At 39.4% G+C, this 71,741-nt stretch overlaps 4 protein-coding genes across 11 annotated transcripts; 2 read left to right on the forward strand and 2 right to left on the reverse strand.

Moving 5' to 3' along the window:
- Nucleotides 1-16,839: 16,839 nt before the first annotated feature.
- On the reverse strand, nt 16,840-18,624 carry LOC130463231 (uncharacterized). The gene is made up of 3 exons (XM_056832303.1): nt 18,402-18,624; nt 17,661-18,053; nt 16,840-17,270 (listed from the first exon to the last, which is right to left on the reverse strand). The coding sequence occupies exons 1-3, from the start codon at nt 18,622-18,624 to the stop codon at nt 16,840-16,842; spliced, it is 1,047 nt and encodes a 348-aa protein (XP_056688281.1).
- Nucleotides 18,625-19,776: 1,152 nt separating this feature from the next.
- LOC130463232 (uncharacterized) lies at nt 19,777-20,742 on the reverse strand. The gene is made up of 2 exons (XM_056832304.1): nt 20,464-20,742; nt 19,777-20,346 (listed from the first exon to the last, which is right to left on the reverse strand). Exons 1-2 carry the CDS (start codon nt 20,740-20,742, stop codon nt 19,777-19,779), a joined length of 849 nt encoding a protein of 282 aa, XP_056688282.1.
- A 2,448-nt stretch (nt 20,743-23,190) lies between these two features.
- On the forward strand, nt 23,191-26,828 carry LOC110800842 (uncharacterized). Of its 8 annotated transcripts, none has more exons than XM_056833771.1 (7): nt 23,194-23,473; nt 23,822-23,905; nt 24,117-24,195; nt 24,720-24,806; nt 25,603-25,652; nt 25,924-25,990; nt 26,315-26,828. In XM_056833771.1, the coding sequence occupies exons 3-7, from the start codon at nt 24,166-24,168 to the stop codon at nt 26,420-26,422; spliced, it is 342 nt and encodes a 113-aa protein (XP_056689749.1). In that variant the 5' UTR covers nt 23,194-23,473; nt 23,822-23,905; nt 24,117-24,165; the 3' UTR covers nt 26,423-26,828. The 8 variants fall into 8 exon arrangements, 4 of the variants coding, with proteins under 4 accessions (XP_056689749.1, XP_056689748.1, XP_056689747.1 ...); XM_056833770.1 differs by having other exon boundaries at nt 23,827-23,905; XM_056833769.1 differs by having other exon boundaries at nt 23,827-24,195.
- A 24,233-nt stretch (nt 26,829-51,061) lies between these two features.
- LOC110800843 (uncharacterized) lies at nt 51,062-51,802 on the forward strand. The gene is made up of 2 exons (XM_022006170.2): nt 51,062-51,196; nt 51,302-51,802. Exons 1-2 carry the CDS (start codon nt 51,062-51,064, stop codon nt 51,800-51,802), a joined length of 636 nt encoding a protein of 211 aa, XP_021861862.1.
- Nucleotides 51,803-71,741: the final 19,939 nt, after the last annotated feature.

The raw sequence follows: 71,741 nt of genomic DNA on the forward strand, positions 1-71,741 counted from the left end.
AAATTTTCAAGTCCGGTCCAGTCTGACAAGTTTGGACTGAATTGGATTGGACTTTGGACTTTTCTCAATCCACTTACACCCCTAAGAATAACAGACATTAAGTTGTACGTGAGGTGAGCACCTCGTTGCACTATTTCCTGGTTACTTTCTTTCAATTATTTAGTTTAGTAACTAAGACCTCACTTAAACACACCTATTAATTAGACTTGATCAATTATAGTCCAACTCGACGGCCCAATTAGGCCCAATCCGTAGCAAACATGTGTGAAGGAAATAATGCCCTTGGTCCAAGTATGCATTCAATGTTAAGTCTAATAAATGCGGTTCAGTATTAATTAACAAGTTAATAATTCAGTGAGATCAAGTGAGCTGAATGCCTAGCTAGAGGCCGCTTCAGTTCAAGTGGAATTAATGATATTAATCCACAGCTTACTCTTGACTGAACCCGTAGGGTCACACAAATAGTACGTAAACGGATCAAGTATTTAATGGCATTAAATACTCCATCTATGGATATTCGGAATCGACGGATCTTGGTTTCAGTGGGAGCTGAGATCGTCACAGGCAAGAAATAAATACTCCGGAAACGATGATATTGCCGGAAACGGAAATATGGATCGTATCGGAAATATAAATATTATCCAAGTCGTAGATGTTGCCGGAAACGGAAACATGGTACGTATCGGAAAATATTATCGGAAATGGAATATTGCCGGAATCGAAAATATTGCCGGAAACGGAAATATTGTCAGAATCGGAAATATTATCGGAATCGGAAAATAATTCCGGAAACGGAAATATTAAATATTTGTTCGAAACGGAAATTGATTCCGGAATCGGAAATATTAAATATTGTTCGTATCGGAAATGAATTCCGGAATCGGGAATTTAATCGGAAGCGTATCGTACGAATTAGCATCGGACGAGGCCCGCTAGACGAAGGCCCAGCACGAAGCCAGACCATCGCCCAGCGAGCCAACACGCACCATCGCGTGCCAAGCCTCGACCAGGCCCAGCGCAAGGCCAGGCCCAGCCAAGGCCTGGGGCGCGCGCGCGAGAGCACAACAACAGTGGGCCGAGCGCTGTGCGCCTAGCGTGGGCCGCAAGGCTTGCGCGGGTGTACGGTGCTCGTGCAATGCTTGTGCGGGAATCCTAAAGCAATCGGGATTCGAAATATGATTAAATCCTAAAACTATTAGATAATGATTATTTAATTAGAGTCCTAGTAGGATTATAATTAAATAAATTAGTATCCTAATAGGATTCCAAATCCTTTTCCATAACTCTATAAATAGGTGCCTATGGTCACATATTTACGACGAGTTTTCAAGTATTCAAAGTGAGTTTTTGAGAGAAAAATTCAGTCACACATTTGCCTAAAAGTGCCGAAAATAATAGTACCTTAAGGGCGATTCTAGTTGGTCAATCTTAAGGCGGATCCGGACGTGCTGTGGACTATCTACGGAGGGACGACACTTGGAGTCCTAAAGACTTGTTCTTGTTCGGTTCGGGCGCAGCTAGGGAAGGCACGCAACAAAGAGTATGCATCTAAACTATGCTATATGATTATGTGTAAATAATATGTATTCCTGGCTAAATGGTTTTTCCGCATGATTTATGAATTGTCATATGTATCATAACCTAACAGTGGTATCACGAGCCTCTTATTATTTTCATAATCTAAATTGCATGAACATGGTTAAATATTACAAATTTGCAAGAATTAAAAGGGGTGATTAATTTTCGTAATTGTTAATTAATTGCAAATTGCGTTTATTTAATTATACGTACGCTGTTTTTCGGCAGTTTCTTCGTTACTCATCCAAATCGAGTGATTTTTGGGTCAATTCCGCATGTAAAAGGCATTCTAAAATTTTGACAAAATTAGTATTTTTCTGCCGAACCCAGAATTCTCAAATTCGAAGCCTAACTATGACTTTTCGGAGGTTTTAGTTTTTCGAATGCAAAATTTCGTAAATTTAAGATGTTAAATTAAATATTTGCGATTCTTGTTGATAAATCTTGAATTTTTGATTGACCTACTGTATATGTTTAACAAGTTTGAATGCCTAGCCTTGTTAATTATGCAATCTAATTTGTAATTATGATTAATTTGTTGAAAATTGGAATAATTTAGAATTAGTTTGATTTTCATAATTAATTATAATTTAATTAGATACCTATGATTAAAAACCACCATTAAAATTGTAAATTTATGTTAAATTTTAAATTTTTATGACCTAGGCTTGAATCCATGTTAATCGGAAATCAATTGAGTAATAAATTTTCGATTTTTCGCCCTAAAATTATGAAATTAATATTATTTATTAATTTGTCATTAATTTTAAATATAAATTTTTTAAATTTTATGCGATTCGTTCGTATAACTTGCACGCACAAAGCAATGGACGCTACGTGTGACCCTTAAGGGGTGTTGTATAGTGCGGGCATGTGAAGACGAGCAAGGGAGCTCGTCGCCCATGCGGCACGAATGCAATGAGCAAGGCCATGGTGCACGAGCACAAGGCAGCAGCCCTGCCTTGTGTCGTGGGCTATGAGCAATGGACGAATGGGCATGGGCGAAGGCAAGGCACAGCAGTCGCGTGTGGGCAGCAAGCGAGCTGCGCCACAGCGCGCACTGCCTCGCGCGCAGCGAGCGCAAGCTCGCGTGCCACGAGTGCTCCGCCCAACGTCGATGCCTCGCGCAGCGAGCGCTGGCAAGCGCGCGCAGCGAGCGCAGGCAAGCGCGCGCAGCGAGCGCTGGCGAGCGCGCACAGCGAGTGCTGGCAAGCGCGCGCAGCGAGCGCTGGCGAGCGTGCACAGCGAGCGCTGGCGAGCGAGCGCAGCGTGCGATGGCTCGCGTGCATCGAACGCTAGCGCGCGCGCAGCGTGCACCAGCTCGCATGAGGCCTTGCGAAGGAAAGCAGCAGCAGCTATGCGACGCAGCGCATGGGCTGCGCGCACATGGCCAGCGATGGCTGTGTGCGTGTGGCCCATGGGCGTGCGATGCGTGAGGTGTTTGCGTTGCAATTAGATCGTTTTGAAATTTTAATTTGAAATTTTTCAGTTTACGTAATTTTAATTAATTTTAAAATTAATAATTTAAATTATTTTCTTGGATTTTAATTTTGAATATTGTAATTATAATAAATTTTATTTATTCTAATTATTTTACTAAAATTAAAATCATGAATTAATTTAAATACGACTGAAATTAAATTAAACTTTTTGGATTCAATTATAAATTTATATGAGCTTTAAATTTTAATTAAATTTGTATGTTTCCGGTTAGACTAGAAATACATTTTTATGTTTAAAATTAGTAAAGCATATGAATTTATTGGTTTAAGTGGGAGCGCTTTTAGTCATAAACTCTTGATTAGGTCTACAAATCTTTAAGGTTAAAACAACTTGATTAGAATTAATAAGGACTGAATAATTGGTAGATTATTGGTGCCCTTGATTAATTGCTGCAAATATTTACGTGATGCATAATGTGTTTTACTAACCAGCTATGTGGGCCATTCATGATAATGAATGGGTGAATGATATATATTGTATATGTACCGTTTTGCAGGTTATGAAGTGACTAGTATGGCCCAAATAGGATAGAAAATATGGTATGCGTACCATTAATTTGAATGTAATTGGTCTAAAGTACCAAAGTTGTTTTTCAATTCAAATATGGTCTGTGTATCATCAAATAGTTGTAATTAGTTTTAATTATAGCTTATCCTATTTGAAGAAAATGGTGCCTCCCACGGAGATTTTCAAGACGGACTTTGAAGTTAAAGCTTCAAGATGAAGTCGGGCCATACTAGATCACATTTATCTTATGCATGTTTTAAGTTATTTATTGTTTTTAAATATGTCTTAAAATGCATGAGATCAAAAGCTTGATTATGTTGCATGATTAAGGATTTTAGTTCACTTAAAATCTAACCAACATAGTAAGAGCCTTAAGTTCCAAACTTAAAAATTGAGTTAAAAGGTGCCATGCCAAAATATACACTTGCTTGGATATCCTTTACATCAATCTAGTAATAGTTTTTGCTCAGCGAGGTGTTACTTATTGGTCCTAAAGGGGCAAGGTACACAAATAATTGTGAGTACATGTTAGTTTTGGTGAAACTAAACGATATAAGTAAGGAGTCCTTTTATGTCGTGGCAAAATCGATAGGTTTACCTAATAAGTTCTTAGACGTACCTATCAACCAAGAATAGTTTCTAGACTATTAGCAAAAGGCTTTTGCTTACCTAAGATGTTTTAGGATTAAGTCGACAAACTGTGCTTAGTTCTTCAATGATTTTAGGATCTTGGAATCATTTTATTCACACCTGCCGGAACACATAACTTGAATAAAATGCTTAATAAACATTGAATTATGCATGTATGCTAGAATTTAAGTTTATTAAGAGAAACTGTGAATGGTTATTTATTTGTTTATTCTTTTCAATTGTAGTTTTTAAATATGGCAAACAACAATCAAAACATCATCATAGGCTCTGAGCTTATGGCCAAGCTGAACCTGGCAAATTTTCTATAATGGGAAGCTAAGCTAGTTGAAATAGTCAAACTCAATGGACTTGAGTATGTACTGTCACATCCCATGCCAAGCTACTATGCCAGAGACATGACCCCTGAGAGATTTTACGCCCGGGATGCGGATCTCAAAAAGGTTATGAGTCTCATCCTGAACAATATCCCTGATGATTGGGCTAGAAGGTTTGTAGCCTATGAACCTTTTACGCTCATCAAGAATCTGAGGGATATCTGTCGTGGATGCACGGAGGACAGGGACCTGAACGTCCATGAGTTGATTGAATCAATGTCTGGTCTAAAGGTTAGTTCTCCCAACAGGTGTTATAGGATGGAGGTCCAAGAAACACATGTTCAGCTCCTTCGCACTAAACAGAGGGTAGGCGTCCCACTGAGGTTCCATGTGGATCTTATGCGTTCATACTTTGATCGCCTAAGTCTACTAGGAACACCAATAAGCGAAAGGATGGCAGTCTCTATCTTGCTCAATTCACTACACAGTGGGTTTGGTCGCTTCAAGCAACTATACCTAAGTGAACCAAGAGAAGAAACAGTTGCAGAATTTGTTGACCTTGTCAGAAAGGCTGAAATAATACTGGACTGTGAAGCCAAAGATTTACTCAAGGCTAGAAGGAGACCGTTCAAGAAAGGTGGAAAGTCCAAGGGCAATGCTAAATCAAAGCAGGACAAGTCCACATCAAGCTGTCTTTATTGTGATGGAATAGGCCATTACAAAAGAGAATGTCCAAAGCTAAAGGAAGATCAGAAGAACGGAACAGTCGTTCCATCTTCAGGTATTTTCGTTATAGACTGTATACTTGCTAATTCAACTTCTTGGGTATTAGATACAGGTTGTGGCTCACACTTATGTTCCAATCCACAGGGACTAAGAAGAAGTAGAAAGTTAAGCAACGGTGAAGTCGACCTACGAGTGGGAAATGGAGCACGGATTGGTGCATTAGCTGTAGGAACTTACTATTTGTCGTTGCCCTCCGGGCTAGTTTTGGAACTGGAAGAGTGTTTCCATGTTCCAAGTCTTACTAAAAACATCATTTCAGTTTCTTGCTTAGATGCTAAGGGATTTTCCTTTTTAATAAAAGACAATAGTTGTTCGTTTTATTTTAAAGAGATGTTTTATGGATCTGCTAGATTAGTCAATGGACTTTATTTATTAGATCACGACAAACAAGTATATAACATAAATACCAAAAAGGCCAAAAAGGATGATTCAGATCTCACCTATCTGTGGCATTGTCGATTAGGCCATATAAACTTGAAACGCTTAGAAAGACTTCAAAAGGAAGGAATTCTAGAACCATTTGACTTAGAGGATTATGGTAAATGCAAATCATGTTTACTTGGCAAAATGACAAAGCAACCTTTCTCTAAAGTTGGAGAAAGAGCAAATGAACTATTGGGTTTAATCCATACAGATGTATGTGGACCAATGAGTACAAATGCTAGAGGTGATTTCAGCTACTTTATCACTTTCACTGATGATTTCAGTAGATATGGTTGTGTCTACCTAATGAAGCATAAGTCTGAATCCTTTGACAAATTCAAGGAATTTCAGAGTGAAGTAGAGAATCAATTAGGCAAGAAGATTAAGGCACTGCGGTCTGATAGAGGCGGTGAATATCTGAGCTATGAATTTGATGACCATCTGAAAGAATGTGGAATTCTATCAGAATTGACTCCTCCAGGAACACCACAATGGAACGGTGTGTCAGAATGGAGGAACAGAACCTTGCTAGACATGGTCAGGTCAATGATGGGTCAGGCCAAACTTCCATTAGAATTTTGGGGACATGCACTAAAAACAGCTGCACTCACTATAAATAGAGCGCCGTCTAAAGCTGTCGAAAAGACTCCATACGAATTATGGTTTGGAAAGCCTCCAAATGTGTCTTTTCTTAAGATTTGGGGATGTGAAGTATACGTCAAACGATTAATTTCAGACAAACTTCATCCAAAATCTGACAAATGTATCCTTGTGGGCTATCCAAAGGAAACAAAAGGGTATTACTTCTACAATACATCTGAGAACAAGGTGTTTGTTGCTCGAGATGGTGTCTTTTTGGAGAAAGATCACATTTCCAAAATGACAAGTGGGAGAAAAGTAGACCTCGAAGAAATTCGAGTCGAACAACAAACTCTAGAGAATGCTCAAGATGACATTCAGGATGGAACTCAGAGATCTTTAGAAGAATCTGGTGAGAATCATGGTCAATCTAGAAATGTTACCCCGCGTAGATCGCAAAGATATAGATCTCAACCGGAAAGGTACTTAGGTATTTTGACAAACGAGAGCTATGACGTTCTATTACTTGAAAGTGATGAACCTGCGACTTACAAACAAGCTATGACGAGCCCTAGCTCCAAGCAATGGCAAGAAGCCATGCAATCTGAATTAGACTACATGTCTGAAAACCAAGTATGGGATTTGGTCAATTTGCCAGATGGCTACCAAGCCATTGGAAGCAAATGGGTTTTCAAACTGAAAAAGGACAAGGATGGGAAACTTGAAGTTTTCAAAGCTAGATTGGTTGCAAAAGGTTACAGGCAAGTCCACGGTGTGGATTACGATGAAACCTTTTCACCAGTTGCAATGCTAAAGTCTATTCGGATAATGTTAGCAATCGCTGCATATTACGATTACGAAATATGGCAGATGGATGTCAAAACTGCTTTCTTAAACGGCGTTTTAACAGAAACTGTGTTTATGACACAGCCTGAAGGTTTTGAGGATCCAAAGAATGCTAAAAAGGTATGCAAGCTAAAGAAGTCAATCTACGGATTGAAGCAGGCATCCAGGAGCTGGAATATACGTTTTGATGAAGCAGTAAGTGACTTTGGTTTCATCAAGAACGCAGAAAAATTGCTTTCCTAGTATTATATGTCGACGACATATTACTTATCGGAAATGACATTCCTATGTTGAACTCTGTCAAGATTTGGCTTGGGAAATGTTTTTCGATGAAAGATCTAGGAGAAGCACAGTACATATTGGGCATCAAGATTTACAGAGATAGATCTAAAAAGATGATTGGACTTAGTTAAAGCACTTATATCAATAAGGTGCTTGATAGGTTCAAGATGGCGGACTCCAAGCGAGGCTACCTACCCATGTCTCATGGAATGACTCTAAGCAAGAATCAGTGCCCAAAAACACTTGATGAGCGTAGACGAATGAATGGGATTCCATATGCATCATTGATTGGTTCAATAATGTATGCTATGATATGTACACGCCCGGATGTTGCGTACGCACTCAGTGCTACGAGCAGATACCAGTCAGACCCAGGAGAGGCGCATTGGACTGCTGCCAAGAATATTCTGAAGTACCAGAAAAGGCACAAAGATGACTTCCTTGTCTATGGTGGAGATGATGAATTAATTGTTAAAGGCTATACGGACGCAAGTTTCCAAACCGACAAAGATGATTTCAGATCACAGTCTGGGTTTGTCTTCTGCCTCAACGGAGGAGCAGTAAGCTGGAAAAGTGCTAAGCAAAGCACCATTGCGGATTCTACAATTGAAGCGGAGTACATTGCTGCACATGAAGCAGCAAAGGAAGCTATATGGCTAAGGAAGTTCATAGGTGAACTTGGTGTAGTCCCCTCCATTAAAGGACCAATAGCCCTGTATTGTGATAATAACGGAGCTATTGCACAGGCAAAGGAGCCTAGACACCACCAGAGAGTCAAGCATGTACTTCGTAGATTTCACCTTCTACGAGAGTTCGTTGAAAGAAAAGAAGTCGAGATAAGCAAAATTGGAACTGATGACAACATATCATATCCATTGACTAAACCTCTGCCGCAGGCGAAGCACAACTCGCACACTGCAGCTATGGGAATCAAGCATATTGGAGAATGGCTTTGATGTCTCTGTTTAATGTTTTAAAGTTTTAGAGTTTAAATCTTTGTAAAACATTATTGGTTAATCATTCACAATAAATGAAAAGAATTCATTTTTCCATTTAATTTGTGGTTTATTAAATGATGAGTCCCTTCAATTTGACGATATATTCAAGATAGACTGTCAGGACCAGTCCTGTGACTAAGAAATGTCTATCAAGTGAACTTGAATGTCAAAGGTTGAAAATGGTCCCTAGTCGGAGTTTTCTATAAAATTGGACGCATAGAAAACGTTAGACGACTAGAATGCAAGATGACTAGTAGTTCTGTTTCTTGAACTATGTGGACATGGCAATGTCATAATCATTTGCATATATACTTACTTTGGGAAGACTAGTATCGGACAAGACCTATGAAACTTTACTGTAAGAGATGAAAGTCTGTCATAAGCAAATTTTATTAAAATTATTAGACACTAAATCCTCAATACCTGAGTGATTTGAGATTACTTGTTTGAGAACTGGTTGCTTTGACGTTGACCAACCGTCGCACCGTAAAAGGAGGCTATAAAGGCAACGCTTAGGTAATCACCTATCAAACCAAGTCTAATATCAAGATCGAAAGATTGGGATTGTCCTCCCATAAATCGGGATGAGATGCTTAAAAGTTGTACAAGGCCACTCGGAGAGCTAGAAACTGTGAAATGCATGGCCGTGCTCGGATGAATCATAGGCTATGATTATCCGTTTATTTAATCAGTTGAACTCTGAAACCGAGAAACACCTATGGACATAATAAAGATGACAACTCTTACCTTATGTTCAAGAGCAAGCATCGCGCGACAAAGGAATTAGGAAATGCACACTTGTCCCTAAGGACAAGTGGGAGACTGGAGGAAATAATGCCCTTGGTCCAAGTATGCATTCAATGTTAAGTCTAATAAATGCGGTTCAGTATTAATTAACAAGCTAATAATTCAGTGAGATCAAGTGAGCTGAATGCCTAGCTAGAGGCCGCTTCAGTTCAAGTGGAATTAATGATATTAATCCACAGCTTACTCTTGACTGAACCCGTAGGGTCACACAAATAGTACGTAAACGGATCAAGTATTTAATGGCATTAAATACTCCATCTATGGATATTCGGAATCGACGGATCTTGGTTTCAGTGGGAGCTGAGATCGTCACAGGCAAGAAATAAATACTCCGGAAACGATGATATTGCCGGAAACGGAAATATGGATCGTATCGGAAATATAAATATTATCCAAGTCGTAGATGTTGCCGGAAACGGAAACATGGTACGTATCAGAAAATATTATCGGAAATGGAAATATTGCCGGAATCGGAAATATTGCCGGAAACGGAAATATTGTCAGAATCGGAAATATTATCGGAATCGGAAAATAATTCCGGAAACGGAAATATTAAATATTTGTTCGAAACGGAAATTGATTCCGGAATCGGAAATATTAAATATTGTTCGTATCGGAAATGAATTCCGGAATCGGGAATTTAATCGGAAGCGTATCGTACGAATTAGCATCGAATGAGGCCCGCTAGACGAAGGCCCAGCACGAAGCCAGGCCATCGCCCAGCGAGCTAACACGCACCATCGCGTGCCAAGCCTCGACCAGGTCCAGCGCAAGGCCAGGCCCAGCCAAGGCCTGGGGCGCGCGCGCGAGAGCACAGCAACAGTGGGCCGAGCGTTGTGCGCCTAGCGTGGGCCGCAAGGCTTGCGCGGGTGTACGGTGCTCGTGCAATGCTTGTGCGGGAATCCTAAAGCAATCGGGATTCGAAATATGATTAAATCCTAAAACTATTAGATAATGATTATTTAATTAGAGTCCTAGTAGGATTATAATTAAATAAATTAGTATCCTAATAGGATTCCAAATCCTTTTCCATAACTCTATAAATAGGTGCCTAGGGTCACATATTTACGACGATTTTTCAAGTATTCAAAGTGAGTTTTTGAGAGAAAAATTCAGTCACACATTTGTCTAAAAGTGCCAAAAATAATAGTACCTTAAGGGCGATTCTAGTTGGTCAATCTTAAGGCGGATCCGGACGTGCTGTGGACTATCTACGGAGGGACGACACTTGGAGTCCTAAAGACTTGTTCTTGTTCGGTTCGGGCGCAGCTAGGGAAGGCACGCAACAAAGAGTATGCATCTAAACTATGCTATATGATTATGTGTAAATAATATGTATTCCTGGCTAAATGGTTTTTCCGCATGATTTATGAATTGTCATATGTATCATAACCTAACAATGTGAACCTTGTTACACACTGTTCCGGTGTTGAAACGGATGGAACAATGGGCTTCGAATGAAGTCCCTTTTGAATGTGTTGAAGATCTTGTTAGCTTGAATGAGTGTTGTCCGAATTCACCTGCACAAAGACAATGTTACTAGCCTCAGGGGTGTTTCCGAGGAAAGCCCCTCCGATACCTAAGTAAGAACAATGCTCGGATTCTAGAGAGAGAAGTTCTCTAGAGAGTAGTCTTAAGGCAGTAAATTGGACGTACCTTGAGGTTTTAGCCTTGGCGGCCTATTTATAGTGTTTGCATAATAAATGCCCATAGGTCATTTATTGCTATTGGGCCTTGGCCCTTGGTTGATGGCTGAATAGCCTTGGTGGTGGAGGCAGGTTTGGTGTTGTTGATTTGAGCCATTGGGCTTTGGAATTAGTGGCCCAATTGATATTCAATTGGGAGCCTAAACAACATGCCCCTCAGACCCAGCCCATTTGGAATTAAATTGGTGGGTTTCCAGCTGTAGGAAGTCCAAAGGTTCCCTCTCGTTTTTCGAAAACAGAGTGGTTTGAATTCGCGAACGGTTGACAAGTGTTAAGAGGCGGAAGTTGGGTGGTTTTCGGAACGTGGCCTATAAATACCGCACTTCCTTCCTCATTTCGAACTTTATTCGCTCAAACGCTCTCCATTCTTCTTAAGAATTCCGGTGATTCCATTTGGTGTTTTCTTCAGATCTTTGCATATTTGCTACGAATCTGCCTCGGGACCTGACTTCATCTGTTTCATCGGCATTTTCCGCTTCCGAAGAGGTAATTTGCTCTTTGTTTTCACTTCTTTTTACTTATACCCTTTTCTGTGTATCCTCGGCGCTTCCCAACTCTGTCATGGCTGGGGGAAGGTGGAAGAAGAAATCAGGCGTGGTGTCCTCCTCTAGTGGTGAGGAGGAGAATAAGGTAGCCTCTGAAGGGCCTAGATCGATGTCTCCTGAGGTTCATGCTGAAGGGGGTTCGGGAAATGAGAACCGTGCTGAATTGAGCCGAGGTGCTGGTGGGACTGGTTGCTTTCCCATTCGCCCATTCTTTCCGAGGCGGTGGGAGGAGGCTGACCCCTTGGGGAGGCTTGCTTGTCTGTTTGAAGATAAGTCCGAGATAGCGGGCCCAGATGGTGTGGCTGTTGGTGGAAAATGGTTGGTGGAAGCCAAGCGCGGAAAATATCATCGGCTTGCCGAGGATTTGTATGGCATTTAGCATGCCTTGGGTTATTGGTGCGAGCTTCCGACGCAGAAGAATGCGAGGGTGACTCGTACTCCTCCGGAGTACATTGCTGTGTATCTCCATCATTTCGACTACGGGCTTCGGTTCCCTTTGGATCCGTTAATGGCCCGGGTGCTGGAGGAGTACAACGTTTCTTTGGGCCAGCTGACGCCGAAGTCTATGCGTCATATTGTGGGGTACCGCTGGATGTGTGACTACCTCGGCTACGAGCCGTCGATCGAGGTTTTCAAAGCGATGCATGAGCTTGTGAGGAACGCAAACGCCGAGGCCGGCTGGTGGGCCATAAATAACAAAAACAAGCAGAAGGGCGAGGACCTTTATATGACTGCCTTTCCGTACGTTTCTTCAAGCCATGGGTGGAAGGACCAATGGTTGCTGGTCCGTGTTTCTGTGGATCCGAGGCACCCTCACTATTTTTCGCCCCCGAAGTGGTTCGTGAAACCGGATTCTTCGATGTCGCGGGTTAGCCTCGTAGACAGAGAGAACTCTGACCACGCCATGCAGCTGGAGTGGTTCAAGGCAAAAACTGCTCGGGAGCCGATGTATTGGCTTCCGAATTTGCATTACATTACACGGGAGGTCATCCTCGCTGCTGCCGGTCTCAGTGGGATCTACGACAGGGGTGAGGTTTTTTATGCTGAGATCGTGCTTCAGTTGAGGTGTCAACCTCCCTTTTTATTCCTTTGAATCTCATTTTTTCATCCTCTTTGCGCAGATCAAGGTGAGAAGCCCATTGTTCCCGAGGTGCTCGGCTATCAGCTCAACGGTGATGGGGTCCTTACTTGTTGCCCGCCGTACGATTTCAAGAAGCAGAATCCTCGGCAGTCGAAGCTCGAGGATCACAAGTTCTCGGATCACGCTCTTGCACATCTGGAAGACGTTCGAGCCCACCCTTGGGATTCTCAGAACCCTGGAGAGGCTGTTCCGAGGCGGACAATGCTTCTTGAATTGGTAACTACCTCTAATCCGCTAACGTTGATTGGTTCGTTCATTTTGTTTAGATTTCGGTTTTGTGGACTCTTGTGGTCTCGATTTTGACCCTGTCTTCGGTGTCTGTATTTCTTAGGGACAAGAGGTAACAGCTGCTGCGCCTGTCATTTCCTCTACTTCGTCTCCTCCTTCTTTTGCCGCTCCCGAAGTAAGCGATCTTACATTCGTACTCTGTTTTCCCTCTTTGGTGTTTTGGTCGCTTCTCATGCGCCCTTTCTTTTGTAGGAGTCGAAGAAGATAAAGAAGAGGAAGGCTTCGGAGAAAGAGACTTCTCCCAAGAAGCACAGAAGGGAGAGGTCCCCTTCGAAGTTGAAGAAGAAAGTTGCTTCTTCGTCGAAGGTAACCCCTAGTCCCGAAGTTCTCGAGTTTTTCAGCCGTCGTCCTTATCTGACTGAGGAAAGAATTCGGCAGGTTGTTGCCGCAGATCCCAGTTTAGCTGAGGCAGGAGAACGCTACCTTGCTCGGCAGAAGGAAGAGATGGGTCCACCGCCGAGCCTTAGGAGTAAGCTTCCGCTCCCTGGCCAGAAGCTGAAAAGCGTGGCGATTCTGGTACAGGACGAGCCTGTGAACCAGCCCATGGGCGAAGAGTTTACTATACCTTCGCCTCTGAAGCCTTTGACTCCAGTGGGGGGGACTGTCGCTGATGTTACTCCTATGGTGGAGAGGTTCGAGATTGACCCCCCTTTCGATTCTACTGAGGCTGCTGGGTCCAAGGACGCTGCTGCGGCTGGACAGGGGGATGATCTGTAAGATCCCCCAAAGGTGGTCGTCGACCTTACCTCTTCGGGTAATGAGGAAGGTGGTCCCTCGGCCAGCAAGGGCGCTGATATCGCGGTTCCCGGAGGTGGGGAGCCCGGCCAACAACGCGGACTGAAAATGAAGTTCCACGAGACTTTGGGCTCCACATCTACCTTGGTGTTGGAGCGTCTGGCTTACCCTTCCTTCGATGTGCCGATCAGGAGGGTTCCTCGGAAGGTGAGGGACACCATGGCTCGGTTTGCTCGGGCTTCTGTTCTGGATGAAGACCCCGAGGCACACCCTAAGTCCATGATTGGCCCTAGTGCCGCCAGGGAGAACATGCTTCGGGGCATCCCTGACTGGCGTGTTCCTGGACAGGAGGCGAGCCACCGTACTCAAATGGCTCAGTTTCATTTGAATGAGGTAAGCATTATTTCTTTCTTGTGAACTTTTGCTTTTATTCTCCTTTAGTATTCACTATTCTTTTTTCATCCTCGTAGGCGCACTTCTGGTCATCCTTCGCTGCGGAATGTCAGTATTTTGACGAAGTGAAGCTGGCCAGATTCGAGGAGCGCTACGATCACGATGTTCCTCTTCTGGATGAGAAGGCGAACACTCTCCTTGCCGAGCTCGAAGAAACAAAGGGCTTGGTTGCCGAGTTTACTCGGGAACAGAGGGGCACACTCGAGCTGCTCGGCAATGGGATTAATGATCTAAAGTCGAAGATGGAGGCTGATGCTCGGGAGCATGAGGCTCTGAAGACGGAGAAAGCCGAGGAGAAGGCTAGCTTTGAGGCTGCGCTGCAGAACAAGGATGTTGTTATCCTGAACCTTCGTGAGAGTGCTCAGAAGTTCACGGCTGCCCTTGAACGGATTCCCGTGCTTGAGCACGAAGCTGATGAGCTTAAGGCCAAGGTTCGCCAGCTCGAAGCGGAGAAGGCCTTGCTGTATACTGCCGACCAGTGTCGAGACCAGTATTGGGAGGGGATCCTTGGTGCTCGTCGGATGTTTGCAAAGCATATGCCTGACTTCAAGTGGACTGAGCATGTGCCTTAGTGGCTCAAGGCCGAGGACAACTTGGTGGAATGTCAGGCTGACAGGGACGATGCTGCCAAGGAGCGCGAAGAAGCTGCTAAGGCGCAGCAAACTCGGAAGGTCGCCTCGGAAGGTGATACCACTGCTGGCGCCTCTTCGCGATCTGCTCCTCAGGGACATGTTGGTGATGTCCCTTAGGAACTCGGGCAATCGTCTTCTTCAGAGTCGGTCGGTTCCAGTTGAGGACCTCCGAACTTGCGCTTGACTCTCTTCCCTTTTGCCTCGGCGCTGCGTTGTACTTTAACTTCTTTTTGCTTTCTTAGTACTTCGGTAGGCCAATGTTTTGTCTGTTGATGGTTGTCGAATTTAGCTTTTCTTTTGGTCATTTTGCTTTCAATTTTTGAGGACTCCTCGGGCTGTGCCGACATTTAGTTGGTATGATTGTACTTGTCCCCCCAAATATTGAATGAAAAATGACTGCTGTTTTTGTATATTTTTGTGTATTTCCGAAGTATCTGTTTTTTGCTTTTGAATCCACCGCTTTGCTAAGTTATTTCCTCGTTTGCGAGTTCTCCCAATCCGTAGATTTTCTAAGACTCGTTTTGAGTTTTGCTTTAAACTCTGCGGGTGGATTCGGTAGCTTTGGACTTTAGTCTTTGATTTCTTTGGAGTTTCTCTTTCGAGCTCTTCAGATTCGAGGATCTGTTAAGAGGCTACTTTGAGCTTCTTAACACTTGTTCACGTGTTTAGAGTCTGCTTCTGAGCTCTTCAGATATGTGGATCTGTTTAAGAGTCTGCTTTTGAGCTCTTTCACGCTTGTAGACGTGTTTAGAGTCTGCTTTTGAGCTCTTCAGATCCGTGGATCTGTTTAAGAGTTTACTTTTGAGATCTTTAACGTTTGTTTCCGTTCTTCCGACTTCTTGTGGTTCGGAAACCTGGGCAAGAAGTTGCAAGTCTGACTCCTAGTTATGAGCTTCGGGGATCCTTGGATCTGAGCCGAACTCTTTATAACTATTCGAGAGACCCTGTTGCGAACGGAGTTTCCCTGGGTATCGTGAATCCGGGGATTCTGGACGGTACCTTGCGGGTTTGATTGAGTTTGCTGCTCCTTGGGTTTAGTTTCCAAGGAGTGGCTGCCTCGGATTATTTTTAGCTTCGGATTGATCAGATCCGAAGTTGCATGCAAGCATATATATATATATATATATATATAAAATGGTAATAGGACAAAAAGCATTTAGAAATATGTTTAATGAAACACATGGTGCCAGTGGCTTTCCTCTTCTCATTAAACTTACTCGTTAAAACTTACTTGGATTACAAAGGGGTAAGGTCATACAAAATACTTCTTGAGAACATCGGCATTCCAATGGTTCTTCAAGATTGTTCCGTCTAACTATTTAAGCATAAAGGTGTCAGTCCTCTTTTCAGAGTGGATGATGTATGGCCCTTCCCATGTTGCCGAGAGTTTCCCATGGACCCTTCCCTTTTGAACTGCCGCGGCATTTCTGAGCACTAGGTCGCCGACCTTCAAAGGTCTGGCATTGACCCTTCGGTTGTAGTGTTTGCTAACCCTTTGCTGGTAAGCTGCGTTGAGAGTTTTGGCTTCATCCCGAGCTTCATCTAGTAGATCCAAGGCTTCGGTCAGAAGTTGATCATTGCTTTGTCCGTGGGTTCCATCATACTTGTTGTATGCTTGGACTCTCAAGCTTTCTGTTCCGATCTCTACAGGGATGACAACTTCGGAACCGTATACCAAATGGAAGGGCGTTTGTCCCGTGGCTTCTTTCTCGGTGGTCCGAAGGGACCAGAGTGTTCCAGGGAGTTCTTCCATCCACTGACTCTTTTCTTCCTCGACTTTTTTCTTGAGTGCGTTGAGTATGAGCTTGTTCGCAGCTTCGGCCTGTCCGTTGCTCTGAGGGTGGCATACCGCCGACTAAGCGAGGTGGATACCGAACTGTTTGCACCACGTCTGAAGTGGTGTGTTGTCAAATTGCTTTCCATGGTCGAAGACCATTAGCCTCGGTATACCGAACCTTGTGATGATGTTTTTCCAGATGAACTTGCGGACCTGTGGCTCAGTGATGGATGAAACTGCTTTGGCTTCGATCCACTTGCTGAAGTAATCAACTCCTACAATCAACCACTACTTTTGGTTCACAGCCGATGGGAATGGACCGATGATGTCCAACCCCCATTGTGAAAATGGTAAGGGGTAGAGTGTTGACTGTAAGGCCTGAGCTGGCTGGTGGATTGCTGGTGCGAACTTCTGGCATTTCTCGCACTTTCTTGTCAGTGCTTTTGCTTCAGAAACCATGGTGGGCCACCAGAACCCGGCCCTTAGTGCCTTGTGTGCCAATGCCCGGCCTCCGATGTGATTTCCACATATGCCGAGGTGGATTTCCCTTAGGATGTAATCGGCGTTAGTTGGGCCGACACACTTCAGCAGTGGGGCTGAGAATGACCTCCTCATGAGCTCTCCATTGGCGTCAATGATGAACCTTTGGTTGAATCTCTTCAACTTTCTTGCTTGCAGCTTGTCCTCGGGAAGTTCTCCTTTCTCCTTGTATGCAATGGCTGCGTCCATCCAGCTTGGTTCGGGACGTAGATTGCAGATTGTGGGGGGTGGCATGTCAATGCTTCTCTCTTGGTGTACTTCCACATGGACCGACCTGTTTAGGTCGATGAGCGTTGAGCTTGCAAGTTTGGACAGTGCATCCGCTTGTGTGTTCTGGCCTCGGGGAATGAGGATGACTTCGAAGGATCTTAACTTTGACGTTAAGGATTTAATTTTTGCTAGGTAGGCTGTCATACTTGGCCATTTGGCCTCATACTCCCCTCGGATTTGGTTGGCTACGAGCTGAGAATCAGTTTTGAGGCAAACATGTTCGGCCTCCAGAGATAAGCATAGCTCTATCCCTGCGATTGCGGCCTCATATTCGGCCTCATTGTTGGTTGCTTTGAAACCGAACTTCAGGACATATTCGATGTTTTTCCCTACTGGGGGTATCAACACCACTCCGGCTCCCAAGCCGTTCACTGTGGAAGAGCCGTCAGTGTATACTTCCCATGTTCTCTTGGTGTCATCCAACATTTCCTGATATGAGCATTCGGCCAAGAAGTTAGCGAGTGCTTGTGCTTTGATGGCGGTCCTCGGCTGATACTTGATGCCAAACGCAGATAACTCGAAGGCCCATGCAGCCAATCTTCCCGACCTCTCTATTTTGTCTAGCACTTTTTCCAGTGGTTGGTCAGTTAGCACCACTACTTGATGAGAATCAAAGTAGGGTCTAAGCTTCCGGGCTGCCACCACCACTGCGTATGCTACTTTTTCAATAAGTGGGTACCGAGTCTCAGCATCTGTTAGGGTTCAGCTGGTGAAGTAGATTGGTTGTTGCTTTTTCTCTTCTTCCCGCAGGAGTACCGCACTTACTGTCCCGGGGCTAACTGCGACGTATAAGTATAGGGTTTTCCCCTCCTTCGGCCTAGCTAGTTTCGGCAGTTGGGCCAGGTGAGCCCTGAGCTGTTGAAATGCATCCTTCTGCTCTTGTTCCCATGTCAGCTCGGGGTCCACTTTCCTCGGGACGCCTTTCTTTTTGGCAGGCTCTGCTTCTCCTCCTGGGAGAGTTTTTGGTTTGAGAGCTTTGAAGAAGGGTACCCCCTTGTCCGAAGCCTTCGATATAAACCTTGAAAGTGCGGCTAACCTGCCTGTTAGCCTTTGCACGTCTCTCTTTGTCTTTGGCTCGGGTAGGTCTAATGCAGCCTGGACCTTATCCGGGTTTACATCAATTCCCCTTTCGCTCACCATGAATTCGAGGAACTTTCCTGCTCTAACCCCGAAGACACACTTCTTCGGGTTCAGCTTCATTTTGTACTTCCTCAGGTTGGCAAAAGTTTCGGCCAAATCTTTGATGTGATCCTCCTCTTTCATACTCTTCACTATGGAATCGTCCACATAGACTTCGACGTTCCTTCCTTTTTGATCGGCGAAGACGTGATCAACTAACCTTTGATAGGTGGCCCCGACATTTTTCAATCCGAAGGGCATCGTTCTGTAGTTGAACACTCCCGCGCTTGTGATGAAGGCGGTTTTTTCTCTATCGTCGGGGTGCATGAATACTTGATGGTACCCTGAAAAGGCGTCCATGAAGCTAAGTAATGCATGGCCACTGGTGGAGTTCACTAGCTGATCTATCCTCGGGAGGGGATAGCAGTCTTTCGGGCAGGCTCGATTCAGATCCGTGAAGCCGACGCACATGCGCCACGAGCCGTTGGATTTTTTGACCATGACCACGTTGGCCAGCCACTTGGGGTACATGCATGGCTCAATTAAGCCTGCCTCTTGCAGTTTCCTCACCTCTTAGGCGATGGCCTTGTTTTTCTCCGAGGAGTAGTTTCTTTTCTTCTGTTTGATTGGTCGGGCCTCGGCGTTGACATCCAGCTTATGAAAGATCATCTCCGGATCTATCCCTGGCATATCGGCTGCCGGCCATGCGAAAATGTCTTTGTGATCCCTTAGCAACTGGATCACATCGATTCGGAGCCCCGAGCTCAGGCCTCTGCCTATTCGGATGCTTCTGTCCGAATCATCTTCCAAGGGAATGTCTTCCATTTCCTGATCTGGTTCAGGAGAAAGGGTTTCTGGTCGAGCATCAACCTCGGCGGGTTTTACCAGACTACTCGGGCCAGCCTTTCTCCTCTTTGCATCTTTTTCCTCTTTTGGGGGGCTACTTTTCTCGTCCTCTTCCCTAGGACTGTCTCCTAGCTTCGGCTTTCGGATAGCAGTGTGACAGGTTGACCTTGCCACCTCCTGGTCACCCTTTATCCGCTCGGCGAAGCCTGCGTCCGAGACGTACATCATCATTTGGTGGTACGTGGATGGGATTGCTTGTATCTTGTGAATCATATTTCGTCCCATGATGACGTTATACACCGAATCGCAGTCCATCACTAAGAATTCCTCTCGGACGTTCCTTGCTGCCAGGCCTTGGCCAATAGTAACGGGAAGAGTGATCTTTCCCCACAGAATGGCTGCGGATCCATTGAAGCCGATCAGCGGGTAACTGACCTTAGTTAGAGACTCTTATCCTTCTTCAAGGATGAGCTGCTCGAAGCAGTTTCTGAAGATGATGTTGACGGCGCTCCCTCCATCGACCAATACCCTGTGAACGTTGTGGTTGTTGAGATCCATTTCAATTACCAACGGGTCGTCGTGCTTGTACTGGGTTCCGAGGCAGTCGTCAGCAGTAAAAGCTATGTTCGGGGGTGTAGGCTGGTTCTCCCCTATAGTGCTAAAGTTTACTCGGTGGGAGAGAGCCCTCAAGTGTTGCTTGCTGGCGTGGCCGGATCTTTGGCCTCCGAACACCACGAGAATCGGTTTTTTCTTTTGCCCTTCGGTCTCATGGACTCTTCTCTGGGCTTGCTCTTGTAGCTTTCCAGACATCGCTTTCTCTTTTTCTTCCCTCTCCGTTCTTCGGTCGAGCAAGTATTGCTTTAGATAGCCTTGCCGGATGAGGTCCTCGATGTTGTCCTTTAGCGAGTTGCATTCCTCGGTGGTATGGTCAAAGTCATCGTGGAACTCACACCACTTGTTCTTGTTCCTACGGAGGGGGTTTGATCTGAGCTTGTCTGACAGCTTCCACTTTTCATCATCCTTGTGGAGGCTGAAGATTTCTCTTCGGGATGTGGTGAGTGGAGTGTAATTGGTGTATTTGGGTTGAAATTCACCCTTCTTCCCATCTTTCTTTGGGCTTGCTTCTCTCGCACCCACCTTCTCTTTCCCCTTTCTTGAGTTGCCCTCGGGCTTACTCTGATTCATTTTGGTATCCCTCGTATCCGAGGGGTTCCTCAGCCTTGCTGCTGCCTTGTTGAATTCTTCCGTTCTGATGAACGCATCAGCCATTTGAAGTACGTCAGCTATCTTGGAGGGGTTTTTCATTGACAGTTTATCTCGGAATTTCCCCTCCCGAAGCGCGTGCTTCAGGGCGAAGATTGCTACATCTGGCTGCAGATTGGGGATGTTGATGGATTCTTTCATGAACCTGGCCATGAAGTCTCGGAGACTTTCATCTCGTTCCCGTTGTATGGAGGTCAGCTCTGCGGTAGTTCGTTCGGGACGATTATTGCTCACGAATTGTACGCAGAACCGCTTCTTCAACTTCTTCCAGCTTTTGATCGATCCCTTCGGCAGCGACCTGAACCATTCCCCTGCAACTCCTGTCAGCGTGGTTGGGAAGTATTTGCACCAACAAGCCTCGGAGTAGGGGCTCAGGAACATTTGCTGCTCGTAAGAGATGACGTGATCCCTCGGATCCGTAATCCCGCTGAATGTTAAGTGTGCTGGTAGCCTCACTTTGGGAATCTCCTCCATAACAATATCATTCGAGAACGGGGAAGATGCTGGGGTCATGATCCTCTTTCCTAGCCTCGCCCTGATACCATCGCTCCTCGAGTTTCCTCTGTGGGATTGTTCGGGGGCGTGTAGGGGGCTAGGAGTTCGATCACTCCTTCTTCTCCTTCTTGACTGGCCACTGGCTTCGGTTCGCCTACTGGATTTGCTGGGGCTGCCCAACCTATCATGGACCGAGGGGCGCAACCTGCTATGTACCGAGCTTCGGATCCGAGTGAGGTCATTTGCTCCGCTTAGGAGAGCTTGCGGTGTTGGGGATGGTGTTTCAAACCATTCCGGTTGCTATTCGGACCTCTGTTGCGTATCCCAGGTACTCTCTCTCCATCTTGTTGTTAAGTGTGTTCCCGACAAGGTAGGGAGAGTGCGTTCGGGTCTCGCAGCGTCCTTGTTAGGCGGTGGCCTATTAAGCAGAAGTTGTCGCCTGATTCTCCTCGCTTCTCAACGGTCCGTTGCCTGTGCCTGTTTTTTCTCATTGAAGAGGTAGTTTTGCATGATGGTCATGGCTGCGACAAGCTCTTCTCGAGAAGGGAGTGGGGGTCTGCTGGTTGTTGCGGCAGTAGCCCTTGTCGGCTGTGATCTCGCCACTGAGTGCAGTTGTTCCCCTCCATCGGATTCCGAATCCGTTTGGACAAGGACATCGTCCTGGTTGTCATTGTTGAGAATTTCCATTTCTTACGTGAAAAATGGGGTGTTTTTCGAAGCTTTAAAGTGTTCTTCCCCACAGACGGCGCCAAATTGTTCCGGTGTTGAAACGGATGGAACAATGGGCTTCGAATGAAGGCCCTTTTGAATGTGTTAAAGATCTTGTTAGGTTGAATGAGTGTTGTCCGAATTCACCTGCACAAAGACAATGTTACTAGCCTCGGGGGTGTTTCCGAGGAAAGCCCCTCCGATGCCTAAGTAATAACAATGCTCGGATTCTAGAGAGAGAAGCTCTCTAGAGAGTAGTCTTAAGGCAGTAAATTGGACGTACCTTGAGGTTTGAGCCTTGGCGGCCTATTTATAGTGTTTGCATAATAAATGCCCATAAGTCATTTATTGATATTGGGCCTTGGGCCTTGGTTGATGGCTGAATAGCCTTGGTGGTGGAGGCAGGTTTGGTGTTGATGATTTGAGCCATTGGGCTTTGGACTTAGTGGACCAATTGATATTCAATTGGGAGCCCAAACACACACTTATACAACAGGTTAAACAAAGCATCACTATCTAATTTTGAGGTCGTCCATGTTTCACGTGGGCTGGCACAATTGAGTATTCAAATTCTTTAGCACAATTTGGTTCTTATACAATAATGTTAATTGACATTTTATTTTTATTTTGTACCAATAAGGTATTGGTTTATTGGTTAAAGTAAAGGATATGTATTCGATAAGTCTCATATTTGAATACTCCAATTTGTACAAATAAGGTATTGGTATATCGGTTATTTATATTTTGTTTGCAAATGATAATATGTATTGTAATACCATGTAGTCCAGCATGTGAAATTTTTGTATTGTTCAAACAGGAGGTCATGAGTTCAAATCTTATATGAATTTTGCGTGGTATTTCAATAAATTTAAATGTACTCATTCTCACAAGGTGAGTCCCAATTAGACTCTACATAACAAATAGACTTAAATAGAAAAACTATTTAGGCCCTGAGAAATTGGGAAATCTATACTATATATTAAAAGATGTCTATAAGAAACTATACGTGACACGTGGCGCTCTGTTTATGGGTCGTTCTCTCAAACATGATTTACGTAAGGTTCGAACCCCTAACCTTCATGAGTTTAAACAATAAAGACTTTTAAATTATTTATTACATGTTTCGTGTTATCATTGCAAAAAAATATATATAAGTAAATGCATATGTTATTAATATAGTAACTCGGGGCAACGCCGGAGCCCAAAAACTAGTTGGTTCAATAAAATAGAGGTTGATCGAATTTAAAAGTTGAAAATATATATAATTAAATAATGGATTAATCTCTATTATATAAGCCAAGAGGGAAGGGGCAAATCAGTAACACCACTTTTCGTGTGCACAAGCAAAATGACGAAAACACCCTCCACCAATTCCTCTCAACCCCTTCCCGGCTCATTCTCTCCTCCATTTACTCCTTCCACTCAAACAGACTCTTTGGTTCTCTCTCCTCTAAGAAAAGGAAAAAATCATGTATTTCTCTCTCCTCATCTCAAACCGTTCGCCGTCTCCTCATCTCAAACCCTAGAAATCCATACTCTGAAGAATCACCAATTTCGAAGATCTGGTTTCTTCAACTTCTTCGTGACCATACTCTGATTCGCGAGATGTGGTCGGCATATCTTCCGGTTGTTCGACGCCTCTGCTTCCATCACGTCTACATCCACCGCCGATTTAGTGGTGGTAAGTTTATCTCTAACTTTTTAGGGTTTATTTCTTCTCGAAATTCAGCATTAGTTTGATTGATTTTTCCTTAGCAAACGATTAATTTAATTCTTCAATGCTGTATTCAACAATTAGGTTATTTTTTGAGAAAATTCAATTACGATTTTTCAAATTTTGTCGTAGGTGATTTTTTTCTCTTGATATTCTATGCTCCTGCTCAATTTTCTGGTGCTTCAGATTGGGTTTGTCAATTTTTGTGTGTATTCCCTTATTTTAGTCGAATTCCGATGAACAGAATCTCTTTGTTTTTTTTTAAATCTGTTTGATTGAAATTGTGTACTTTGTTGATTTTGGTTATTTTGAAAGCAAAGATTTTGAAAGCATTTCGATGTGAAGCAACTTTTGGAGTCGGATTTGAGACTTATTTTGACCTCGAATAATTCGTCAAAGGTAATTTCTCTCTCCAAAAACCCCGATTTTAAAGAGCTTTTCTGCCTGGTGAAGTGGTATTCTTCTTTTACTCAGCCCTGTAAATTCATACTTTAGTTTGCTTCAATTTTAATTTCTCGGCTTTTGTTTTCTCGATTCGAATTTGTATTTTTATTTCATATTGTAATTTGTTTGATTTTGGTCTGACAATGGAGTTTTTTTTATGTAACAGGCGAATATGCCGGCGAATATGCCGGCGAAATTGAACTAGTGCAAGCTTGATGCTCGTCGTGAACAATGCCTTTCGCAAGGTACTGTATTCATTATCTTTTTCTTTTTTTTTTTGATTTTTACGGTTCTGTATTGTTCTTGCAAAAAGTAAATTGGAATCTTGCATCCACTAATTATCTAGAGCTTGCTCTCTTTTTTTCTTTCACAATAAATTTCCTGGGCCCTTTGATTGTATTGGCATATCTTTCCTTTTATTGTGACTGTCAGGAAGACGTAGGATAACCTTGGTTATTATGGGTTCTTCATATGTAACCATATCTAACTTGGGTGTTGGATAACCTTTATTTTTGGTTGTTTCTGGTTGGTAGTCTTTGTGATGATCAGTTGGGAAGTGTATATATGCCTGCTTGCTATGGTTGTTTTATTATTAATGAAACTTGCAAGTGTCCTGAGGTATGAGAGTAAAACTGTTTATTTCAGTTCCCGAATGGACAGTTCGTTAAGTTAACGAACAATTACAATGTAATATGATTTGTTTATATCTCATTGTAATATTTCTTTACTTTGTTTGGTAGTATTACAATGCAATATGATCTTTTTGCAGATTGTTTCTATGGGTGAGACAATGGAATCGTTCATGGAGAATCAGACTTTTGATGATAGGATTTTGAGGAAATTGGCATACTCACATGTATGGAATTCCTAGTAATGTTCATCCTCAGTCTACTCTTCTCACGGTGTTTGTTGGATGCACTTTATTAAAACTGTCCAGGCTCCAACAAAGTAGGAAGTCTATAAACCACCAAACATCTAAATAGACCCAGTTATAGGTAGCCAGACTAGATGGAGGGGGGAGGGAATGTGTTCTTGCAGGTAAGACTAACTTAACTTCTAGTTAATTTTCTTAGCCAAAGCCAAATGGGCATAAAATCCTTGAGATAATTGGAACACAAAGACCATTACAATGCCTGAGAATTTGGGAAGCTTCCAGGATTTAAAATATGATCCAAATTTGTTGTTTTATGAAATTTTTGGAATTTAATGGATAACTATGAGTTCTTATTTTTGTCAAACATGGAATAATCTGATCTGGGTTTGCAGCAATTTGATTTTTGGATGATTGATTGGCTTATTGGATGGTTCTTAGCTCACGTACTCTTCAAGAAATCCGATATAGATTCTAGAACTATAACTCTATGAATGAAACACTGATTTTGAATTTATAATTCTTTTCTTGCATAGTTGCATCATACATGTCTTATACCACATTGCTGAAATTTCTGTATGCTATCATGTTAAACCGCGTACCTCATAGAAATATGATGACGCCAGAATACTGCAGCTGTTAAGACTCTATTTCTGCAATGCAGTTCATTACATTTAACAGAATTGCCGAATCTTTTTACAAAAAAGTATAACAAAATCAGAATATTTACTTTTCAGTCACTATAGTTAGCTAACAGCTATTGTTTATTCTGATGAAACAGAGAGCAGGTTGCGTAGGTTGTACTATGGCTATCATGAAGAATGTTTTAAGGTATCTTTCGGTGAGTTTCTATTGCTTCAACTTTTGTAGGATCTTACAACTCCAATATAATACTGGTGAAGTTTATTAAAAGTTTGTAAACTAGAATTATGAGTTTGCACTTAGGCTGAGACCACTTTGTTTCTCCAACAACAGATTTACATTGATGCAACTAATGAATAAGATTCATCTATAAACCAGTGTGTCTGATAATCTGATAATCTATAAACCAGTGTGTCTGTTATTAAGGTATTGACTAATTTAAACCTGGTCCATTTGATAGTGTATCGGATCTCCTTGATCATGATCCTAAGGGCGGAGATGCTCAGAAGAAACATAGGTGTTCAAAGGTATCTATTCTGTCGTTATAACTATGTCGAATATCTTAACTTACTCTTTCTGATTAGATCTGTGCATTATAATTGCTTATGCGTCTGTAGACTGACTTCACATAGTTCTTAAATGCACTATGCAATATTCGTGTAGTTAGAATATTACCCCCCTTTCAATTTTTTTTTGCACATAAACAATCGAGTTTATCACCTGTATATTTCCGTAACGCTATATTGTTTATTTTCTTTGTTATGTATGATGATTTTACCCTAATACATCTCCAAGACTTTGTCTATCTGTCCACCGCCCTTTCTAACATTAATTTCCAACTTACTGGACAGGGATTCTTTTATGATGCATTTTATGGAGAAATGAGCTTGAATGAGGATCACTTCAAACGGATAGAAGCACCGACAGCAAAAGGAAGAACTCAAGAAATCTTACCATGAGCTCGAAGGAGTCTTCTCCACCCAAGAAATCAAGAACTCAAGTTCAATCGAAGAAAACTCTTACTGCATCAATGGCTTCAAAGGCAATTTCCTACAAAGAAGTTTCCATGTCACCCCCATGAACTATCTTCAAGCCTGTGCAGCAGAAGAAAGAAGTAACTAATGCAGAAGAAATCCAGGAAGTTCCTGAAACTTCCTACAAAGTAGTCAGTCCAGTAGGACCGAAGGTAACAAGCCATACCAGGCTTCAACACACCAGTCTCAGCACATCCTACAGGCACAGTTCCAATACCTCCAATCTAATAACCTTAATTTTTTGATATGAACTTTTTATCTAATTTTATATTTAGTGGTTGTAATACAATTTAAACTTTTTATATAATCTCGCACATATTGCTTCCTTCTATTTTAAGTTTTTTTTGTCATATAATGCTACGAGTATGGTATGACCTCCCTATCGCAAAATATGAACTTTGCGAAATATTTTTAGTGCTTAATATTTGTAAACTTATGCACGCACCGCACGCATCGCGTGCATAAAATACTAGTATTGAATATTGAAAAGGGAGATAATATATAAGGATTAAATGGTGATTTGAATGTTGAAGATGAACTAAAAGAGGTGTGGGAGCGGGAACCAGGACAAACAACATGGTAAAAAGTAAAAATGAAATTAATTACTCCATCTGTTCCTATTTATGTGTCCAGTTCTCATAAATATCGATCTCTTATAAGTGTTCAATTTCCATTTTTAAACATACACTTTTCCCACTTTTCTATACACTTTTCCCACTTTTTCATAAATCATTATTACTTTTTCTTACACATTCTACACTTTTCCCACTTTTCAATCCCCACATCCCTTTTTATTTGTACTTTAAACATTAAACAATTATATATTTTTTCATTTCCAAATAAAATAAAACCACTCTCAATCATTAACTTTTACACACAATTCAGTTTTATTAAAACCCGCGTAAATGTTCAAAGTGGACACATAAATAGGAACGGAGGGAGTACTACGTGACATCTAAGGTTTTAGATTTAACTAACTCATGGTGATTGTGAGATCGAAAATGATAAAGGTCGCAACATGCGACCTTTAAGCCGTATCACAATGATGACATGACATGCTTATGTGTCGCGATTTAAATAGGAAATTAAAATATTTAACTTATATATTCTATTATACATGTTTCAAAAAAAGGTAGGAAAATCTTAATATTCTAATTTGTTTCCTTCTTTATATTGATTACCGTATTTACATAATTTCATAGTAAAAATATTGCATTGATAGTAAAAATATCATGATGACGCATAGCCTACGTGGCGCATACATGTACCAATTAAACTCCAACACGTAAGATTGCGACAACTAAATATTGTCGCAACTTGCGACCTTTATCATCACCCTTGTGAGATATATACATTTTTTTAATTAAGTCAAGTCTTGCACGTTTGTTAGGATAAGTAAGTGTGATTTGTTTACACGCATAATACAAATGCTTCTAGTTGCGTCATTTTGTTTGTTTGCCAGTATCTATAAATATGGCTCCAAAGACAAGCCCTAGTCGCAGAACATACTATTATCAAAAGGTCTTGTGCGCACAAGGTGTACAATAAATTTATTGTACACCAAGATAACTTTAACTCTTTTTTTTTTAACTTTGACCTAGTTTTGATTAACTTTTATGTTAGTAAAAAAAATTAATAGATAAATATTTTAAAGAGTTAAATGATTAATTTTATACATTATTAGTTATTTTGAAGAAATATGTTTTCCTAAAATGAAAAAATTTATCAGTGAAAAATAGATACCTTTTACATACATATGCTTAACTTTTAAGCATTTTGAGTTAACTTTTACTCCGGTGTACAATATTTATTGTACACCCATTGTAAATAAGAATTTGTGTACTATTATTGCAATCAACCCTCTTTAAATAGCCTTTGTGATATATTCATCCTCTTTCCTCTTCAGTCTTCACACGTCAGGTGCCTAGCTATTATAGTTTCTCAAAGTCTTTAGGTATTAATTTCCATGATAAATGTGCTTAGTTATATATGACGGTTTTATATATAAGACCCACTTGTTACGAAAGTATTATACTTTAAAATCAAATAGTTACATATAGTTATACTCTCTAATAAGGCAGTTACACTTTATCATGCATCACATAGTTATATTCTTTTAATTAATCTTTTGCTTATCACCAGAAAAAATAGTTAAACATAGTGATGAATACACTTTATCATTGCACATATACATTTTTTTTTAATATATGACATCATCGGTCTTATGCGTATGTCGGTCTCACAAAGATATACATACTCTTTCCTGATTTTGTTTTGGGTGATCGTAGGTGGGTAGAAAGAATGGGCTCAAACGTGTTCGGAACTCCGATCACAAAGGAAATGCTGAAAGAGTGAAAGCAATGCCAAAATACCATGACAAGAAGGATATCACTGTTGCAGAGTCACCCTAGAGTCATTTGCCACGCAGAATTATAAATCTGCGATGCACAAGCTATTGAATTTTTTTTTTCAAATTCCCGCTCACACTTAATTGCAAAACGAATTAATATTCAACACTACCGCCCTCCCCAACGAAACCACCACGAATTGTGAGCAATAACCTAGGTTTTGCTCGACAAACAACACTGCTTCACACCCAAACTCAACAAACGACAACACTGCTTCATCGGCGGCTTCATTGTCGTCGTTCCTGTTCCGGCCCCTGCGTCGTTCTTCTGTTCGTCCTGATAGCGCATCCCACCACAAGGCCCCTGCCGTCATTCTCCAGACGACGCAGCGCACAACAAGGCCCCTGTTCCGGCCCCTGCCGTCATTCTCCAGACGACGCAGCGCTGGTCCCTGTTGACGCCGCCGGCCACGCCGCCGCACACTCCGCCGGCGCCCCTTCTCAGTCACGTCGTCTCTCCTCTTTTAATAATTAAGTACATTTTAAATTGTTTTTAAATATTTATACTTTCAATATATAATTGGGTTTAAATTTAGTGTGTGGAACTTATTTAGTTGAATAAAAAAAGTTGTTACATTTAAGATTGAATTTAAATTTTGATGTTAAGATTGAAAGTTTGTGGATATTATTTAGTTAAATTTTATTTGAATTTTAATTGTGCATTTTGATTTGAATTGTGGATATTATGATTGAATTTTAGTTGTACATTTGAATTGAAATTTAAGATTGAATTTTAATTGTGGATATTATTTAGTTGAATAATTGGGTACATTTTAGGATTTAGGTTTTGTTGAATTTTAATTGTAGTTTTTGATGAATTGGAATAGGTTATTATAATAGTTGGTTTTGTTGAATTCTAATTGTTTATTACATTTAGGTTTTGTTGAATTAAAAGTTATGAAATGAAGTTTTGGGTTTGTGTAGGTTTATGAGATGGTTTGTGTAGGTTATGAAATGAATTTAGGTTATGAAATGAATTTAGGTGATCGATATATGAAATCATGTTTTGGGTTTGCTACAAAATTTGGGTTTGTGAATTTGTGATGTGAAATGAATTGTACTATGGGAACTTGTTATTAGTTATGGTAGGTTTTGTTGGAAGCCATGGATTTATAATGATATGAATAGCCTAGTTTATATTCTAACATCTTGACAAAATTTGGTCATATTGTTTTATCTTTAGTGGTTGAAAATGGATCGGAGTTGGATGTATGGTAGTAAACGATTTTCTACAAGGTTCTTACAAGGGATTCAAGAGTTCATTAAGGTTGCCTTGAAACATCAATCAGAACATGAATCAAGTTTAATTCTGTGTCCTTGTTGTGATTGCAATAATTCAAGGGGGTATCGGGATATTGATGATATTGTTGATCACATAGTTCGTCGCGGTTTTAAGGGTAACTACACGACGTGGACATGGCATGGCGAGAGCATAGATCATGGGGCAAGTTCTAGTATGCCGAGCTCGAGTCAGCATAATAATTGTGATAATGGTGATGATAATGAAATTGAGGATGATATTGGTGTTGAAAGTGAGGAAGAAGAGGAGAAAGATAGGATAGATGATATGATGCATGATGTGGAAGACCATCATTTCGTTGAGCGTCCCTGTATGTATGATAGTATAATCAAAGCTTCCGCAACACCGTTATATCCTGGTTCTACACAAACTGTACTTGGTGCCGTCATCGAATATTTCAACTTAAAGGTGGAAAACGGTTGGACCAACAAGAGTTTTTCACAGTTTTTGGAGGCCACGTCCGGTAATCTTCCTGAAGGAAACAAACTTCCAAGGTCTAACTATGAGGCCCAGAAGCTTATGTGTCCTTTGGGTATGGATTACGAGAAGATACACGCGTGTCCAAATGATTGCGTGTTGTATCGAAAGTAGTATGCAAATCTGCATGAGTGTCCAAGATGCGGATTGTCCCGTTACAAGATCGTGGAGAATGATGCAACATCAACAAAGAAGAAACCTTCTCCGGCTAAGGTGCTTTGGTATCTTCCTATTATACCAAGATTTAAGCGCCTTTTCTCAGAAGAGAAAACTGCAAAACTTTTGAGGTGGCATGCCGAAAGGAGGAAGAAAGATGGGTTAATGAGGCATCCTGCTGATTCTCCACAATGGAGGAACATTGATCGAAAGTACAAGGTCTTTAGGGAAGAAGTTCGGAATCTCAGGCTTGGTCTTTGCACGGATGGAATGAACCCATTTGGGACACTTAGTACCCAATATAGCACTTGGCCGGTTCTTCTCACCATATACAATTTGCCTCCTTGGTTATGCATGAAGCGTAGATACATCATGTTGTCGCTCTTAATCTCTGGGCATAAACAACCCGGAAATGACATAGATGTGTATCTAGAGCCACTCATTGAAGATTTGAAATTGTTGTGGGATGAAGGGGTGTTGATGTTTGATGCATACACCAAAACCAATTTCACTTTACGTGCCATGATTTTTTGTACGATAAATGATTTCCCGGCTTATGGAAATTTGTCAGGGTATTCTGTAAAGGGAAAGAAGGCATGTCCAGTTTGTCATGATGATTTGGTCTCGAGGAGCCTAAAATTTTGTGGGAAAGATGTGTACATGGATTACCGGATGTATCTTCCTGAAGATCACCCATTTCGAAAAGAGAAGGAAGCTTTTAATGGAGAATTGGAGATGAGAGAAGCTCCTGCCCCCTTATGTGCGTGTGAGGTTTATGAACGGGTTAAAGACATTGAGACAGAGTTTGGTAAGCCTTATAAAGGTCAGCCAAGTGGTGGTAACAAGAAGAGGTCTATCTTTTGGGATCTCCCATATTGGAGAGATTTGGAAGTTAGGCATTGTTTGGATGTAATGCATATTGCGAAAAATGTTTGTGATGCAATTGTTGGGACATTGTTGAATATGCAAGGGAAAACGAAGGATGGGCCTAAAGTTAGACAAGATATGGCTGCTATGGGTCGCTCCGAGTTGGCACCTCAAGAAAGGGGAAAACGCTGGTACCTTCCCCCAGCTTGTTTCACCTTGTCCAAAAAGGAGAAAGCTAGCTTTTGTGAGTCTTTGCATGGCTTAAAGGTCCCTGCTGGTTACTCTTCAAATTTTCGTAGACTTGTGTCCATGTCTGACTTGAAATTAGTTGGAATGAAATCTCATGATTGTCACGTGTTGATGCAACAATTGCTGCCGGTTGCAATTCGAGGGATATTGCCGCCACAAGTGAGGTATACCATTACAAGATTGTGTTTCTTTTTCAACACAATTTGTAGCAAGGTGATCAATCCAACAATACTGGATGATTTGCAGGCCGATGTACTTGAGACCATGTGTCGGTTTGAAAAGTATTTTCCGCCATCATTCTTTGACATGATGCCTCATTTGATTATTCATCTTGTTCGTGAAATTAAGCTTTGTGGGCCAGTTTGTATGAGGTACGTGTATCCCTTTGAACGGGAAATGGGTACCTTGAAAGATAGAGTGATGAATCCGGCCAAACCTGAAGCTAGTATTGTCCAACGAACTGTCGCGGAGGAAGTTGCTGCATGGGTTTCTCAATATATGGCACGTTTGAAAGAAGTCGGAGTACCAAAGTCTAGACATGATGGGAGACTTGGGGGTCAAGGTACAATTGGCAGGAAAAGGATATCAATCGGTTCTGAAATGATGTGTAAGGTTGAGCTGTTTGTGGTGCAAAGTCTTAGTGAAGTCCATCCATACGTGGCTGAGCACATGAACTTTCTTAGAGAGCAATATCCTTCAAAAAATGGTCCTCAACTGATAAAAGAGCATAATCGTTCATTCCTCACATGGTTCAAGCGTCGAGTGATGGATCAATTTTCCGACACGCCTAATGAGGTATCTGACATGGTGAGATGGTTGGCATATGGTCCTAAATGTCAAGTCATATCTTATGAGGGGTACGACATCAATGGCTATTCTTTTTACACGAAGCGACAAGATGACAAAACGATGATGCAAAATAGTGGTGTTACGGCAATATGTTTGTCTTCAGAGTATGCTAGTGTAAAAGATAGAACGCTTGTAGATAAGACGAACTCTTACTATGGAGTCATTGAAGAAATATTAGAGTTGGAATATAAGGATTTTAAGATTCCTCTATTCCGGTGCAAGTGGGTTGATATTAGTCGCGGTGTCAAAAAGGATGAACATGGGTACCTAACACTTGTAAACTTTAGTCGAGTTGGGCATCTTGCAGATCCTTTCATATTAGCATCACAGGCAAAACAAATCTTTTACATGGTTGACCCTGCCGATCGTAGTTGGTCAGTTGTTCTGGAAGGCAAAAGAAGAATACTTGGCGTTGAGGATGTAGATGATAAAAAAGAGTATGATGAGCAGTTTAATGAGATTCCACCTTCCTCCAGGGATATCCCTCAAATGATTGACGATGTTGACATGAGTTATACGCGCCGAGTTCATGATGAAGGATTTTATGTTGAAAAAGAGAAATAGTGAGATAGGTACTATTTTGGCAACTATTTTTTTCACCAAGTTAATTTGTAGATTAGTTAAAAGTTGGGTTCGAAAATGTCATTTTTGCCTAAATATGTACTATAACGACTCAATTAGCCTTAAATGTGAAATAATAGATTAGTACGAGTCTTAGAAAGTTATAACTATGCATATGAGACATGTAATAAGTTTGAAAACATTCCTTAAGTTGTTTAGTTCAAAGTTGGGTTCGAAAACGTCATATTTGCCTAAAAATGTCCTAGAACGACCCAATTAGCCTTAAATGTGAAATAATAGATTAGTACGAGTCTTAGAAAGTTATAACTATGCATATGAGACATGTAATAAGTTTGAAAACATTCCTTAAGTTGTTTAGTTAAAAGTTGGGTTCGAAAATGTCATTTTTGCCTAAATATGTACTATAACGACTCAATTAGCCTTAAATGTGAAATAATAGATTAGTACGAGTCTTAGAAAGTTATAACTATGCATATGAGACATGTAATAAGTTTGAAAACATTCCTTAAGTTGTTTAGTTCAAAGTTGGGTTCGAAAATGTCATTTTTGCCTAAATATGTACTATAACGACTCAATTAGCCTTAAATGTGAAATAATAGATTAGTAAGAGTCTTAGAAAGTTATAACTATGAATATGAGACATGTAATAAGTTTGAAAATATTCCTTAAGTTGTTTAGTTCAAAGTTGGGTTCGAAAACGTCATATTTGCCTAAAAATGTCCTAGAACGACCCAATTAGCCTTAAATGTGAAATAATAGATTAGTACGAGTCTTAGAAAGTTATAACTATGCATATGAGACATGTAATAAGTTTGAAAACATTCCTTAAGTTGTTTAGTTAAAAGTTGGGTTCGAAAACGTCATATTTGCCTAAAAATGTCCTAGAACGACCCAATTAGCCTTAAATGTGAAATAATAGATTAGTACGAGTCTTAGAAAGTTATAACTATGCATATGAGACATGTAATAAGTTTGAAAACATTCCTTAAGTTGTTTAGTAAAAAGTTGGGTTCGAAAATGTCATTTTTGCCTAAATATGTACTATAACGACTCAATTAGCCTTAAATGTGAAATAATAGATTAGTACGAGTCTTAGAAAGTTATAACTATGCATATGAGACATGTAATAAGTTTGAAAACATTCCTTAAGTTGTTTAGTTAAAAGTTGGGTTCGAAAATGTCAATTTTGCCTAAATGTGTACTATAACGACTCAATTAGCCTTAAATGTGAAATAATAGATTAGTACGAGTCTTAGAAAGTTATAACTATGCATATGAGATATGTAATAAGTTTGAAAACATTCCTTAAGTTGTTTAGTTAAAAGTTGGGTTCGAAAATGTCATTTTTGCCTAAATATGTACTATAACGACTCAATTAGCCTTAAATGTGAAATAATAGATTAGTACGAGTCTTAGAAAGTTATAACTATGCATATGAGACATGTAATAAGTTTGAAAACATTCCTTAAGTTGTTTAGTTAAAAGTTGGGTTCGAAAATGTCATTTTTGCCTAAATATGTACTATAACGACTCAATTAGCCTTAAATGTGAAATAATAGATTATTACGAGTCTTAGAAAGTTATAACTATGCATATGAGACATGTAATAAGTTTGAAAACATTCTTTAAGTTGTTTAGTTAAAAGTTGGGTTCGAAAATGTCATTTTTGCCTAAATATATACTATAACGACTCAATTAGCCTTAAATGTGAAATAATAGATTAGTACGAGTCTTAGAAAGTTATAACTATGCATATGAGACATGTAATAAGTTTGAAAACATTCCTTAAGTTGTTTAGTTCAAAGTTGGGTTCGAAAATATCATTTTTGTCTAAATATGTACTATAACGACTCAATTAGCCTTAAATGTGAAATAATAGATTAGTACGAGTCTTAGAAAGTTATAACTATGCATTTGAGACATGTAATAAGTTTGAAAACATTCCTTAAGTTGTTTAGTTCAAAGTTGGGTTTGCTATTAAACATAAACTTCTGCTCCCTTTAATTTTGCAGATGCTTGGGTAGAAGAAAAAAAGAGAGAAAACAATCCAAGATAGTCAAATCCGTCATACTGAAGGTAATTTGAGCTAGTTTCGGTGTACCGTAAGGGAAATGGGGTGCGAAAATCTGCACGGAACTGATCAGAACTGTGCACTGATCTGCACATAACTGATCTGAGCTGTGCAGATGAGTACACAGAACTGGTCAGTCAGTTTTGTGTACTCATCTGCACAGCTCAGATCATAACTGTGCAGATCAATGTACAGAACTGATTAGAACTGACCAGTTCTGTGCAATGATCTGCACAGCTCAGTTCAGTTCTGTGCAGATCAGTGCACAGAACTGATCAGAACTGTGCAGATCAATGCACAGAACTAATCAGAACTGGCCAGTTCTGTGCACTGATCTGCACAGCTCAGATCAGAACTGTGCAGATCAATGCACAGAACTGGCGAGTTCTGTGCACTGATCTACACAGCTCAGATCAGAACTGTGCAGATCAATGCACAGATCTGATCAGAACTGACCAGTTCTGTGCACTGATCTGCATAGCTCAGATCAAAACTGTGCAGATCAATGCACAGAATTGATCAAAACTGACCAGTTTTGTGCACTGATCTGCACAGCTCAGATCAGTTCTGTGCAGATCAGTGCACAGAACTGGTCAGTTCTGATCAATTCTGTGCATTGATCTGCACAGTTTTGATATGAGCTGTGCAGATCAGTGCACAGAACTGGTCAGTTCTGACCATTTATGTGCACTCATCTGCATAGATCAGTTCTGCGCAGATCAGTGCACAGAACTGGTCAGTTCTGTATTTTTTTTAAAAATCCTGCTCTTGAAGGTAATTAATTTTGATGATTTTCCAAACTGCAGTTGCGTCAAGCATGGATGAAGATCAACACGCAAATTCAGGGCCATCTAACGAATCACCAAATCAAGTGCCACAAAAGAAAAAAAGGAAGCCAAGAGGCCCTACAAAAGGGCTAAAACCCATGCCCGGGGTTCCAAGAATAATTGAATGGGATCACTTGGACCGACCCACAGGGAAATGGGCAACGGAATACAAGAATCACATTGGCGAGATAAGTCGCGCAAAGGTTTCAATATTGATCAGAACCTGGGAAGATGTTTCACAAGGAATAAAAGACACTTTGTGGGAAGATGTCAAGGTAACCGGTTTTATTTTGGAAATTCATTTGTACATGTCTACGTGTCTTTTTCATGTGCTAAAGGACTTTCTTGTTCCTTTTCTTTTTCTTTCATTTAGAGAGAATTTCATATCACAGATGAAACTAAGAAAGAAGTTGTCTTAAAGAGTTGTGATACGCGGTGGAGGGAATTCAAATCAAGATTGGCGACTGGTTGGATCCATGATACAAGAAAAAGGCGAAAAGATGAACGGATGCCATATGATTTGTATAGTTATATAACTAAGGATATATGGAAGGAATTTGTGAAGATACGTACCTCCGAAGAAGCTGAGGTATAAAAAAATATTCTTATTTAAAGTCTTGGTATAATCTAAGTTTTATTTTGTTGTAATAATTTCTTTTACCCCCCTAAAATTAGGAACTAAGTGAGAAAGCAAGACAGAGTCAATCTTTCAACATATATCCTCATCATATGGGACAGAAATCATATGCTGAAAAGACAAGTGAATGGCAAAGAAAAGGGTACATTCCCTCAGTTTCTTCGTCATCTGATGGTTCCTTTGCGTCTACAATTGCTTCAAGTTTGCCGAGTAGGACATGTTTATGGCTTCTTGCAAGATCGGTACCAGATGAGAAAGGAAATCCTTACTTGCCGGATAAGGGCACACAAAAGGTCAAAGAAAATATTGTAAGTTCATTTAACAATTTTGCGTAATGTTGTGATTCCTCTAATTTCATATATGTTCTTAAATATGAAACCAAGTGTTGAACTTTTCTCAAAACCATTTGATTTCATGTAGGATGAATGGAAAAGGAAACAAGATGAAGGGGAATTTGTTCCCAAAAGTGCACGAGATGATGTCTTATCTCGTGCACTTGGTAAGACTAAAGAAGGGAGACCACTAACATTTGGTGGTGGAGTAGGCATCAAAGCTGTGTGGGGGACCGCAGAGCGGCGTAGCTTTCGACGGTATGTCCAGAGTTGATCCTTGATCACCACAACGACGTCACTTCCGATAACGTGAAAGTGAGTGTTGATGATTTTGAGCCCGCGTACAAAGAAGCTCCCGTCCCTGTGCCTTCTCAATATATTAAGAAACTTGCTCAAGCTCATGGTACCTTCACTCAGTGGCCAAAGCATTTGGTGTCGCTTACGAATGAGGAGGTAACTAACATATGCATGATAATTTGAAGTAGAACTATTATACCATGTATGCTCACTAATATGTATATCGTTATTTGAAAATCATACCTCAGGTAAACAAGCCTACAAGTAAAGAGCCTAAAGGGAAAGGGAACAAAGGGAAAGAGATAGTGCTTGGGAGAAGTGGATGCGAAACAAAAGCGTCCAACACTAAATCAAAAACATATTTCCTTGAAAATTATAAAGTGCAAAATTTGAGTGGTAAGTGCAATGTAATGAAAACTATGATGTTGGGATTAAAAGAAGGGGAGCGCGTTAAGGTGCAAGGCACTAAAAGGACATTCAATATGGAAAAAGACTTTGAAATAAGTGTCACCGTTGAAGACACCGATCAACTTATCTCGGGAGCATGGCTAAATATATCGATAATACAAGTTTTTATTATGTGAGTTACCTAAATTAATATTTTGCCCCTAAATTTGATTTTTATGATTGTCTTAACGTTCTTATTACACTATATATTATAGGGCTTTGAGTGAGTTGTGTTTTCACGATGATTGTCACTCCAATACTATTGGATTCATGTGCCCGGAGAAGATCTCGGCCACCATGTTAAACACCGATGCAGATCGAATTCTATCGTACATGACGAGGTCCATGAGTGCACTTACTTCTAAGACATTCATCTTAACTTCATACTACGAAAAGTATGAAAATTAGTTTGAACTTCGTTTTTAATTGATTGTTATAAATTTAACTTTTTTTTTTCTAACTACATATGTTTATTGTTTGTATGTAGGAGTCACTGGATGCTTTTAGTTCTTTGCTTATCTAAACGTGAGGTCTACATATTTGATTCTCAACAAAAGAAGAGAAATTTGATGATTAAGGAGCCACTAAACAAGTAAGTAAAGTATGCATATGAAAATGCCATTTTTGCCTAAATTTTTGCCTAAAAATGTCCTAGAACAACCAAATTAGCCTTAAATGTGAAATAATAGATTGTAAAGAGCCTTAGAAAGTTGTAAATATGCATATTAAAGGTGTAATAAGTTTGAAAACATTCCTTAGGTTCTTTAGTTCAAAGTTGGGTTCGAAAACGTCATATTTGCCTAAAAATGTCCTAGAACGACCCAATTAGCCTTAAATGTGAAATAATAGATTGTAAAGAGCCTTAGAAATTTATAACTATGCATATTAAACGTGTAATAAGTTTGAAAACATTCCTTAGGTTCTTTAGTTCAAAGTTGGGTTCGAAAACGTCATTTTTGCCTAAAAATGTCCTAGAACGACCCAATTAGCCTTAAATGTGAAATAATAGATTGTAAAGAGCCTTAGAAAGTTGTAAATATGCATATTAAACGTGTAATAAGTTTGAAAACATTCCTTAGGTTCTTTAGTTCAAAGTTGGGTTCGAAAACGTCATATTTGCCTAAAAATGTCCTAGAACGACCCAATTACCCTTAAATGTGAAATAATAGATTATAAAGAGCCTTAGAAAGTTGTAAATATGCATATTAAACGTGTAATAAGTTTAAAAACATTCCTTAGGTTCTTTAAATTAGTTCAAAGTTGGGTTCGAAAACGTTATTTTTGCCTAAAAATGTCCTAGAACGACCCAATTACCCTTAAATGTGAAATAATAGATTGTAAAGAGCCTTAGAAAGTTATAACTATGCATATTAAACGTGTAATAAGTTTGAAAACATTCATTAGGTTCTTTAGTTCAAAGTTGGGTTCGAAAACGTCATTTTTGCCTAAAAATGTCCTAGAACGACCCAATTAGCCTTAAATGTGAAATAATAGATTGTAAGGAGCCTTAGAAAGTTTTAAATATGCATATTAAACGTGTAATAAGTTTGAAAACATTCCTAAGGTTCTTTAGTTCAAAGTTGGGTTCGAAAACGTCATATTTGCCTAAAAATGTCCTAGAACGACCCAATTAGCCTTAAATGTGAAATAATAGATTGTAAAGAGCCTTACAAAGTTGTAAATATGCATATTAAACGTGAAATAAGTTTGAAAACATTCCTTAGGTTCTTTAAATTAGTTCAAAGTTGGGTTCGAAAACGTCATTTTTGCCTAAAAATGTCATAGAACGACCCAATTACCCTTAAATATGAAATAATAGATTGTAAAGAGCCTTAGAAAGTTATAACTATGCATATTAAACGTGTAATAAGTTTGAAAACATTCCTTAGGTTCTTTAGTTCAAAGTTGGGTTCGAAAACGTCATTTTTGCCTAAAAATGTCCTAGAACGACCCAATTACCCTTAAATGTGAAATAATAGATTGTAAAGAGCCTTAGAAAGTTGTAAATATGCATATTAAACGTGTAATAAGTTTGAAAACATTCCTTAGGTTCTTTAGTTCAAAGTTGGGTTCGAAAACGTCATATTTGCCTAAAAATGTCCTAGAACGACCCAATTAGCCTTAAATGTGAAATAATAGATTGTAAAGAGCCTTAGAAAGTTGTAATTATGCATATTAAACGTGTAATAAGTTTGAAAACATTCCTTAGGTTCTTTAGTTCAAAGTTGGGTTCGAAAACGTCATTTTTGCCTAAAAATGTCCTAGAACGACCCAATTACCCTTAAATGTGAAATAATAGATTGTAAAGAGCCTTAGAAAGTTGTAAATATGCATATTAAACGTGTAATAAGTTTGAAAACATTCCTTAGGTTCTTTAGTTGAAAGTTGGGTTCGAAAACGTCATATTTGCCTAAAAATGTCCTAGAACGACCCAATTAGCCTTAAATGTGAAATAATAAATTGTAAATAGCCTTAGAAATTTATAACTATGCATATGAGACATATAATAAGTTTAAAAACATTCCTTAGGTTCTTTAGTTCAAAGTTGGGTTCGAAAACGTCATACGAAGTATTTGCCTAAAAATGTCCTAGAACGACCCAATTAGCCTTAAATGTGAAATAATAGATTGTAAAGAGCCTTAGAAAGTTGTAAATATTCATATTAAACGTGTAATAAGTTTGAAAACATTCCTTAGGTTCTTTAGTTCAAAGTTGGGTACGAAAACTTCATTTTTGCCTAAATATGACCCAAGGAAACAAGTAAAGTAGTGATTTATAATTGCACTTACATGTAAAATATTCTTTGCATTTACATGTGTACGTAAACAAAGTATATATAATTGCATATTTTATGGAATGTGTAGTGCTTTTCGGAGTTACAAGAGATTAAGTGGACAATCTAAGGGAACTAAATTAACATGGTTTCCAGCACAGGTATAATTAGTTTATTATTTATCTAAGAATCAAGTTTTTCAAAATTATAACATACAATGTGATAGAAATTTTACTTGTGTTATTTATTTTAATGCATGTAGTGTGCTCAACAACCGGGATCACTAGAATGTGGCTACCACGTCATGCGTTTTATGTACGACATAGTAATGAATCATGGTAATAGTCAAGATCTTACTAAGGTATGTTCTCATAAACTACGTACTTTATATAATAAATTGAAGTACACAAAACTATTATATTGAACATCGATCGTTGATAAATTGAATTATTTACACTTTTGTAGGATTTTTCAAGAACATTGCCTTATTCACCGGAGGAGATTAATGAGGTGAAAGATTTTTGGGCAGATTACTTCATGAACAATGTCGACTTTTAGCTTAATTTGTAATATGAACTCGATCTCTAGCTAGATACCTTTGTTGTAGTAATTTTATGTTTGTTTTGTAACATATATGTTGGTTGATCTATGACGAATTTAATTGCCTTTTATTGGGAACGTTAATTACGTTGTAAACTATTGTGACAGGTATTATTTATATATGTATTCCCGGTATTGGAAGCGTCTACTTTCAAAGACGATCATGTCGGAATTTCCAATAAAATATTAAAAAACCTATTTAAAAAAAACAAAAAATAAGTCATTTGCCACGCACGTTAGCTTAATGTGCGAGGCAAATGACTTAAATTTTTGGCGCCCAAATTGTCATTTGCGTCGCACATTAAGCTATTGTGCGTGGCAAATGACTTTTTTTTCTAGCGCCTGAAAGTCATTTGCCACGCACTTTAAGCTAATGTGCGTGGCAAATGACTTTTCAACATGGTGCCTGAAAAGTCATTTGCCACGCACATTTGCTTAATGTGCGACGCAAATAAGGGTCATTTGCATCGCACTTTTGTGCGATGCAAATGACTTTTAGTCATTTGCGTTGAGATCTTTTGCCACGCACAATGTGCGATGCAAATGAGATTAAAAGTGCAATGCAAATGACCCTTTTTCCACTAGTGAATGCTAGAAAATTCCTCGAGCCCTTGGAGACTCGATTTGGGGAGAATGTATCCACAATGTGCATGATTTACAATGCTACTGGGGTTCCATTAACTTTGTTCGAATGTCATAACTGGAATGGACGTATATGCGAGTGTCCGCAACCAATGGTAATTTTAAATGGGCAATGGGGTGTATTCTTGCATGGCCGACATTTTGGGAATAGTGTACTGGCCTCTGAAGCTACTACACCCTCAGTCTCTTTTTCTTTTTTACGTTTTTTTTTTGTATTTCAAAATGTTCTTTACATTTCCTTTTATACTATCACATAAATGATTTAGTATTCTATTAAAATTTGTGTCCAATTATTATTTTAACCAATCAAATTCATTGGGTCATTTAATTTCTCACACTTTTCCATTGAGACATTAAATTTTTCTCATTTTCCAATATCGGAATCTTGATAAAAGTGAAAACATTATAAATAAACGTAATTTATCTCGTTTAAATAAAAAAAATGAGGAATTTCAATACAAATTAATTATTCGTTAAAACGCGTGAAAAATACCAAACGTAAAAAACTAAAAGAGACGGAGAGAGTACCGTTTATAGTGGCATGAATTTTGAATGGATGTTGTCATTTTCCAACTCTGCGACAGCCAACACCAACAAGGTATTATCATTGTTTCTTTCGATTTAGTATACTCCCTCCATCTTTTTTTAATAAATGAAAATCTATAGCAACAATTAAAATGAGACTTGGGAGTCTTTCTCTCTGTTTATTTTATTTTTGGACATGAAAATTTGCTAATTTACCATTTTTACTTCATAATATTTACAGCTAGCTAGTTTAATATGCACGCGATGCGTGCGTAAAAAATTAATAAAGAAAAATATATACGTTATTATATTTAATAAACTCAATAAAAACGAAAGAAAAAAAGTTCACAAAATATTCCTAAAAAAAATTGACATCATCTCTATTTAACAAGCGTTTAAATAGTGCAATAATAATGAAATACGTAAGAAAATAAACATGTAAAATTGTGTAAATCATGTTTATTCTGCTCACAATATGCTTGTCTAATTTTCTGACACATGTACTCTTATACTCAATCGATTTGCTACATATAACCAACATTATAATAATATTCTGGATTAAATTCTACAATCGGTAGAGGTAAGTAGATAACACCACCACCGAGATTATAACAGAGTATTTGATTTTTCTCCTATGTGTACAATTTAAGATGGGGGTCAATTGAATTATAAATGTATGAAGATTTTATCAAAATACATGTTGTCATTTTAATTGATTTTGCATAATTAAGTATTCTTTGATTTAAGATTTTCTTTAATATGGTTTTGCAGTTCTTTTTTTTTAATGTATGATATGATACTTTTCTTATTTGTCGATTTTCACCTTTCTTGAGTCTTTTTCGGTGTGTTTAGCTATTAAACACTCATGATATTTTACATTTAGTGAGGGCATTATAGACTATTCATATGGGGGACATCAAAATATCATTTACTATAATGATCCCAGGAGTTCCCTTATAGAATAGAGGTGTCCGCTCATTTTTTCTTTATTAATTTTTTTCTTACACCACCCACATTTTAACACATTTCTCTTACTCTAGCCACCTTCAAACCCGGCCCGAGGGTTGAATGGAGGGTCGACCGCCCAGGGGCCCGAAGTAGGAGGGCCTCAAAATATACAATCCAGGTTATAGTAATATAGATAAAAAAAAACCGAGACATTACACATGAATATTGGTGGCCCAATTGGTTGAGTACATTTAATTCTTTGCAACACTTGGAAGTTTCACTCATTTGAATAATTTAACTTGATTCTCTACTCTCTCTGCTTTAGTAGATTTTTATTTTTGTTTCTTATATCTATCAACTTCTTTAATTATACTTCATGTTCTCTAAACTATTTTACCGAGCATTCTTTCTTATATGACTAATTGTTTAATGGCATTGAATATTTATATATGTTGTTAAATATGGTTAAAATATTTAAAGGAGAAATAAATATACACAAAATCTCATTTACAAATGGTGTACAATAAATATCGTACACCGGAGTAAAAGTTAACTCAAAATGTTTAAAAGTTACATTTATATATGTAAAAGTTATGTATTTTTAAGTGAAAAGTTTTCATTTTAACAAAAATTATTTCTTCAAAATCACTAATAATGTATAAAATTAATCATTTAACCCTTTAAAAGTTTATCTATCAAATTTTACCAATATAAAAGTTAATTAAAACTACGTTAAAATTTTTAAAAAAGCTGGTTAAAAATTATCTTGGTGAACAATAAATTTATTGTACATCTTGTGCACACATGACCTTTTTATATGTAATAATTAAGGATGTTTGGAGCATTTTAAAACCTATCACTTTGCATAAGGGCCCATTTATCGATGATTCGACCCAGGCCCCAAAATATCAGGACCGACCCTGACCATCTTTTGTTACATTTAATCAAATTTTTTATTTTTATCTCAATATTTGTGCAAATAGTAACTGTAAAGATCTTTACAAAGCGGAAGTAGCACTTCATAAATAAATTATATAATTGTCCATTTGCACTAAAACTATGACGTATTTAAAAAACTAAAATACAGAGGGAGTACAATTTTTGTCATACGAGTTTGGTGATTGAATATGAATTTTTCAATGCAGGTGTATACAGAAATTTTTCTACCAGGGATGTATAGAGTGAAAGGTGTGGATAATATTAGGAGCACTTTGAATAATTTGGGGAAATCGATGCACCAGAGCAAAATGCGCGGGGCTATAATGTTTGGTTTTATTGGCGATATTATAGATGCACAGTTGAAGCAATATTGACTACTGATGAAGCCCTTGACATTAAGTAGTATAATTCATTACTACCTCCGAATCTAAATGTTATTCCCGTTTTCTTTTGTAGTGTCCCAAAATAATCTTTCCATTTGTTTTACTTCCTTTTTAATCTCTTCCTTGTAATTTTAACTTTGAAATTCTATTGGTTTATCAATAAAAAACCTTGTAGTCTCATTGGTTGGTTTAAGTTTGGATGGATTAATGAGTTGGCATTTTTATTCCTTATATTCTATTGGTTCAACTATTTTGTTTGCTTGTGAAAATGGAATAAAAAAGCAACAATTCCCCATAAAACTACATTAATAATAGTTAATCTTATAATGTTTCTTTTTCCTTAATAACCGCGTAAAATGACAAACGGGAATAACATTTAGGTTCGGAGGGAGTATTATAGAGCATTGGTTGACCTGCGCGCTGACAGAGCTTTCATTTATTTTGTTTTTGTTTTTGCATTCTGAGTGTTGTTTTTAATACTTCGTACCTGATATTCCAGTAGGAACACGCACAAGAGGGTGGGGTGAATTGTAATTGGAACTTTGATAAAGTTTCTTGCGAAACTTAGAAAATTATAAAGGATCTGAGAATAGGAAAGACAGAAATAACAATTGTGAAAACTTCTTGACACTAATGAAGAAGGGAATTCCTTTTTTATTATGGTAATGCCTCGATTACAATAATACTCTAACACAAGTTCCTCTCAAACTTGTGTTCCTCACAGTAATCTACTCAGATTACAACTCTTTCTTCTTCTCTTTCTCTCAGACTTAAACTCTAAGTCTAAACAGGATAACTCTATCCTCTCTAATCAGAAAATACAATTCGTGTTTAGTGAACCTCTAGATATTAATAATGCTTTTGTATATAAGGAACTTAGGAACTCTGAATTTGCTAGGACACAAACTGCTTTAAGAAAATATTTGATAATACGTTTTTAGGAAAGCAAAAACTCTTAGAATATTTGTGTATTTTTCACAAAAACGTTTTGGCCTTTTACAGAGTTTTGTCCTTAGGGTCTGTTACCTTCAAGAATTCAACTGCCAACTAACAGAAGCTTAGGTTTCCACGTCCCTTGACTTGAGGAACAAGGGAAGACCACTTCTCCCTTAACTTCCTCAATCACTTGTCGTGGTTTAGACCAAGTCAATCACTTTAGTTTTCTTTAAAAACAGTTTGTTAAGTTATCAAAATAATTAGGAGAAGTTTTAGGAAAGTTAGACTGTTTTATTTTAAAAGATAAACTTGTTAAAGAAAATCCGATTTTTATTAAAGAAAAGATATTGATTTTGACAGAATAATTTCCTTTAAAACTTTGATGCCAAATATTCGATAATTAAACAAAGTAAATCCAAGTTCTCGTGTTCCTTGTATACCATTTAGCAGATTAATAATTTACATAAAATCTAAGCAAAGTAATCTACCTAGATATTTACGTTTTCCCTTTCTTGGAGCTTACAACTCAGAAGTTTCAACTGTTCCAGCAATGGAACAGAGACGATCGAGTTCCTTTTGGTAGTTAGGGGAACTCCAGGATAGAAACTGCAATTGTCTTTGTGTATTTGAGGATCACTTGATTGTAGGAGGATTTGTTTCTATTTTGTTGACCCTTGGTGCTTTAGCCTTTACTGTATCCAACCCAGGAACTCCAGCAGCTATTCCTAGTTCCTCATAGGAACTCGACCATTTAACTGTCAACACTTAACACCATCAATCAGGAAGTTTGCAGTGTGTGTCATCAACCAAAACCAAGAACAACAATATTCCCCCTTTTTGGTAATGACAGCACTTGCAAACTTTTACAACCAGAGATTAATCAATACTAGGAGCAATTTCGGTTTCTAATTTTGTAACAACAAACAATAATAAAAACTTACAAAATTTAGAAGAAAAAAAAACTTAAAAAAACTTACAGAGGAGAACCACGAGGTTTGGAGTCAGGAACTAGGTTTGATTATCCACCTTGGAAGTTTGCAACATATTTTCCCCCTGTTGGCATTGACAAAAAAGTATAGCATGAAATATAGAAATTCCAAACACAGTACCCCGCGATCAACGTTTGGCAAGTCAAGCTAGTCTCAAAGTATTGGAACCAATCACACCACAAAATAACAGGAAGCAATATCCAAGAAACTAGGAAAATAGTAGTTACCAACCAAAGCAAGTCTTAAAAGTTATATACGTAGTAGTTTTGGATGCTCTGAGAGGTCTCGAAGAGGCGACTCTCCTCCTTCGACACCATGGGCAGGCCTCGGAAGAATCATGCCAAAACTTCTGGAAAACAATCAAAATCGAAAGATGATGATCTCTCTAGACCAGTTACACGCGCAATTTCAAAGAATTCTCATGCTTCTCCAATGGTGGAAGATGACGCCATTTCTGTGGAATCAAGCTTGGACCCTGTTGACCCGCAACTATCTGAGCCTGAAATTCTTACTCCGAAATCTTCTTTAGCAGCATTACAGGTTCGTTCTCAGGTACGTGATGAATTTAATGCGTGGATCAATGGAGTTGAATCAGGGAGGGATATTCGTACCCATTTTTCTTCGAATGTTAAAAATGGCGGGGAAGGGGGTACTGGGCCTAATTTGAATTCTACTACTCTCAATGAACCTGTAAGAATGCATATGGATGAAAATGTGTTGTTGAATCCTCCTATTTCTCCTGCTAATACTTCGATTCATTCGTCCCCTGTTTTGTCCCCTGTTATAATTGAAATCGAAGATATTGAAGATGAAATTTGTTTCTGGCAATCTGCGATTGTATGTTTTGTGTTGGGGGCTAACCCTCCTCAACATGTAATGGAAGGGTTTGTACACAGGATTTGGGGGAAATTGGGGGTGGACAAGGTTTCTATGATTGGGAAGGGTATATTCATTGTTCGATTCCTCACCATGGAAAACTGCCAGAAGGTCTTAAATGGGAATGCTCAATTTTTTTGATAAGAAACCCCTCATCAAACCTTGGTCAGCTGAGGTGAATTATGCTAAGGATCCAGTGAAACAGGTTCCAACCTGGATTAAGTTGCCTGGTTTAGATGTGAAATACTGGGGGGAAAAGAGTATGTTTAAGATAGCTGGTCAAGTGGGCAAAGAAATTAGAGTTGATCAAGCTACAAAAAATAGGGACAAATTGATGTTTTCAAAGGTATTGGTTGAGGTGAACCTTGGTCAAACCTGCCCCAAATTAATTCAGTTTGTCAATGAGAAGGGAGATCTTGTGGACCAACCTGTGGAGTATGATTGGTTACCTACCATTTTCTCCCACTGCAAGGGGTTGGGTCATGAGAGTAGGGTATGCTCTAAACTACAAAAACCACCACAGAGGAAGGAATGGAGACCTAAAACTGTCCAACAAGTGAAGGAACCTTCTCTAATTCCAACTGGTGGGGTGCAGCCAACTGTTGGGGAGGCTCAGGTACCTGCAGTGGAACACATGGTGGGGAGTGGGAGGAAAGATGGTTTTGTCCAAGCTACCTCCTTCAGTAGACAACATGGACAACAACTCAGACCTGTAATTACAAAGAACAGTTTCCATGCTCTCAACTTGGAAAATATAGATGGTTTTGAACCTGTAGGGGATGTTGCTGGTCTGTTGGATCAGGGGTTGATGACCCCTAGATCCAATGGATAGTGTTCTTAGCTGGAATGTAAGAGGGCTAAACAGGAGAGCAAAACAGATGGAGGTGAAGAGATTCATTCACACCCATAATATTAAACTGGTTAGCCTTCTTGAAACCAAGGTTAAGGCATCCAAATTGGGTGACTTATATCTTGGGGTGTGCCCTGGGTGGAACTTCACAACTAATATATGTTGCTCCACTACAAGTAGGATTGTGTTAGCTTGGGATCCTAACTCTTTTATACTGAATATTTTGTCAATGAGAAGTCAACTCATTCACTGCTTCATCACTCCAAGAAGCACAGGTGTGGGATTTCTTGGTACCTTCATCTATGGCATGAATACTAAGGAGGATAGAGTGCCTTTATGGAACTCTCTCACTCAAATTTCAGACAACTGTACCTAACCATGGATCATCATGGGGGATTTTAATGCTCTAATGGATGTTGAAGTTAGAGTGGGTGCCCTTGTCAGAATTAGGGAAATTCAAGCTATGAGAGCTTATATGAATCACTGAAGCCTGTCCACCATCAAAACAGTGGGGAGACAATTTACTTGGAATAACAAACAAGTGGGGGAGGACAGAGTGCTGTCTAGAATTGATATAGTGTTGACTAATGCTAGCTGGACTGACATGTATCCTGATGTAGAGGCTAACTTCTTACTAGAAGGCCTTTTTGATCATAGCCTTATGATTCTCAAGGGATATAGAAGAACCAACTCCAAGAAACCTTTCAGGTTTTACAATATGTGGACCTCTGCAGACAGTTTCATGGGTTTGGTCCAAGGAGTTTGGAATAAACAGGTTCATGGTTGCCACATGTACAGATTACAACAAAGGCTGAAATGGCTCAAAGTTGAACTGAAAACTTTGAATAAAGCTGGTTTTAGCAATGTGGAAGCTGAAGATGTAAAAACATATGCAGCTCTATTAGAAAAACAAGCAATTCTCCACCAACTCCCTGGTGACTTCATAGCTGCAACTGAAGAGAAACAAGCTGCAGAAGAGTATAGGATTGCACACCAAGTGTACCTATCTTTTTTGCAGCAGACTGCTAAACTTCAATGGCTGGAAAAGGGAGATGAGAACACCAAACTGTTTCATCAAAGTATCAAGCACAGGAGACAACAGAACTCAATTCATTCAATCCATGATATGAATGGAAACTGGACAGATACCCCTGATGGAGTTAAAAGGGCTTTCACTCAATTCTATGCAGCTTTGTTTTGCAACAAGATGCACCAGAGAACTCCTGTGAACTCTCTGATTATGGATAGGGGGCCAAGACTAACTGATGCTCATAGAAGTTTGTTGGTGTGCAACTTCACCCTAGAGGAGATCAAAAGTGTCTTATGGTCAATTCCTGATCACAAAGCACCTGGAATGGATGGCTACAACAGCCATTTCTTCAAATCTGCATGGCACATCATTAAGAATGACCTACATAGTGCTATCAATGATTTTTTCACCATTGGAAAAATTCTCAAAGAAATCAATGTAACTTCTATCACTTTGATCCCAAAGATTTCTGTTCCTGCTCCAGTGAGTGACTTTAGACCCATTGCTTGTTGCAATGTTATTTATAAATGCATCACTAAACTCATCTGTAGCAGGCTTAGCAAGGTACTCCCTGCAATTGTCTCTCCCAATCAAGGAGCCTTTGTTACTGGAAGATCCATCCTCCATAATGTCCTCATCTGCCAGGATTTGATCAAAATGTACAATCAATCTCAAACATGTCCCTGCTGCTTGTTGAAAGTAGATATCAGAAAAGCTTATGACATAGTTGAATGGGGCTTTATTGAAGAAGTTATGGTGGAGTTAGGGTTTCCCCCCTTTTTTGTTCAGCTCATCATGACTTGTTTGTCAACCACAAGGTACTCAATCCTCATCAATGGTGAGCCTAATGAACTAATCCAACCCCAGAGAGGTTTGAGACAGGGTGACCCTTTGTCCCCTTTACTTTTCACTTTGTGTATGGACTATTTCTCTAGGTCCATGAAAGCAGTGGGTGAATGTCCCCAGTTCAGATTTCACACCAGATGCAGAACACTTCAGTTGAATCATCTGTGCTTTGCTGATGATTTACTAATGTTCTGCAAAGGTGAGCTTCACTCAGTTGCATTGCTGCTTGAGGGGTTCAAAGTTTTCTCAGATACCACTGGCCTACAGGCAAACCCCAATAAATCCTCAGTTTATTGTTGTGGAATTGTGGAGCACACTAAACTGAACATTGGCACAATCAGTGGTTTCACCTTTGGTACTCTTCCTTTTAGGTACCTTGGTGTTCCAATTAGCACCAGGAAGCTCCAAGGTGGTGAATGTGATCTCCTAGTGGACAAAATGGTGTCCAGAATTAAAATCTGGAGCTGTAGACATTTATCCTTTGCAGGAAGAACCCAGTTAGTCAATTCAGTTCTCATGAGCATTTGTGTGTACTGGGGGCAAATTTTCCTTCTTCCTAAGTCTGTAATTAAAAAAATCAATGCAGTCTGCAGAGCTTTTTTGTGGTTTGGCACTTATGATGATAGCAGACCTGGTCCTGTCTATTGGAACAATCTTTGTGGTTCTAAAACTCAAGGTGGGCTAGGTTTCAGGAATCTGGCTTGATGGAACCAAGCTGCAGTTGGAAAAATGGCTTGGGCTATTGCTCAAAAACAGGATAACCTATGGGTTAAGTGGGTGCATGCTGTTTATGTTAAGCAAAAAGATTGGCTGGTGTATAGACCCTCTGTAGCTGCAAGTTGGGCTATAAAGTACATTTGCAAGGTAAAGCAAGACTGCTCAAATAGACTTCATTCCACTAGCTGGTTAACTGATCAAAAGTATTCTATTGGGGTCATGTATTAACTGCTGTGTGATATGGCTCCAAAGGTCCATTGGCATTCCTATGTGTTGAATAGATTTACCCTCCCTAAACACAGAATAACCTTATGGCTTGCACTTCAAGACAGACTCAGGACCAGGGATAGACTTCATACCTATGGTGTCATCAATGATGATCAATGTGCTCTGTGTGGCTTAGGTACAGAAACTTGTACACATTTGTTTTTCTCTTGTCACTACAGTAAAGAGTGTTGCTCTTTGGTTTTACAGTGGTTGGGGTTTCACAGCTCTAGGACTCAACTGTCTGTTTTGCTGAAATGGCTCCACAAGTACTGTAAGAACCCTTTCAAAAGGAGAGTTGCTTATGCTGTTGTGGCCAGCATTGTGTATCAGATATGGAGAGCAACAAATCTGGCTATTTGGGAACAGACAGTTCCTTCTATTGTCAACACTGTGAAATGCATTCAGTATACTGTTACGCACAGGATCTTAAGTATCCTTAGTAAGAAAGTTAGAACTAGAGATAGGGAGTGGCTTCATTCTCTGTAATAGTTGGTCTGTTGCTCTTGTGAGCTCCTGTTTCCTCTCTAGGGCTTGAGGGAGTCCTTCCTAGAAGGTTTGCCTCTCCCCTTTTGAGTGGTTATAATTGTTGTTGAGATTAATATATATAAAACTCTTCTTGCTTGCCAAAAAAAAAAGTCTTAAAAGTTTTGAAAACAACAGAAAACAAAGGTCCACCCGAGATTAGTTATACAAAACAACAAAAACAAATTGTTTCATAGGCATAAAATAAAGATAGGCAGAATGGGATTTAGGCTTGAGATGGGGAACCAGATGTAGCTGTTTCTTCAACAATTGTTTCCTCGACAGCTTCCAGGTTGTCAATCTTTGAAAGAATGGCTGCTCGAGTTGCATTTGCATGATTAGAGTAGTGTTGAAGGTTGGCTTGAAGAGTATTCACAACTTCAACCAAGGAACCCACATGTGCCTGTAGTTGACTAATCTTGTGATCAGTTCTCTTCTGCAGTTCCACCAGGTGAGATACAGTAGCTTTGAGTTCCATGATGTGTTGATCCTTGGAACTCTCAGAAAACCCAGCAAACCCCGAGGAACTACCATATTTTGAAGCAGGTGGCTGAGCTGGAGGAACTGGTCGAGCCAAGGATTGCCTCGAAGTGGTGTTAGCTTTGTTCCTCAGCTTGACTGCTTGAACCAATTCCTCTTTCTTGATAGGAACAACAACCTCAATCTCAGGTTCCTCTACATCATCCTGTTCCACCTGTTCCAATTTGTCAACCTCTACTTCTTTCTCCCCTGTGATATCCATGTACACTGGTCCCCTCGTCTTATTCTCCCTACTAGCTACTCTAATATTCTTCCTTTTTCCATTCTGTGCAACAGCCTTTTTCCTTGGGGAGGAGTGAGGAACTCGAGAGAGTTTAACTCTCAAGGGGGTGAGTTCCTCATCCTCCTCTTCTTCTTTCTTCTCCTCCTTACCACATCTAATGACTTTTCCTTCAACCACTTTTAGTTTTAACAGGGTAAGCATCTCGGATTGAACTATTTGAGTGGATTTTAGGGGCATGGTAGCATATTTGCTTAGATCAACCGAGAAACTCTCAAAGATTGAGGTGAGTAGTGAGGAATAGGGTATTTTGTATTTAGGGATGCAGGTGGAGAGGTGTTTGATCATGATAGCCGGAAAATTAATTGGAATTTTTCGTTTAAGACAGTACATTAGGCATGCATCAGAAAGACTTGCAATGTTCCTCTTTTAGGTGCGAGGAACTATGCCTCTCCAAACAATATTAAACAGGAGTTTTTGTAAAGGAGAAAAGGTGTTTTGTTGTGTGGATGTAGAGATTTTACAGTCCCCCCAAATTGACCCAACAATGTCATTCTCACTGACAGTTCCTATAGTCACCTTAACTTGACCTTTAACCTAGTCATCAAATCCTGAATTGGGAGTTCCAAACAGTTTCTCCAAATACACATCATCAAATTCAATTTTAGTTCCATTGACCACGCTGGAACACACATTATCAACACACGAAAAGTTTTTGCAGAACTCTTTCATTGCACCAGGAATTAAAGGGGATTTAGCATAAACACTCAACAAGCTTACCCATTGTTGTTGCTCGAGAAGTTCAGTCAATTTGTTGAATTTTGTAGCCTCACACCAAGTCGAGTTAATTGCGAACCCTTCCACCAAGTTGCTCTCTTTTGCCGTTAGTTTTGCCGGGCTGTTTCCTTCCCCCTGAGTTCGAGGACTCTCCGGTGCTTCCTCGATCTCCTCGATCTTATCGTCGGAATTCTCAACACGGAATTTTTTGGTTTTTCTGGTGGGTGATTGAGGATTAGGGTTTGGGGTGGTCATTTCCTCATCGGAGTTGACGTGTTCCCCTTGAGTGAGTGCAAGAACTGGGGTGTGCATCTGAAGGGGAATTGGGGATTGCATGGGTGAGGTGTCCATGGGAACTGGGGAAGATGGGTTTCTTTTGCGTTTGAGGTTGGTGAGATCGGTGTTGTGACTGGTGAGTACCATGGTGGAGTCGTTCTTATAGGAGGGTGGTTTGATGGTGGCAGAGGAGAAGACATGTGAGAGAGGTGAAAAATGTGGAGATGGAGAGTGAATGGGGGAGATGAGGGGTTCCTTCTATTTAATGCCAATGGGAACCGAGGAAATACTTTGAATTGGGTGACCTTGTTTTTAAATTTTGAAAATCAGTTTTAAATTCAAGAACAAAAAATTAAAAATAAAAAATAAATAAAAAAGTTTAACAGACTTGCTTAATCTTTGTATCTAGTATTTCTAATTTTAAGGATAATAGCTTATCGATTATATTTGTTGCGTAAGTAGATCGTCTACGATGGTAAGCTTCAACTATGTTTGCACACGTAAAGTTGTGTTCGTAATAATCTATATGTACCACAGTTTTTGTTTTTGCCTTGGAGGAACTTCAATTGCAAATTACCTTAGTTTGATCATCCCAAGTTCCATCCTCATTTTCTCGTGTTTCTCCCTGTTTAAAGGCTTAGTTAAAATGTCAGCAATTTGGTGATCAGTTTGGCAAAAATCTAATTTAATTAAGCCTTTCTCAACATTATCTTTAAGGAAATGGTGTCTAATGTGGATGTGTTTGACCCGGGAATGATGAACCGTATCTTTTGAAATACAAATAGCACTAGTGTTATCACAATAGATAGGAACACAATCATAGATAATACCAAAATCTCTTAACTGTTGTTTTATCCATAGTATTTGTGAGCAACAAGCTGCAGCAGCTACGTACTCAGCTTCAGCTGTGGATAGAGCAACAGTGTTCTGTTTCTTGGAACCCCAAGAAACCATGCATGGACCTAGGAACTGTACCATACCTGATGTGCTTTTTCTATTTACCAAGTCACCTGCATAATCAGCATCAGCATATCCTTTTAACTCGAATGATCCACTTCTTGGATAGAATAGGCATAGGTCATCAGTTCCTTTGAGATATCTTAGTATTCTTTTTACAGCAGTTAAGTGGGACTCCTTTTGATTAGATTGAAACCTTGCACATAGTCCTACACTAAGAGAAATGTCAGGTCTACTAGCAGTCAAGTATAGTAGTGATCCAATCATACCTCTATATTTTGTTTGATTCACACTTTTCCCATTTGGATCAGTGTCTAATCTGGTAGCTGTTCCCATGGGAGTGTGATTTACTTTGGCTGATTCTAGCTCGTATTTCTTTAGGAGTTCCTTCACATACTTTTGTTGGTGGATCATGATTCCTTCCTCAGTTTGTTTGATTTGCAAACCAAGGAAAAAGTTGAGTCCCCCCATCATGCTCATTTCAAATTCACTGCTCATCAGGTTTGCAAAATCCTTGCACAAGATCTCATAGTTGCTCCAAATAATATATCATCAACATAGATTTGAACTACTAACAAGTCAGTTCCTCTAGATTTTAGAAATAAAGTTTTGTCTATTCTACCTCTTTTAAAATCATTTTGTAGGAGGAACTTTGATAATCTCTCATACCAAGATCTAGGGGCTTGTTTTAGTCCATAGAGAGCCTTATCTAATTTGTAAATATGATTTGGAAATTCGGGATTTTCAAAGCCAGGAGGTTGTTCCACATAGACATCTTCTTCTAAAAAACCATTTAAGAAAGCACATTTAACATCCATTTGATAAAGTTTAAAACCCATAAATGCAGCAAAAGAAATTAAAATTTTAATGGCTTCTAATCTAGCAACAGGTGCAAAAGTTTCTTCGAAGTCTATACCTTCGTGTTGGTTATAACCTTTGACCACTGACCTTGCCTTGTTCCTTATGATTGTTGCATGTTCATCTTTTTTGTTCCGGAACACCCATTTCAGTCCTATCACTTTCTAGTGCTTTGGTTTGGGTTCCAAGTGCCACACTTTGTTTCTTTTAAATTCATTCAATTCTTCTTGTATGGCTATGATCCAGTCAGCATCTTCCAAAGCCTCTATGTGATTTCTTGGTTCAAATATGGAGAGGAACGCGTGAAATGCACAGAAGTTCCTGAGTTGTGACCTTGTCTGAGTTCCTTTTCTAATGTCACTCATAATGAGTTCCATTGGATGAGAGCTTTGGTGTTTCCAAGGTCTGGGTTGAAACTAAGCTGCTGGAGTTGTAGCAATTCCCTCAGTTCCTTCTGTGACCTGAGTTCCTTGTTGATCAGTGTAGAGTTCCTCAGGTTCAGGTGCTGCTTCTATTTCCTCTAGAGCTGGATCTTCTTGGATTTCTTCGTGTTCCTCTTGCACTGGAACTTCTTGGTTCTGTTGAACAGTTCCTTTGGATGTTTGTCTAGTTGGTTGGAACTCCTCATCATTGTCTGCAGTACGAGACAAACCAATTTCGTAGTGTTCTTGTTCCTATACTATATCAGATTTGTTAGATTCATCAAATAATATATGTACACTTTCCTCAACGCACATAGACCTTTTGTTATAGACTCTGTAAGCTTTGCTATTTAGAGCATATCCTAGGAACACTGCCTCATCGCTTCTTTCATCAAACTTCCCCAAGTTCCTTTTGCCATTATTGTGAATAAAACATTTGCTACCAAAAGCTCTAAAGTAAGAGATGTTGGGTTTTATACCTTTTAACAGTTCATAGGGCCGGGGGTTTTGTTTAAGATTGCTCGAATCATAACTCTATTTACAATATAACAAGCTGTATTGACTGCTTCAGCCCAGAAGTTCCTAGGCAAGGAACTGGCTATTAACATGGTTCTTGCCATGTCCTCTAAAGTTCTATTTTTCTCTCAACAACTCCATTTTGTTGTGGAGTTCTGGGAGCTGAGAAATTGTGGTCCATACCTTGTTCCTCACAGTATTCATCGAATTTGTAATTTTCAAATTCTGTTCCATGATCAGATCTTATGTGGATCAGTTGATGACCTGTAGTTTTCTGGATTTTCTTTGAAAATGCAACAAACTCATCAAACGTTTCATCTTTTCTTGTTAGAAATATGACCCAAGTAAAGCGAGAATAATCATTAACAATAACTAGAACATATTTTTTCCCACTTCTACTTTGGATTCGCATTGGTCCACACAAGTCCATATGGATCAGTTCCAAAGGTTTTGTTGTGCTTACCAATTTCTTAGGCTTAAAGGAACTTCGGACATGCTTGCCTTTTGCACATGCATCACAGACTTTATCATTTAGGAACTTGACTGAGGGGAGTCCTCGAACCAGTTCCTTTGATCTTAGTTTGTCAAGTAGTGAGAAACTAGCATGTCCAAACCTCCTGTGCCATAGTAGGGGATCTTCTTCAATGGCACTAAGGTAGGTTAAATTGTTCCTGGGAACTGTATTGAGATCCACAGAGTATGTGTTCCCTTTACGAGTTCCTTCCAAAATAACCTTCCCAGTGTTATTATTAATGATTTGACAATTTTCAGAAGTAAAACTTACAGAGTTTCCTTTGTCACAAAATTGAGAAATGCTTAGTAGACTGTGCATTAAACCCTCGACTAAAAATACATTTTCAATGGCATGGGAACTTGACCTTCCAACCTTTCCAATTCCAACAATTTCTCCTTTCATGTTGTCTCTAAAGGTCACAATTCCTCCATTGTAGGCTTCTAGTGAGAGGAATTTAGATTTGTCTCCTGTCATGTGTTTGGAACACCCGCTGTCGAGATACCACGAGCTGTTCCCCTTCACTAGAACCTGTAAGGAAATCAAAGGTTAGTTACAGGAACTCGGGTTTCCTCGAGTTCCTTTTCAACTACAATATCTGACTTCTTAACCCATTTTTGCCTTACATAATTTATGTTTCTTTGATCCTGTTCCTTCATCTTAGAACAATCAGTACTTACATGACTTCCACTTCCACAAGAGAAACAGAATTTCACACTTGGGAGTTCCACATACTTTTTCTTATGACTAGTTTGATGGTTAAAACCTAAACCTTCTGTTCTCTTAGATTGAGCGTTCTCAATCGACTTAGAAGGAACTTTAGGTGGTTGTTTCTGTGCCCTGGCCATGGCTAGTTCCCTTTCTAGTTTCTCTTTCTGTTCCTTTGCGGTGATCAGATCTTTGTTTAATCTTTCTAGGTCGACATTAAAAACTCCCATGTTAATCTCCAAGGATTTTGTAGGGTCTAAACTTAGATTAAAGATTTTATATTGACTGAGTTGCACTTGTAGAAGGATGTTTTCATTTCTAACTCTCTCGAATGACTCATTAATGGTGGTATTTCTATCTAGCAATTCAAAGAACCTGCCTTGAACATCAGATCTAATATTGTTTAGATAGTTTATGTGGTCTTTACTGAGTTTAGGCTCTATCACTTTGCGCTTTTAGCATACTTAACTTTTTGTAATCATCTAGAGTTTCTAGTAATAGTCCAATTAATTTTGACTTTGAAAGACACTGAAGAGTGGAGGAACTTACTTCTTCTGATGGAACTCGTTCAGTTCCTTCTGTTCTTTCCATGAGGCGGAGATTTGCAGTTTCTTCATTAGGTTGTTCCTCATCGTCTTCTGAGTCTGTTGCTTCGCCCCATGCAGCTATCATGGCCTTTTTGAAGTTAGGCTTGTTGAAGGTGGACTTATTGTAGCATTCCTTGACTTGTTCCTTTCCTTTCCCTTTGCCTTTGTCGTTTTCCCATAGAGGGCACTCACGAATTTGATGATCAGTTTCTCCACATTTGAAGCAACCTTGCTCAGTTTTGGAACTGACAGTTTTCCTTGCAAAGTTTCTTCCTTTCTGGTTGCCTAGTTTGAAGTTCCTGTAGAGCTTTCTCATCTTTCTGACCAGCATAGCAACCTCTTCTTCATCTGGTCCAGACTCATCGAGTTCCTCATCTTTTAGAGCGAGTCCTCGGTTTCTGGAGCTCTCAAGAACAGCATCTCCAAGATGCAGTTCATGTGTCATCAAAGAACCAACAAGTTGTTCAATGTTGAATTTTGTAAAATCCTTGGTTTCAAACAGTGTTGTAACCTTTGTTCTCCAACGATCATCTTGTGGCATACTCCTTAGTATTTTTCTCACCTGTTTATCTGTAGGAATGATTGTACCAAGAGAAACTAATTCATTTGTTCTGTTAGTAAATCGAGTAAACATCTCTTGAATAGTTTCTTTTGGAAATATTTCAAATCTCTAATATTTAGACATTAACAGATCAATTTTGGAACGTTTAACTTCATTAGTTCCTTCGTGGGTTACTTGTAGCAATTCCCAAATCTGTTTTGCGTTCTTGCATCCCATGACCCTATTGTGTTCATGGGGTCCAAGTCCACAATGCAAGATTTTAACTGCCATAGCATTCATCTCATATTTATCAAAGTCTTCTTTGGAGAATTCAGACATTGGTTTAGGAACTACCTCGTTTTCTGCATTGGTCTTTGTTACCTCAAAGTCTCCAACTTCAATCACACGCCAAACTTGATAGTTTTCCGCTTTGATGAATATCTCCATTCTGTTCTTTCGGTATGAGTAGAACTTGCCATTGAACATAGGAGGCCTTTGCGTGGAGTAGCCTTCTTCCAGTTTCTCTTGTGAGTTCATACTATCAGGAACTTGACTCAAACAGGGTTTCCTGTGTTTTTAGTGAGTACTGGCTCTGATACCAATTGATATTCCAGTAGGAACACGCACAAGAGGGGGGGGGGTGAAATGTAATTGGAACTTTGATAAAGTTTCTTGCGGAACTTAGAAAATTATAAAGGATCTGAGAATAGGAAAGACAGAAATAATAATTGTGAAAACTTCTTGACACTAATCAAGAAGAGAATTCCTTTTTATTATGGTAATGCCTCGATTACAATAACACTCTAACACAAGTTCCTCTCAAACTTGTGTTCCTCACAATAATCTACTCAGATTACAACTCTTACTTCTTCTCTTTCTCTCAGACTTAAACTCTAAGCCTAAACAGGATAACTGTATCCTCTCTAATCAGAAAATGCAATTCGTGTTTACTGAACCTCTAGATATTAATAATGCTTTTGTATATGAGGAACTTAGGAACTCTGAATTTTCCAGGACACAAACTGCTTTAAGAAAATCTTTGATAATACGTTTTTAGGAAAGCAAAAACTCTTAGAATATTTGTGTATTTTTCACAAAAACGTTTTGGCCTTTTATAGAGTTTTGTCCTTAGGGTTTGTTCCCTTTCAAGAACTCAACTGCCAACTAACAGAAGCTTAGGTTTCCACGTCCCTTGACTTGAGGAACAAGGGAAGACCACTTCTCCCTTAACTTCCTCAATCACTGGTCGTGGTTTAGACCAAGTCAATCACTTTAGTTTTCTTTAAAAACAGTTTGTTAAGTTATCAAAATAATTAGGAGAAGTTTTAGGAAAGTTAGACTGTTTTATTTTAAAAGATAAACTTGTTAAAGAAAATCCGATTTTTATTAAAGAAAAGATATTGATTTTGACAGAATAATTTTCTTTAAAACTTTGATGCCAAATATTCGATAATTAAACAAAGTAAATCCAAGTTCCCGTGTTCCTTGTATACCATTTAGCAGATTAATAATTTACATAAAATCTAAGCAAAGTAATCTACCTAGATATTTACGTTTTCCCTTTCTTGGAGCTTACAACTCAGAAGCTTCAACTGTTCCAGCTCTGTGTTAGGTTATGATACATATGACAATTCATAAATCATGCGGAAAAAACCATAAAGCCAGGAAAGCATATTATTTACACATAATCATTTAGCATAGTTTAGATGCATACTCTTTGTTGGGTGCCTTCCCTAGCTGCGCCCGAACCGAACAAGAACAAGTCTTTAGGACTCCAAGTGTCTTCCCTCCATAGATAGTCCACAGCACGTCCGGATCCGCCTTAAGCTTGACCAACTAGGATCGCCCTTAAGGTACTTAGAATTTTCGGCACTTTATAGGCAATTGTATGACTGAATTTTGCTCTCAAAATCACTTTTGAATACTTGAATACTCGATATAAATTGTGAGCATTGATCACCTATTTATAGGGCATGGGTATCGGATATTAGAATCCTACTAGGAAACGTTTTAGTGAATCTAAATTAATCTAAAATTCAATCACTTAATTTATCTAGTAGACTTAGGGAATCAATCTTATACGAATCCTAACCGATCAAGGTCTCGTACGCAAGCACAAACACTCACGCATGCGCAGCAGCCCACGAGGGGCGCCATGCGCGCGCGCGCGCTGAGCCCAGGCCCAGCAAGTGCTCGCAGCCCACGAGGGGCGCGCGCCTGCTGGCCTTGCTCTCGCGTTTGGGCTTTGCTTGCTTTGGTCGCGCGCGGGCTTTGCTAGGCGTTGGGCCTAGCTTCGTGCTAGGCCTTGCGTCTAGCAGGCTCGTCCGATGTTTATTCGTACGATGCGCTTCCGATTAAATTCCCGGTTCCGGAATTCATTTCCGATACGAACAATATTTAAATTTTCCGATTCCGGAATCAATTTCCGTTTCGAACAAATATTTAATATTTCCGTTTCCGGAATTATTTTCCGATTCCGATAATATTTCCGATTCTGACAATATTTCCGTTTCCGGCAATATTTCCGATTCCGGCAATATTTCCATTTCCGATAATATTTTCCGATACGTACCATGTTTCCGTTTCCGGCAACATCTACGACTTGGATAATATTTATATTTCCGATACGATCCATATTTCCGTTTCCGGCAATATCATCGTTTCCGGAGTATTCATTTCTTGCCTGTGACGATCTCAGCTCCCACTGAAACCAAGATCCGTTGATTCCGAATATCCATAGATGGAGTATTTAATGCCATTAAATACTTGATCCGTTTACGTACTATTTGTGTGACCCTACGGGTTCAGTCAAGAGTAAGATGTGGATTAATATAATTAATTCCACTTGAACTGAAGCGGCCTCTAGTCAGGCATTCAGCTCACTTGATCTCACTGAATTATTAACTTGTTAATTAATACTGAACCGCATTTATTAGACTTAACATTGAATGCATACTTGGACCAAGGGCATTATTTCCTTCAGTCTCCCACTTGTCCTTAGGGACAAGTGTGCATTTCCTAATTCCTTTGTCGCTCGATGCTTGCTCTTGAACATAAGGTAAGAGTTGTCATCCTTATTATGTCCAGAGGTGTTTCTCGGTTTCAGAGTTCAACTGATCAAATAAACAGATAATCATAGCCTATGATTCATCCGAGCACGACCATGCATTTCACAGTTTCTAGCTCTCCGAGTGGCCTTGTACAACTTTTAAGCATCTCATACCGATTTATGGGAGGACAATCCCAATCTTGCGATCTTGAGATTTGACTTCGTTTGATAGGTGATTACCTGAGCGTTGCCTTTATAGCCTCCTTTTACGGTGCGACGGTTGGTCAACGTCAAAGCAACCAGTTCTCAAACAAGTAATCTCAAATCACTCAGGTATTGAGGATTTAGTGTCTAATAATTTAATGAAATTTACTTATGACAGATTTTCATCTCTTACAGTAAAGTTTCATAGGTCTTGTCCGATACTAGTCTTCCCAAAGTAAGTATCTATGCAAATGATTATGACATTGCCATGTCCACATAGTTCAAGAAACAGAACTACTAGTCATCTTGCATTCTAATCGTCTAACGTTTTCTATGCGTCCAATTTCATAGAAAACTCCGACAAGGACCATTTTCAACCTTTGACATTCAAGTTCACTTGATAGACATTTCTTAGTCACAGGACTGGTCCTGACAGTCTATCTTGAATATATCGTCAAATTGAAGGGACTCATCATTTAATAAACCACAAATTAAATGGAAAAATGAATTCTTTTCATTTGTTGTGAATGATTAACCAATAATGTTTTACAAAGATTTAAACTCTAAAACTTTAAAACATTAAACAGGGATATCAAAGCCATTCTCCAATATGCTTGATTCCCATAGCTGCAGTGTGCGAGTTGTGCTTCGCCTGCGGCAGAGGTTTATCAATGGATCTGATATGTTGTCATCAGTTCCAATCTTGTTTATCTCGACTTCTTTTCTTTCAACGAACTCTCGTAGAAGGTGAAATCTACGAAGTACATGCTTGACTCTCTGGTGGTGTCTAGGCTCCTTTGCCTGTGCAATAGCTCCGTTATTATCACAATACAGGGCTATTGGTCCTTTAATGGAGGGGACTACACCAAGTTCACCTATGAACTTCCTTAGCCATATAGCTTCCTTTGCTGCTTCATGTGCAGCAATGTACTCAGCTTCAGTTGTAGAATCCGCAATGGTGCTTTGCTTAGCACTTTTCCAGCTTACTACACCCCCGTTGAGGCAGAAGACAAACCCAGACTGTGATCTGAAATCATCTTTGTCGGTTTGGAAACTTGCGTCCGTATATCCTTTAACAATTAATTCATCATCTCCACCAAAGACCAGGAAGTCATCTTTGTGCCTTTTCAGGTACTTCAGAATATTCTTGGCAGCAGTCCAATGCGCCTCTCCTGGGTTTGACTGGTATCTGCTCATAGCACTGAGTGCGTACGCAACATCCAGGCGTGTACATATCATAGCATACATTATTGAACCAATCAATGATGCATATGGAATCCCATTCATTCGTCTACGCTCATCAAGTGTTTTTGGGCACTGAGTCTTGCTTAGAGTTATTCCATGAGACATGGGTAGGTAGGCTCGCTTGGAGTCCGCCATCTTGAACCTATCAAGCACCTTATTGATATAAGTGCTTTGACTAAGTCCAATCATCTTTTTAGATCTATCTCTGTAAATCTTGATGCCCAATATGTACTGTGCTTTTCCTAGATCTTTCATCGAAAAACATTTCCCAAGCCAAATCTTGACATAGTTCAACATAGGAATGTCATTACCGATAAGTAATATGTCGTCGACATATAATACTAGGAAAGCAATTTTGCTCCCACTGACCTTCTTGTATACACAAGATTTGTCTGCGTTTTTGATGAAACCAAAGTCACTTACTGCTTCATCAAAACGTATATTCCAGCTCCTGGATGCCTGCTTCAATCCGTAGATTGACTTCTTTAGCTTGCATACCTTTTTAGCATTCTTTGGATCCTTAAAACCTTCAGGCTGTGTCATAAACACAGTTTCTGTTAAAACGCCATTTAAGAAAGCAGTTTTGACATCCATCTGCCATATTTCGTAATCGTAATATGCAGCGATTCCTAACATTATCCGAATAGACTTTAGCATTGCAACTGGTGAAAAGGTTTCATCGTAATCCACACCGTGGACTTGCCTGTAACCTTTTGCAACCAATCTAGCTTTGAAAACTTCAAGTTTCCCATCCTTGTCTTTTTTCAGTTTGAAAACCCATTTGCTTCCAATGGCTTGGTAGCCATCTGGCAAATCGACCAAATCCCATACTTGGTTTTCAGACATGGAGTCTAATTCAGATTGCATGGCTTCTTGCCATTGTTTGGAGCTAGGGCTCGTCATAGCTTGTTTGTAAGTCGCAGGTTCATCACTTTCAAGTAATAGAACGTCATAGCTCTCGTTCGTCAAAATACCTAAGTACCTTTCCGATTGAGATCTATATCTTTGCGATCTATGCGGGGTAACATTTCTAGATTGACCATGATTCTCACCAGATTCTTCTAAAGGTCTCTGAGTTTCATCCTGAATGTCATCTTGAGCATTCTCTAGAGTTTGTTGTTCGACTCGAATTTCTTCGAGGTCTACTTTTCTCCCACTTGTCATTTTGGAAATGTGATCTTTCTCCAAAAAGACACCATCTCGAGCAACAAACACCTTGTTCTCAGATGTATTCTAGAAGTAATACCCCTTTTTTTCCTTTGGATAGCCCACAATGATACATTTGTCAGATTTTGGATGAAGTTTGTCTGAAATTAATCGTTTGACGTATACTTCACATCCCCAAATCTTAAGAAAAGACACATTTGGAGGTTTTCCAAACCATAACTCATATGGAGTCTTTTCGACAGCTTTAGACGGAGCTCTATTTATAGTGAGTGCAGCTGTATTTAGTGCATGTCCCCAAAATTCTAATGGAAGTTTGGCCTGACCCATCATTGACCTGACCATGTCTAGCAAGGTTCTGTTCCATTGTTCCGACACACCGTTCCATTGTGGTGTTCCAGGAGGAGTCAGTTCTGATAGAATTCCACATTCTTTCAGATGGTCATCAAATTCATAGCTCAGATATTCACCGCCTCTATCAGACCGCAGTGCCTTAATCTTCTTGCCTAATTGATTCTCTACTTCACTCTGAAATTCCTTGAATTTGTCAAAGGATTCAGACTTATGCTTCATTAGGTAGACATAACCATATCTACTGAAGTCATCAGTGAAAGTGATAAAGTAGCTGAAACCACCTCTAGCATTTGTACTCATTGGTCCACATACATCTGTATGGATTAAACCCAATAGTTCATTTGCTCTTTCTCCAACTTTAGAGAAAGGTTGCTTTGTCATTTTGCCAAGTAAACATGATTCGCATTTACCATAATCCTCTAAGTCAAATGGTTCTAGAATTCCTTCCTTTTGAAGTCTTTCTAAGCGTTTCAAGTTTATATGGCCTAATCGACAATGCCACAGATAGGTGAGATCTGAATCATCCTTTTTGGCCTTTTTGGTATTTATGTTATAAACTTGTTTGTCGTGATCTAATAAATAAAGTCCATTGACTAATCTAGCAGATCCATAAAACATCTCTTTAAAATAAAACGAAGAACTATTGTCTTTTATTAAAAAGGAAAATCCCTTAGCATCTAAGAAAGAAACTGAAATGATGTTTTTAGTAAGACTTGGAACATGGAAACACTCTTCCAGTTCCAAAACTAGCCCGGAGGGCAACGACAAATAATAAGTTCCTACAGCTAATGCAGCAATCCGTGCTCCATTTCCCACTCGTAGGTCGACTTCACCCTTGCTTAACTTTCTACTTCTTCTTAGTCCCTGTGGATTGGAACATAAGTGTGAGCCACAACCTGTATCTAATACCCAAGAAGTTGAATTAGCAAGTATACAGTCTATAACGAAAATACCTGAAGATGGAACGACTGTTCGGTTCTTCTGATCTTCCTTTAGCTTCAAGCAATCTCTCTTCCAATGCCCCTTCTTCTTGCAGTAGAAGCATTCGGATTCAGAAGTGGGTTGACTGACCTTCCTCTTTACATATTTGGCGCCAGTTTGCTTAGTTGGGCTGGCCTTGTTGCCACCTTTCTTAGCATTCCTCTTCTTTCCAGATTTCTTGAACTTGCCCCCACGCACCATAAGCACATCCTGCTTATCACTTTTGAGCGTCTTTTCAACGGTCTTCAGCATACCGTGAAGCTCAGTGAGCGTTTTGTCCAGACTATTCATACTATAGTTCAGTTTGAACTGATCATACCCGCTATGAAGAGAATGGAGGATGGTGTCTATAGCCATTTCCTGAGAAAATTGCTGATCCAGCCGACTCATATTCTCAATGAGTCCAATCATTTTGAGAACATGTGGACTTACGGGCTCGCCTTTCTTAAGCTTGGTCTCAAGAATTTGCCTATGAGTCTCGAATCTTTCGACTCGAGCCAGATCTTGGAACATGTTCTTCAACTCACTGATGATCGTGAAAGCATCTGAGTTGATGAACGTTTTCTGCAGATCTGCACTCATGGTGGCGAGCATTAGACATTTCACATCCTTGTTGGCATCAATCCAACGATTGAGGGCTGCCTGAGTGACCCCGTCGCCTGTGGCTTCGGGCATCACCTCTTCTAGGACATACTCCTTTCCTTCCTGCATAAGAACTATTTGCAAGTTCCTTTGCCAGTCAAGGAAGTTTTTCCCGTTCAACTTCTCCTTTTCGAGAATTGATCGAATGTTGAATGAATTGTTGTTTGCCATATTTAAAACTACAATTGAAAAGAATAAACAATTAAATAACCATTCACAGTTCTCTTAATAAACTTAAATTCTAGCATACATGCATAATTTAATGTTCATTAAGCATTTTATTCAAGTTATGTGTTCCGGCAGGTGTGAATAAAATGATTCCAAGATCCTAAAATCATTGAAGAACTAAGCACAGTTTGTCGACTTAATCCTAAAACATCTTAGGTAAGCAAAAGCCTTTTGCTAATAGTCTAGAAACTATTCTTGGTTGATAGGTACGTCTAAGAACTTATTAGGTAAACCTATCGATTTTGCCACGACATAAAAGGACTCCTTACTTATATCGTTGAGTTTCACCAAAACTAACATGTACTCACAATTATTTGTGTACCTTGCCCCTTTAGGACCAATAAGTAACACCTCGCTGAGCGAAAACTATTACTAGATTGATGTAAAGGATATCCAAGCAAGTTTATATTTTGGCATGGCACCTTATAACTCAATTTTTAAGTTTGGAACTTAAGGCTCTTACTATGTTGGTTAGATTTTAAGTGAACTAAAATCCTTAATCATGCAACATAATCAAGCTTTTGATCTCATGCATTTTAAGACATATTCAAAAGCAATAAATAACTTAAAACATGCATAAGATAAATGTGATCTAGTATGGCCCGACTTCATCTTGAAGTTTTAACTTCAAAGTCCGTCTTGAAAATCTCCGTGGGAGCCACCATTTTCTTCAAATAGGATAAGCTACAACAAATTACAACTATTTGATGGTACGCAGACCATATTTGAATTGAAAAATAACTTTGGTACTATAGACCAATTATATTCAAATTAATGGTACGCAGACCATATTTTCTATCCTATTTGGGCCATACTAGTCACTTCATAACCTGCAAAACAGTACATATACAATATATACCATTCACCCATTCATTATCATGAATGGCCCACATAGCTGGTTAGTAAAACACATTATGCATCATATAAACATTTGCAGCAATTAATCAAGGGCACCAATAATCTACAAATTATTCAGTCCTTATTAATTCTAATCAAGTTGTTTTAACTTTAAGGATTTGTAGACCTAATCAAGAGTTTTATGACTAAAAGTGCTCCCACTTAAACCAATAAATTCATATGCTTTACTAATTTTAAACATAAAAATGTATTTCTAGTCTAACCGGAAACATACAAATTTAATTAAAATTTAAAGCTCATATAAATTTATAATTGAATCCAAAAGTTTAATTTAATTTCAGTCGTTTTTAAATTAATTCATGATTTTAATTTTAGTAAAATAATTAGAATAAATAAAATTTATTATAATTACAATATTCAAAATTAAAATCCAAGAAAACAATTTAAATTATTAATTTGAAAATTAATTAAAATTACGTAAACTGAAAATTTCAAATTAAAATTTCAAAACGATCTAATCGCAACGCAAAAACCTCACGCATCGCACGCCCATGGGCCACACGCACACAGCCATCGCTGGCCATGTGCGCGCAGCCCATGCGCTGCCTCGCATCGCTGCTGCTCACCATCGCAAGGCATCACGCGAGCTGGTGCTCGCTGCGCGCGCCAGCGCTACGCGCACGAGCATGCTGCCGCAGCCCATCGCTGGGCGCAGCGCTCGTCGCACGTCGCAACAAGCACTCGCACGCCATCGCTGGGCGCAGCGCTCGTCGCACGTCGCAACAAGCACTCGCACGCCATCGCTGGGCGCAGCGCTCGTCGCAACAAGCACTCGCACGCCATCGCTGGGCGCAGCGCTCGTCGCACGTACAACAGCGCTCGCTGCGCGCGAGCGATCGATGTTTGGCGCAGCACTCGTGGCACGCGAGCTTGGGCTCGCTGCACGGGAGGCTCCGCACGCTTGCGCGAGGCAGTGCGCGCTGTGGCGCAGCTCGCTTGCTGCCCACACGCGAGTGCTCGTGCTTTGCCCTCGCCCTCGCCCATTCGCCCATCACACACATCCCACGACACAAGGCAGGGCTGCTGCCTTGTGCTCGTGCACCATGGCCTTGCTCATTGCATTCGTACCGCATGGGCGACGAGCTCCCTTGCTCGTCGTCACATGCCCGCACTATACAACACCCCTTAAGGGTAACACGTAGCGTCCATTGCTTTGTGCGTGCAAGTTATATGAGCGAATCGCATAAAATTTAAAATTTATATTAAAATTAATGACAAATTAATAAATAATATTAATTTCATAATTTTAGGGCGAAAAATCGAAAATTTATTATTTAATTGATTTCCGATTAACATGGATTCAAGTCTAGGTCATAAAAATTTAAAATTTAACATAAATTTACAATTTTTATGGTGGTTTTTAATCATAGGTGTCTAATTAAATTATAACTAATTATGAAAATCAAATTAATTCTAAATTATTCCAATTTTCAACAAATTAATCATAATTACAAATTAGATTGTATAATTAACAAGGCTAGGCATTCAAACTTGTTAAACATATACAGTAGGTCAATCAAAAATTCAAGATTTATCAACAAGAATCGCAAATATTTAATTTAACATCTTAAATTTACGAAATTTTGCATTCGAAAAACTAAAACCTCCGAAAAGTCATAGTTAGGCCTCGAATTTGAGAATTCTGGGTTCGGCCGAAAAACAGAATTTTTGTCAAAATTTTAGAATGCCTTTTACATGCGGAATTGACAAAAAAATCACTCGATTTGGATGAGTAACGAAGAAACTGCCGAAAAACTGCGTACGTATAATTAAATAAAGGCAATTTGCAATTAATTAACAATTACGAAAATTAATCACCCCTTTTAATTCTTTCAAATTTGTAATATTTAACCATGTTCGTGCAATTTAGATTATGAAAATAATAAGAGGCTCGTGATACCACTGTTAGGTTATGATACATATGACAATTCATAAATCATGCGGAAAAAACCATAAAGCCAGGAAAGCATATTATTTACACATAATCATTTAGCATAGTTTAGATGCATATTCTTTGTTGCGTGCCTTTCCTAGCTGCGCCCGAACCGAACAAGAACAAGTCTTTAGGACTCCAAGTGTCGTCCCTCCGTAGATAGTCCACAGCACGTCCGGATCCGCCTTAAGCTTGACCAACTAGGATCACCCTTAAGGTACTTAGAATTTTCGGCACTTTATAGGCAATTGTATGACTGAATTTTGCTCTCAAAATCACTTTTGAATACTTGAATACTCGATATAAATTGTGAGCATTGATCACCTATTTATAGGGCATGGGTATCGGATATTAGAATCCTACTAGGAAACGTTTTAGTGAATCTGAATTAATCTAAAATTCAATCACTTAATTTATCTAGTAGACTTAGGGAATCAATCTTATACGAATCCTAACCGATCAAGGTCTCGTACGCAAGCACAAACACTCACGCATGCGCAGCAGCCCACGAGGGGCGCCATGCGCGCGCGCGCGCTGAGCCCAGGCCCAGCAAGTGCTCGCAGCCCACGAGGGGCGCGCGCCTGCTGGCCTTGCTCTCGCGTTTGGGCTTTGCTTGCTTTGGTCGCGCGCGGGCTTTGCTAGGCGTTGGGCCTAGCTTCGTGCTAGGCCTTGCGTCTAGCAGGCTCGTCCGATGTTTATTCGTACGATGCGCTTCCGATTAAATTCCCGGTTCCAGAATTCATTTCCGATACGAACAATATTTAAATTTTCCGATTCCGGAATCAATTTCCGTTTCGAACAAATATTTAATATTTCCGTTTCCGGAATTATTTTCCGATTCCGATAATATTTCCGATTCTGACAATATTTCCGTTTCCGGCAATATTTCCGATTCCGGCAATATTTCCATTTCCGATAATATTTTCCGATACGTACCATGTTTCCGTTTCCGGCAACATCTACGACTTGGATAATATTTGTATTTCCGATACGATCCATATTTCCGTTTCGGCAATATCATCGTTTCCGGAGTATTCATTTCTTGCATGTGACGATCTCAGCTCCCACTGAAACCAAGATCCGTCGATTCCGAATATCCATAGATGGAGTATTTAATGACATTAAATACTTGATCCGTTTACGTACTATTTGTGTGACCCTACGGGTTTAGTCAAGAGTAAGATGTGGATTAATATAATTAATTCCACTTGAACTGAAGCGGCCTCTAGTCAGGCATTCAGCTCACTTGATCTCACTGAATTATTAACTTGTTAATTAATACTGAACCGCATTTATTAGACTTAACATTGAATGCATACTTGGACCAAGGGCATTATTTCCTTCACTCTGGAACAGGGACGAGTTCCTTTTGGTAGTTAGGGGAACTCCAGGATAGAAACTGCAATTGTCTTTGTGTATTTGAGGATCACTTGATTGTAGGAGGATTGGTTTCTATTTTGTTGACCCTTGGTGCTTTAGCCTTTACTGTATCCAACCCAGGAACTCCAGCAGCTATTCCTAGTTCCTCATAGGAACTCGACCATTTAACTGTCAACACTTAACACCATCAATCAGGAAGTTTGCAGGTGTGTCATCAACCAAAACCAGGAACAACAGTACCCTTTTGTAATCCTTGTTATGCTTGAGATTTTCGCAAAGGTTGATTTTTCCATGTAATCAAATTCAATAAATTCGGATCTACTACTCCCTCAGACGGTTATTGCAACGTGTTTTCCAATGCATGAGTATAATCAACTATTCAACTTGAATTGTAGTTTAATTATTGTTTTTCTGTTACTTAATTTAAATAGTGGAGCGCTAAAAGTCGCCCCATATTATTCAAAATTTATCTTCTATTTTACCCATATACCCTCCTTTATTACCCACTCATTAAACATTTACCATCTTCGTTTACCCTCTTACTTTTCCCACCCCAAATCGGACCACCATTGGAACACCACCGCCGGCCAGCACCGCTGCCACCACGTCGCCGATGACAAAATGCGTAGTAATGTTTACATGGCCAAGTCTATATATGGAACGTCGAATTCACAAGATGTTTTTTTTATCCGGAAATAATTTCAGAAACTTATGCATTTTTAACTTGTACCATGGTACAATCTTATGAATTTTAAGCTTGTACCATGGTACAGACTTATGAGTTTTTAATTTCTTTTCCAAGTAGATTAAATTAAATTCAATAGCAACTTAAAACCTTAAATAATATAGACTTATGCATATTAAGATCACACCATGACGTGGACTTTTGAAT

The sequence above is a fragment of the Spinacia oleracea genome, chromosome 6 (assembly GCF_020520425.1).
Source record: "Spinacia oleracea cultivar Varoflay chromosome 6, BTI_SOV_V1, whole genome shotgun sequence".
In the NCBI taxonomy this organism is placed as follows: domain Eukaryota; kingdom Viridiplantae; phylum Streptophyta; class Magnoliopsida; order Caryophyllales; family Amaranthaceae; genus Spinacia; species Spinacia oleracea.

Excerpts from the sequence above, each read along its gene's own strand:
- LOC130463231 (XM_056832303.1), bottom strand. The coding sequence starts at position 18,624 with ATGAAAGAGGAGGATCACATCAAAGATTTGGCCGAAACTTTTGCCAAC. Across the intron at positions 18,054-18,401 it reads AGACGTGCAAAGGCTAACAG|ATGCTGAGACTCGGTACCCA; the intron begins GCAGGTTAGCCG and ends GAACCCTAACAG. Across the intron at positions 17,271-17,660 it reads CGAATATGTCCTGAAGTTCG|CCATTGCATACAAGGAGAAA; the intron begins GTTTCAAAGCAA and ends GGATGGACGCAG.
- LOC130463232 (XM_056832304.1), bottom strand. The coding sequence starts at position 20,742 with ATGGCCAGGTTCATGAAAGAATCCATCAACATCCCCAATCTGCAGCCA. Across the intron at positions 20,347-20,463 it reads CAAGAAAGGGGAAAGAGAAG|GATGATGAAAAGTGGAAGCT; the intron begins GTGGGTGCGAGA and ends AGCCTCCACAAG.
- LOC110800842 (XM_056833771.1), top strand. The coding sequence starts at position 24,166 with ATGCTCGTCGTGAACAATGCCTTTCGCAAG. Across the intron at positions 24,196-24,719 it reads TGAACAATGCCTTTCGCAAG|ATTGTTTCTATGGGTGAGAC; the intron begins GTACTGTATTCA and ends ATCTTTTTGCAG. Across the intron at positions 24,807-25,602 it reads GGAAATTGGCATACTCACAT|AGAGCAGGTTGCGTAGGTTG; the intron begins GTATGGAATTCC and ends CTGATGAAACAG.
- LOC110800843 (XM_022006170.2), top strand. The coding sequence starts at position 51,062 with ATGGCTTGGGCTATTGCTCAAAAACAGGATAACCTATGGGTTAAGTGG. Across the intron at positions 51,197-51,301 it reads CTATAAAGTACATTTGCAAG|GTCCATTGGCATTCCTATGT; the intron begins GTAAAGCAAGAC and ends ATGGCTCCAAAG.